This window comes from Diorhabda sublineata, chromosome 9 (genome assembly GCF_026230105.1).
Source record: "Diorhabda sublineata isolate icDioSubl1.1 chromosome 9, icDioSubl1.1, whole genome shotgun sequence".
Lineage (NCBI taxonomy): Eukaryota > Metazoa > Arthropoda > Insecta > Coleoptera > Chrysomelidae > Diorhabda > Diorhabda sublineata.
Window position 1 is genome coordinate 9,949,281 of NC_079482.1, and position 68,062 is coordinate 10,017,342.

General features: G+C 31.1%; 1 protein-coding gene and 1 pseudogene across 1 annotated transcript; one reads left to right on the forward strand and one right to left on the reverse strand.

Annotated features, from left to right (window-relative positions):
- Positions 1 to 234: 234 nt before the first annotated feature.
- LOC130449005 (homeobox protein engrailed-1a-like) lies at positions 235 to 16,160 on the forward strand (annotated as a pseudogene).
- Positions 16,161 to 26,555: 10,395 nt separating this feature from the next.
- LOC130448884 (synaptic vesicle glycoprotein 2B-like) lies at positions 26,556 to 50,958 on the reverse strand. Its single transcript, XM_056786454.1, has 11 exons — positions 50,636 to 50,958; positions 50,496 to 50,552; positions 40,363 to 40,524; positions 36,964 to 37,126; positions 35,860 to 35,981; positions 33,649 to 33,887; positions 33,376 to 33,581; positions 32,179 to 32,447; positions 31,895 to 32,054; positions 29,869 to 29,996; positions 26,556 to 26,885 (listed from the first exon to the last, which is right to left on the reverse strand). The coding sequence occupies exons 1-11, from the start codon at positions 50,637 to 50,639 to the stop codon at positions 26,830 to 26,832; spliced, it is 1,566 nt and encodes a 521-aa protein (XP_056642432.1). The 5' UTR covers positions 50,640 to 50,958; the 3' UTR covers positions 26,556 to 26,829.
- Between the last annotated feature and the right edge of the window lie 17,104 nt (positions 50,959 to 68,062).

Sequence of the window (68,062 nt, forward strand, 5' to 3'; positions counted from 1 at the left end):
AGAAATTCGCACCTATTATAAGGGTGGTAAACGCATAAAAGGAAGTGAAAAGGTGTGAAGATGGATTTTAGAGGCGCACAAACACGCGAAGTGCCAATCTCGAGCGAGAGACGTCGGATATAAGTGAAAGAGGGGAGAAATGGGCGTTGCTAAAAAGTGTCAGATCATCTCTAATGGACCACAATAATACTATAATCTCATCAAATACCACACTCACATTTCTAACACTTCAACATGGAGAGAATACAAGAAGATGTACCTTCTGATGACACTGATGATACTGATTTTGATGATGATGGGAGTGTTGATATCGTTTCTACAAACTGTGATGAACATAGATCTATAAGTGATGTTGTTGATAGTAGTAATAAGTTTTCTATTGATAGTATTTTGGGAATTAAAAAAAATAAAGACAGTTGTGATGAGAAAGAAGATTATAATGATAAACAAAAGTGTTCAGTGACAAAAGTTAAATGTTTTAAGCCGACTCCTATTCCTGCGTCAAAAAATACAGGTTAGATTGGTCAATATCATCTGTACACTATTTCTAATAATATTTAGTTTATAATGATGGATAACTTGTTTTAAGTTGTGGGATTATTAACATATTGGTAATGTGTAGCTTCTGTAAATTTTAGTTGGCACATTTTAATTTCCAAATTCCCGATTGATATTAACTTAAATAATAGAAAATATATACAAATAATAATAGTAACGAGAAAAATTGTATCGCAAATACTTTGTTGTGTTACAAAGCTGAAAACTTTTCTATCACCTCAATATTTTTATGTCAATATCAATATTTAGTTTTGTAAACCTTATAACACGTAAAATACTTTTTTTTTTAGTTTAAAAACTTGTTTTGATTTTATTTATCCATGGTACTCTATGTTTGGGGGTTTCCCAATTAATTAATAACCAGCAGTAGCTGTCATATTGACATGAAAAACAGTGATATTTCGTTTTGCCAGTCAATAGCCCCAAAATCAAAGCAACTACTTTTGAGTCGAATGAAACACCCAAGTCTATTGTACCCGATTTTTTTTCTAGAGCACGTTTTTAATTTGATTCAATGAAAAATCTCATTTACTTGGTATAAGTTCATGATCTATTAGACAAACGTAGCTTCCTTCATGTATGTAATACTCCTATATGAACAGTATCTGTAAGTGGAAGCTGTTCCGACGACGAAAGACAGAATGACAACGATTTCTCTATCCTCCGAGATTTCAGCTCGGTTTTGTGCATTCTCAAGCATGCGCAGTATAGATAAACTGTCTCGAACGAGAGAGAAAATGAATACTGTCTGAAAATAATGAATAATGAAAAATAATGGATTGGAATCCAGGCAACGAAAGATCTCAGATCAGAGTCCGAGATAAATACACCGCAAGGCGTAGAATAACAGTCAATGATATTATTTTATAAGCGATACACGATCCTCATGAGCAATCAACTTTTTGACACCTATCGTGTAAAAATTTCTCACCCAAATAGCAAGATCGTACTCTGAACTAAACATATGTACTATAACAAAAACCGACGGCTAGCGTTTGAGAACTCTTGCTTTGTTTCCCTTTCTACCAGTCATTCTTTAAATTACCCTTTTTTGTTTCCATTTGATCCTATCTTCTGAAATATTTCCCAATGCTTTTTAAAACGATTTATGTGAGAAGAGAAAAGTAACATTTTACTTCTTCTCGGCCAACTTCACAAGCAAATTTTGTCTAGAATATTATATTTTCTTAGCCTCACAGCAAGTGAAGAATATGAATTACTTTCGAGTGAATAAATTCAGTACTTAACCTTTTAATACTTCTATTTCTTAGATAATTCAAAATTATTGGAATAGCTAGATATATACATTTTAGCATGTCAACTAGAAACTTTACTAAGTAGTTTGTTGTATTTTTAGGTCTTTTATACCAATCAATTCTTGATCTTCAGAAACATGACAGAACTGATTCTGTTCCACCTGATCCAGAAGTTAGGGAATACCATTCTCCAAAAATATCACCAAGCTGCTCTTCAGAGTCATCATTCGTTCATTATCAGTTACAGCATACTGTTCCACAACCATCACTTATTTATACCAATTGGTTAGGAACACCAGATGGCAAATCTACTAGTCATTTATTTGGGTTACAAGGTAAGACCTTTTTGGAATATTTTGAACAAATTTGAGTGAAACCACGAGTTAAAAAGTTAATTTTATATAGTTGAGAAATTTGCTACAGAAATTTTAAGTTTCTAAAATCATTGACAACGAGAACAAGTATAGAATAAATGTACATTGACAGCTTGAAAAGTTTGTAAAGATCTTTTAATATTAATTATACTCCCAAACCGCTATGTAATAGAGAAAAAATGTGTTGGATCTTTTAAAAATCTTCACAAAAAATCAAATTTTCAAGAATAACCTCAATTATTAGATTTCTAGTAGTGAATATTAACATTTTGGTGCATGGAAATGTTTCTGATAGTATTCGAATAAAACAATAAGTAATGTGCTGTGATAGTCTCGATCATTTTTCTACAGGTCTCAAAATTTCTCGATTTTTGACTTTTCTTAACTACACATGAACTTCGATGGTACTGTATCCCATTGGTCACCGCAAGAGTAATAATGGCAATAAATTTCAGCCTTGTTTGAAGCACAGATAACAATAATACGTAGCATACAATTCGTGAAAGTTATCAGTTCAAAAAGCAATGCTATTAGAACCCAAACACAGATATAGAAACATTGCCAAGTACAATAAGTCTGATGATTATAAAAACTATTCCACTGAATTGAAAACAAACATCATTGAACATATACCAGTTCCTGGTATACCATGTTCGTCAAACGAGGATATTTGCATTAATTTTGTTGCAGTGTATCAAATATACAATCGACAGTGATTTTTAACAGCAAAAAACGTTTCAGCAGCAAAAATCTATAGACAGATAAGCACGTTGATGGTCACAATGTGAAGAATAGCAGTAGAATGCTTAAGTCAGTGGGAGCTTGCAAGGACAGACGGGAAAATGTTGAAAATGATCAACCGAATTCAGCTCGACTATCAGTCAATATCGAGTATTTGCCGGCAATTAATAATGTCAACTATAGTATTGGAATTTCCGAATATAATTCCACAATATTATTTCCGAAATTTGGCATATTGTCCGCGCGTTGCATAACTGTGCAACACAAATTGAAAGTAACAGCTTGTGCTGTTGATTTTTGAGTAAAAAAGGTATTCAATTTTTAGAAAAGATTACCACAGAGCAAAAGAAGTTTCTTTGTCATAAAATACTATACTCAAACGTCAGATATTGGAACAGTCACACAAACTCAGCAGTCAAAGTCAAGATCAAGCTGCAAACTCGACTGTGCTTTAAAATGCACATGTGTCTGGTTATTCTAGTTTGCGCAATAGAACAACAATAAATGTGTCGCTTATTGGGCTCTCCTAACTGAATCAAGACAACTGGTGCTTTTTTGATCTATACCAAGACCATACCCCCTTCTGCTACTCAGGTCCAAAATATTATCAGATCTTTTCAATAGAAATAGACTATCCACCTACTGTACAGTCTAGATTTGCCTCTGAATGCTTTCCACTTTTTCTGTTCCCGAAAAGAGATTCTCGGTGGCAGGCGCTTTGCCACAGATAACGAGGTAAAAAAAGCAGGTCAAAACTAATTATCCTCATAACCGGAAGTCGCTTACCTCACAGAAGAATGTTTTAGAAAATATAAAAACTATGTGGAAAAGTATAGACACATATAAGGAATTTAAAAAAAGCTTTTTAGAGAAAGAAAAAAGTAAAATGTAAACAGATCTTAGTTTCAGAATTACCCTCGTAATGTTAGTTAGCACAGAATCTGTATGAATTAAAAAATTTGACCAATGCTGAAAACAACTATTTTTATCAATAACATTTCAAATTACATATTATTAGCAAGAAATCTTAATCTCGAAATATTGTCTCTTTTATTGGATTCGAGGCGAGAAATACTTTCTTGGCCTTCACTGGTCCACTAACAAAAATAATGATAATTTTCACTCTTAAATAGAACTCAAATTTAAATTTACATCATCGTCGGTCGAACGAACTATTTTCAATTCAAGCTATTTGATATTAAAAAGTACGGTTAAATTCTTTATAGGCATTTAGCACGTTATACAAACAAATGTATGAAATAGAAATGTACACTTAAGACCACCTATTTTGCGTAAAAAACAAATATCCTTCCTACAAAACACACATGGATTTTCTAAGAAAATAGCTAGCTGGGAACTATAAAAGTGTCTTGGGTACGCTTTAAACAAACTATTGACTACTTCAACAAATAAAGTCAGTGGCTTATCAAACATTTTTGGTAATCGACTTATCTTCATATAAGATGTGTGGTTATTGAATATTAAATAACGAGACACATCAATATACATATACATCTCCTTTACTCCTACAATGCGCCGTGCGAACCTTCCATTGTTTTAAACATACGAGAAGTGACTTCCTCTGTCAGCTTTTTCACTGTACCTGCTGCTTTCTGTTTCAGAGTTTAGGCGGACTAAAATCTTATTACTAATGAAGGTGTCAGTTATTGAAATAGGATCAAAAATGGTAAAAAAGGAGAATTGTTTAATACTGAAATGCTAAACATGGTTAGAAACCCCTTCACTGGCAATATTGGAAATATATTACTTGTCCTACCACAGGTCGGGTCGTTTTACATTAATTCTTCCGTGGAGTTAAGCGAGATCGCGATGGTAGTATTGTTAATTAAAATTTTGTTGTTCGGAAATCCAGTAAAGTTACAAAGTTTGATGAATATTGAACCAAAAACAATCATCATTCCTTCAAACTTAGGTATGCTCTTACTACTTTTTAGTTGTGCTAATAATAATAGCCCATCGGTGAAGATGGGCTATTCCATTGCATGGATTGGCGGTTCGTTTGTGGAATCATTAATAGAACATCAGGATTCGTTACATGCTAGTATCCTTTCCAATAGGTTTAGGCAATTGTTATTGGTAGTTGAAGTATCTGTAGAAACATTAGTCAGCTTCTTCTTCAAACCTGAGAATATTAGACATAAATGGTGCACACACTTTCTGCAAATTAAAACTTTTTTCATCAATTACCAGAGTTTCCGTAATCGAACAAATACTTAAATACCGGTCATGTCGAATCATTTTACTAATTTTTTATATACCAACATCTATTTTTGACGTGAAAAGGCGACTCGGCGGAAATCATGTAGGACGTCTTCTCGGATTAAACCACAACATACATGTAGGGGATAAACATTCACTGCTTTACACTTCCTTCAAAAAATTATAATCTTCATTTGAGGTTTTTCTAAATTTCTCATAAAATTGGATTCATTGCTCTTCTGCTACACTCAATTGTAACAAATACTGCTGTACTTATTTGTTCGCACTACGTTCATACCAATAGGTTTACGATAACGGCCTAGGGGTTGCTGCCGTTTGGCTTATACGCAATTCTCTCATTCTCTTTATTCTCTCTGTATTCATATGAACTTGATAGTACAGTACGTAGACTTAATTTGTTTTCAGTGTCAAAATAAGAAACTGTAAGAACAGTACAGATCAGTGGACTCATTTCATATTATCTAACTGTTCAGGCCAAATTGTATTATTTGGATCTTACCGTACTGCTTACAAGAATAGTCGCAAAGATACCTGGTCGAAATATAAAAATAGAAAAGAAAAACTTTTATGCTAGATTTGAACCAAAAAAGAACAATATTTGTGTGAGGTTGTACTCGATTAAGGGCAGTGAAACAACGACCCTCGGTGCGTTTTCTTGATTATTTCCATATAACTATACTCCTATTTCCTTCAAATACTGGTTTTTGGATACGTAGATAATAAAATTTTATTATTTTTCTACCATACTATTATTATCTTATCCTATTTTATTTCTCACCACGATGATTAGAATTCTAAATATTTGATTATTTAGTATTTATTTTTTTGCGCATTTCCTCCAAACAAAATAAGTAATAGGGCCCTCATACATAACCAACTTTCGTTGAATTTGAAGTACCCGTTTCACTATATAGTCCCAGAACATAGGTCCACAAATGCATATTCTGGGAAAGTTTCTGAAATGTCAATATAAGTCATTTTGAGGTGTCGAAATGGATTTGTCAAGAATCATCCGCTGAGGAAAAATTGATAGAAAGGTTTATGGATCTTTGGAAAACGGTATAAGCTAGAAAAAAAAAGTTCCTATGAAAGTTATAGGTCTTTCAATTTCCCACAGAAGTGATCCTTTAAAATTTTTCTCTGCTATGATTACTCTAAAAATGTTGAAAAAAATTATTAACTTCAATTCTAGAGAGTTTTTTCGAAAAATTTATTATTTATATTGAATTAAGAGAAATTAAACTATAGAAAAATCAGAAAATAGTGAAAGCATTCTTCAGAGAGTCAGGCTTTTTCAAAGCTATAATTATCATCTCTTACCTTCAATCACCCTGTAAATGTAATGGCCAAAACATTCAAAGAATATTTTGTATAAAATATACTCTCATAGCTGGTGAATGATTCTACAAAATTTTTGACAAATCTATTTCGAACACTTCAAAGTACCTGTAAATTCAGTAATCTACTATATCCTTGTTGAGGACTAATTTTTATACTAATATATTTTTCCTAAGTTTTAAATATATTATTGACTATAACTTTTTGTATGTACTACCCATGATTCCTAGATTTCTCTGGACCGTACAATACAATCAAATTTCACGTTCTTCTCAATAATTAAAGAATGAACTGCATTAAGTCATTTCATATTAGCAACTTCTGTCAATTATTATCCTTTCTATAGACCTAATATAGACCGTAAGATAGATATTATATTTCCTCATACAAATATCACTTTTTCCTTTATGTGATATGTCTTGCAATACTGAATTCATAAACCTGCTCAAAATAAGGAATTTGAAGAACAAATTACTACAATATTCATAACCCCTATAATTTTACTTTCGTCCATCAATGATCACTATTTGTTTAGTTTTACTTCTTAAAAATTTGAAAACAGGTGTTTGGTATAATATAGAACTGCTAATTATTGAAACATCAAATAGAAGCAAACTTTAAAGAAGTACTTGTACGCAATTATACCTTAAAAGGGATTTACAAATAAAATACCTAGTTGACATCTTAGTATCACAATTTCGAACAAATAAAATACATAACCAGTGACAAGTGAAAAGATATGACGAAAGTCATAAAAATAAGAGGAGCGTTAAATATTACATTACAATACTTTCTTAATCCTTATGCAAAAACTCTACCACAGTAGCCAGATTCAATAGAACTGATTTATCTCATGGCGGTACTATGATCATGTCCACAAAAAACGACTTTTCCGGAATAACAAAGTTAAATGATTTAATATCCGAGAAAGTATTCCAATTTTCTATTGTCCACCACAACACTTCTCACCTCTTTATTGTTTGAATTTACAGAACACCTGACGTTGACGTGCATACTTTCTGTCACAAACCTGACCTTACTGGAGTCCTTACCTCTAAAAAGCAAATTAATTCTATGTGGCGATCTCAATATTAATTATCCCAGTGTGTGTGCTGGTCAAGAATGTCTTCAGTCAATTTTTGATTCTTTTGGTATGGTCATGCATATAACGTCACCAATCAGAATAACTTAGACCAGTTCTAGTACTATATATTATGTTGTGTCATCATATGATCCAGATATCACAGACTGTACTGTCTGTCATGAAGTTGTATTAACAACATTTTTGGTAAATTCCAGTACTAACAATACTTCTCGCAAATTATGGCGTATCTTTTCGAAAAAATTTTTTTTCAATAACTTGTCAAGAACATTTGTCAAACAACTGACTGGAAAATGCTCTCTGGTGATGTGAACTTCGAATTTTCTAGATTAACAAAAACACTAACTAGTCTGACATCCACATCTTTTTTCCTAAGGCGTATTGAACATAAGCAAAATAAACTGTGGTTAACTAAAGGTTTACGTATATCTGCAAAAAACATGCGATCTATGGAAATTCTCGGATGGTGTCTTCTTCAAAAATTACGTGAAACTATACAGAAAAATTTATTATAAGACAATGAAAACTGCCAATGATATTTATTATAATGAGAGACTCGCCAATTCTCTTTCAAAGAAACATGGTGCATTATGAATGATCTAAGAAACAAGGCTTCTTTATCGAGCATAATCTTTACTTCACCTGATAACCTTAATAATTACTTTGTGAATGTATCTAATTTATCAAATTCTATAACTCCTGCTCATAAACAACTTTCATATTTCCCTGATGCTAATGCTAACTTACCCAGTTTATTCTCCATGCCCGTACTTTTAACAGAGCTTTGCAGTACAATTAATGACAACAAAAATAAACACTCATCTGGAACTGATGGAATAATATTAAAAATGTTTTCGAGTCAGTCCGATTGCACATTAAATCACCTTACCACGTTAATTAACGTTCAATTTGAAAATTGCCGTAATTGGCATAATTATACCTCTGCATAAAGGAGACAAAAATCAAGCATCGGATTATTGCCCAATTGCATACCTTCCCATGTTATCTAAGATCATAGGATGATTGGCCAAAAAGATGCTTTTATTATTTTTGTTTAAATATAAAATACTTACCCATCAATTCGGATTTTTAAGTAACAAATGCACAAATGAAGCTATATTCTCTCTCCTAAATAATGTCTACTCTAGTCTAAATAGCCATGACTCCACAGCAACAACTTTTTGTGATTTTTCTATAGCTTTCGATAGTGTTAATTATGATATTTTAATTAACAAGTTGCAGTACTACGTTTGCAGAGGAACACCTCTCGCATGTTTTATATCATACCTTACCAACAGATATCAGCTTGTAGACTTGACACAACTATGTCGTCTTACAAGACAATAGAATGTGAAGTGCACAAAGCTTATCTAGACATCAGTGGTAAAATATTTCTTTTTGTAGACGAGACCAATTTCTCTTGGAGCAGCCCCGTGATCTCACGACACTTCATAAGACAATATCTAGTGATCTAATCACACTTAAATTATGGTGCGATCCTAATCTTCTGTGTAACGTTTCTAAAACTAAAGTTTTATCATATAAAAATACATTGCAACATTTTTTATTAAATAACACCACCATTGATATAGTTGAATCTGTAAAATTCTTAGGGATTGTTGTGGAAAATTCCTTGAAATTAGAGTTACAAAGAACTTACTATTATGGCCTTATTGAGTCGCATCTCTGATTAGCCCTTCTCATCTGGGGTATGTGTGGTACAACTCAATTTGAGCGAATCTTCAAACTATAAGAGAGAGCTGTTAGACATTTACTCAGATTAAACAGCAGGGCTCACTGCCGGGACTTGCCAGATTCAAAATATTTCCAGCCCAATAAATAATATATTAACGAAAAGGAGCATTGATCGAAACTGTTAGAGTGGATGTTTTATCTTGAACATCTCCATCGTATAGTCTATGAAGTTGTTACCACATTTCTTAGCTAGGGAGAATCTCATAATGCAGTAGTAGTAACTCTAGTCATGCTTATAGTGAGTAACAATGGGTATTGTAATACGCTAGAGCATAAACTAATATATCTTTTCTATAATTCTCTTTATCTTTTTTCAGATAAGGATGGAAGCTTACTTAATTTACCTTCTAGCATTTCATTTGCACCTTGCATACTTCTCGGTAGAATAGAGAGTTTTACTCTCCATCTAGACCAATTGGTTTCACCTTCATCACGCAATCGAGATTTTACTTTCATCCAATGCTCTTTTCTGTACTATTTTCTTGATTTTTTTTCAAAATGTTAGTTTACCTGCGTACAAACCGACTATACATCAACCTCAAATGCGATTAAAATAATCATATATGGCATATATAATTTTAAAATACAGACTTATGTTTTGTACAGCCTAAACTATAACTCTGGTATATTATCAGCGAAAATGCTATTCAAACAATTTCTAAGAAATAATATTTTTTTACAAGTTTATAAAATGCTTATATTTGCTTTATCTGTATGTAGGTTTTTGAACTTGTTTGTTTTAACTCCTTTGTGGCTTATTACTGTTAGTATATCCAACCACTTTCATTGCGTTCGTTAGCCGAGCGAGCTAAGGCGTCAAACTTCGCACCATAATTTCAACCCGGCCGAGGGTTCAAATCCCCAAATGCTTTTTTTTGGCAAATTTCTTTTAAAAATTATCACTGGAAATATTCTCTTTAAATCGAAACACATTTTACAACTGTCCGCCCTTTGATAAAGATTTACTATACTACCTGTACCAGTATTACTTTAGAACACCTTAAATCGTATTATGATGTTCGAATAGCTTTGTACATCCATGGTCCTCTTCCTCCTGTTGACGATTTATCATACTAACGACTAGAACTTGAAGAAAAATTCTATTTTTGACCATAAATTCAGTTGAAAAGTGAAAAATGAATATAGATTAAAAAACCAAAAAAAATAGCTTTTGTAGCATATGAAACTAAAAAGTGAAAAATAAAGTTTTGAAAACTATACTAACTAGAAAACACACTTTTGAAATACATTAAATTAGAAAGTTAAAAATAATTATTTTAAAAAAGATTAAAACAATAATGGATTAATAATACCAAAAAACGTGGGGCGCTTTGTTCATCGAGCACCCGATAGTATTTCCATTATATGTAAGTTTCTATCCTCATATAAGAGACACTTCATTTTTCAGAAATTCTGTCTAAATTTGAAATTGTTTGGACAAAAGTCAGAATAGTCAGAATTTGGTATATGAATACATTGGAAAGAATGTCGTTATGAAATCATATATATATATATATATATATATATATATATATATACATTTCTCAACAGAGCAAAACCGAAAAGCTCAGATGATTATTACCAAAATAAAGTTAAAAATTCACATAATGTACAATTCCAATTATCAATTCAAATTACACAAATCACATTGATTAATTCTGTTACCTATATTTTCAATTATAATTGTGACAATAAACGAATGACCCAAACTAACTCCTCATATCTCTTTGATATAATCATTTATTAACGAGATTTTATCATTTAAAACCCCGTTATCTGAACAAAACGCTGTAGTATTGTAATTAATAACATAATAGAGGAAAATTGTTGTTCATAATAGCCGAGAACAAACGAAGTATAAGATAACAAAGAGGAAATTCTGAAAATAGCTGAATGGCGTGCAGAATTTAATGGAGTAGCTGATGGTCAGGTGTCGGTCGAGCCACCTGACCATCGCTCCCTAATTATATTTATTGTCGATATTTTATAATTCATTTTTTTATTGTCAAGGTATACAATTTTAATTCTTTTTCATCGTAATGGTCTAGCACATAAAATGAAAATGGCGACGTATATTGGAACAAAAAACTAGTTCAAATATCAAATATAAAATTTCTATTGTTTTATTTAAAAAAATAAAGGAAGGAATTGGAAATAACTGGTTATTTGTACTTAGCGTGTTCGTCTGTTAAAATTAAACATAAATATTGCAGCGTGAACCAAAGGCAACTATTAAATTTATAGTACTAAATCTAAACATTTCAGGAAGACAAAACCAGATGTGTAGATATTGGGGTGATAATGGAGTTAATTACCTGTCCCTTCTCTAATACAAATTATATTACAAAATAGAAGCATAGTTTGCTGAAAGAGTGATTTTTCAGGGATTGAAATTAATCAAAAATACAGTTTAAGCAATGGATATGAATTACTTAAAAAGGTGGTAGTGAAGTTAACTGACCAACAGTATGCCGATTTGATGATACATTTTGATGTTGAACTTAGAAAGACGCGACTGCATTTGATAAAGAATACACTACGACAATTACCTATCTATTCTTCCTTTATTGTCACAAAAAAATAATCTGAACCGAATAAAACTATTTTTTGAATGGTTTGAAATAAATTAGAAACTGAATTAAGTGTGTACAATTTAATATAAAAAATATGTTGAAATATAAAATATTTTTTCATAGTTAAGTAATTTTTTCATTGAAAAACCATTTTTTTTTCTAAAACGTCAAATAATAAACTAATTTAAGACATACTACAATAAATTTTACGATATGCGCCATAATATAAGTACTATACTGAATTGCGGGCCACTGTTATTGACATGATTGCTATTTGACGTACAATAGGCTTATTTCCACTAAGAATAAATCGGATGGCTTTGAGTTTCTAATGATTAACCATGATAAGTAGTAAATAAAGGAACAACTTTTCTACGAAAATAATAAAAGATTAATAATATTTTTGGAAAATAAAATCGACAAAATGAGACATTAAACACCAATCAGAAAAGCGTGACGTCACACCTCGCGAAACGCTTAAAGTGACCAGAGTTTTCAGTTATTGTTAAATTAATAAAATTCGTTTTTAGTTTAATTCTGGAAGACAGGTATAATTTGCGATGGAATCGGGATTTAACAAAACACACTGCAGTAATGTGTGTGCTCAAAAATAAACATCTATTTTTGTTAATCGGATGTCCGCAATATTAAAACTTGGAAGTTGAAGTTGAGTCATAACGTGGACTCCTTTTCTCCCTGGTTGTTTATTTTTTTTGCCTATTCTATTCCCTGCTATCTTAATCGTCTTCCTATCCCCTGTCATCTTTATTTTTCTCTCTTTCTCCACTTCTTCCTTCATACACCTTCCGTATTAATCATTCTTCTCTTATTCTCATGAATTGGTCAAACATTCTAAGTTGTTCTTACAAAATTTTAATTAGTTATAAGCTAATGTTTCTCAAAATGTTATTCCTTATTTTGTCGTATATTGGTTTAATCTCCATTTTTCGTAGAAATCTCAGTTCTTCACACAATTTTGCTTTTTTATTTCTATGTGTGTCCTTATATCTGATAAATATGTCAATATAGATATGGCTACTTTTTTATATAATTCTTTATTCATTTGTTTCGGTATTTCCTTTTTGGCTAGAAAATATCTCTTAATTGCGTTAAATAATCTTCCAGTTGGCTCTGGTTCTCTCGTTTATCCAGGCTTCTATCTTTTGTTAATGTTATGCCAACATATTTAAAAGTTTTAACCTGCTTTTCTATGAATCCTTCTAGTTTTATTTTGTCTTTTCCTTTTGGTTTATTCTAATCTGGTATACTGGTAACGTAAATTTTTACGTTCAAATTTAGGTTAAGCCTACCGTGCGTCCGATACTGGACATTTTCATTTTTAATAGATATAGTTATTGAGCCATTATATGAACCAATAGGTATTTATACAAAATGAATCCAACAACCGTCAGAATCAATTAACAATAAACGATAATTGTCTGGCAAATACAAAGCTATTTTATTTGAAGTTGCTAATTGGAGACAAAGGCAACTATTAAATGTGTTTATTTTTTTAATTTACGACAACGGTTGACACACCATCAAATTCCAAAAGAAGTGGTCAAGACGTTATGGTAGTTTTATTTAAACAACATTTTGACACCACACTGCAATAATCTACACTATTTAAAAGTACTATTGGGTGGTCTAAGAAATATAAAATCAGACAGTTTAGTTATCGTTATCATCCTAAAAAGAATTGGAGATTTGTTATTCAATATAAGTATAAAGATAAAACTAATTGCTTATTTCAGATTGAAATGAAAACACGTAAAAATTATAGTTTCGATGTATGATAGAATTGAGCGCGACCACTTATTTATAAGCATCACACATGCATTTTTCCGTTTTTCAAGAAAATCTCTTCGAGTATTTCATGTATACTAAATGAAAAAGATGATATTAAGTGTACCGCTTGTTTTAAGGTATAATGTTTTTGATTTTTTCATAAATCTCTTAACAAGAATACAATTTTATGGTTAACACAAAAATATTTGCATTTTTCTACGGACGATGGTCTCAGAAGTACCTGGACCGACCTAGAGATTGCGGTAGTTCATTGAAAAATACCACTGTATTACAAAGCACACCATTTATTCAGTATATGTTTGGTGACGCTACGTTGTTTAGTATTTATTTGGTCAATAAATAGTGAATAAATATTGAACGTTTCCGACGAATTTGTAAACATGGAGAAACATGTGCATCATTTCTGTTATACAATACTCTTATTTGCTGAACTAGATTCTACTCTAACTGAGACTGCTCTTTCGTTATCAACAGTATAATATTGGGTAGTAGAGTTTAAACGAGGCCATACGAACTGTAAAGACCAACATCGCAAAGCTGGGCGCAAGATGGGTGCCGCGTTTGCTCACAATGGAACGGAAATAGCGTCGTGAAGATCGAGTGATTGGCAATGTTTCACACACATTTTTTACGCCGTTTTATAACCATGGATGAAACGACTATCTTTAGAAAAAACTATCAACGGTGAGCATCATGCGAACTTATTGCAGCGTTTGAGCGAAGAAATCAAGCAAAACGGCAGCATTTGGCTAAGAACAAAGTGTTGTTTTATAACGGCAATCCACTAAATCGCACATCCGTTATTGCATTGACCAAAATTATTTTATTATTAATAATTAGATAACCTTGAAAAATAAATATATTTTTTTCTCAAATTATTTGTGTTTTCTCTGTTGGCCATCCTCGTAATAATAGATATAACGAATAGTAAAGAATTATGTAGTATTTATTTCAATGACATGTTCTTATAATTGAAGAAAATATAAATGTAATTCTTCTTTATTAACGTGCTCCACCGAGTATATATAGTATCACATCCAATGTGATTTCTTCACATTGATTTCCAGACAAAATCATAATCATATTAAGAGCTATGTCAACAACATTGTATCTCCGGTCTAACGAGGGTTGTCTCAAAAGTTCCAGACCTAACAAAATAACAAGATATTTTTCCCATAATTAGATTTATCTTTGAACATAGTCTGCTCCAACCTTTTCAACCCTGTCAACTTATTGTTGATCGTCTTCTCAAAATACGCATTCACTTGTACGATAACGTCCTCTTAAAAAATATCTTAAATATCTTAAAAGTGAAATTTTAAAGTTCGGAAAAGTAAAAAGTCGCTTTGGGCCAGATCTGGTGAATACAGTTAGCGAAGCATTTATCACTTTTTTACTCGAACGAAGATTTCAAAAGCTGTAGAAAATACATTTTTTGTCTAATTGTCGAATTCAATTGTTTGGCTTCTTCCGTGATTATTTTGCATTTCCAATTATTCAAATACAACCACTTGTCTCAAAGTTTTTAATAATTTGACTAATAGTGGATCGCGTTAGATTACTGGAATAACCATTTGCTCAAGCATAAATAAACAACTTAATATGGGTTAGTATAAGTGGCCTTCAGGTACCATTTTGATATTTGTACTTTCTCATATTTTAAATATATTGTATAAAATTACAGTTGCTCAGATTATAGGTCCCAACTTCAAATAACGAAAATCAAAAGCCAGCTCCACTCAAACATTGCAAAATAGAAACCATTAAGTTAATTATAACTGCTCTGCTCTATGTAAATTCACACTTGTAGATAGAAACAAATTTGTTTTTGTGATTGTGATATTACATTGATATTCCAATGTTCCGTAAAAATTTATTCACTGCACAAAATCAAAATGATATCGCAGCTTTTTGACGTAATATATAAATCTCAAAAACACATTTCATTGGCAATATATTTTTTTCAATTCATGTCTTTGTTACTATATCAATTTTTTTTGCAGCTCCAAAGCCTTCCAACAGACGGTCACGAAAACCTGGTTTGGACAGGAAACCCCGACAAGCCTACAGCGCTAAACAACTCGAGCGATTAGAAACCGAATTTAAGATCGACAAATATCTAAGCGTTAGCAAAAGGATGGAACTTAGTAAAGCTCTCAACCTCACTGAAGTACAAATAAAAACATGGTTTCAAAATAGACGGACAAAATGGAAAAAACAATTGACCACGCGTTTAAAGATGGCGCAACGACAAGGTCTATTTCCTGCACATTATTTCGCTCCCGCTGCAGTCAGTCAGCAGTATCCTTCGATTTTCACACCTTATTATTCTCCTATTGGATGTATGTTCGGAGTTACACCGCTAGAGGATACTGGGAGTGTTGTTACCGAAACATCTTGAAGATCAATTTAATATGTGCACAATTAGTATTAGGTGTTATAATGTATGAATGCAATCTTTCTATACAAATCGAATATCAACCAAAAATAACTATAACCTTTCTTCCCCTACAAGAGACTCTTCCTCAGAAAGCGGTGGTCGGCCTGAGTTAAAGTATTTAAATATCTGGTACTCAGATGGGGTGAACAATTAATATTAAATTAGACGCCACCAGCTTTTTAACGAACGACGTTAAAAATGAATAAAAAATGCGGAAAAGCTGGAAACGCCTTATTGAATTCAATTTATAATGAAAATTATACTAAAACTATTACCGGACACGATTATCCAAATTAATCTTTATTGCTGTGACAATAAAAAACGTTTCAGCAACAAATAAATTTATTGAAAAAAATTATAAATTCGTATTAACTGCGTATTCAAAAGAGCACAACGAATAAAAACCAGTAATAAATTAAAAACAAGTCAGATTTATCTATACATTAAAGACAAGACTGGAACTTATCTATGGAAATCAGAGAAGGTTGCAGCCCTCAACTGGATTTCCATATGTTGGAGTTGTAATGCACCGGTTTTGGTTCAAACTCCAACCTGGAAGCTGTAGAATAGCGGATATAAAGAGTAATATATAAATTTACTAAAATTTACCTTGATTCAATTTCTCGAATGTGGGACATCGATAACAAATTAATTCCTTCAAAAACTCCAACGTTAGAATAAATAAATTCGAAGTGACTACTGTGTTACAATATGTGAACAAAGGAATATTCAAAATATTTCAATGTTCAAAGAACGTAACACGCCGAAAGGAACAAATTTCTAATCATTTCAACGAAATCATTAGATACAGCAAACAAGTTTATATTTTAATTTGATAAAAAATTACTGTATTAAAATCATTTTGGATCACCTACAGTGTTTCCCGATCTAACTTAATTTTTGCCATTGTTTTCGTCTTTTGCAATTATTCCGACGTTCACTTTATTGTTTATCTATCATGAAAGGTTTGCAAACACCGAAACTATAGTTAGGCGGTGCAATATCGGGCAAAACGGTGGGTGCATTAAAACATCCGAAACAAGGACAAAATATTCGCCAATTTTATTAGGTTGTTCATTTAGACGTATCCAAGTTCCATCTATAAATGGTATTAATTAAAAATCAACCATTATGAGAAGTATTACACAAGCTGTGCCTGTCAGAACGATGCTCCCATACAGGGGTAACTTTTGAAGTTAATTTATTTTTGTTTTATTGCATTTATGATTGTAAAAAATGAGGAGGTGATGGAATTATATAATCTCATTCCATAGTATAGACCTATTTTAAATTTTTAAAAGGGTTTAGTGGGAGAAATAACATACTTGTATTCAAATTTTGTCTTTTTTTATTTGTGCTCATTTTCAATCCTCACATAAAACACATAATCATATAATATATATATATATATATATATATATATATATATATATATATATATATATATATATATATATATATATATATATATATATAAATTTCTTCAATTTCTTATTTCTTAAACCTTTTGATATATTAATGCATCTAAATGTTCTTGATTTTAGGTCTCTTCTGTTTTAAAATTAGTTTTTTTTTGACAGTTTTTAAAAGAAAGATAAATTTTGATGTTTCGACTTTTCTTTAATTCTTTATCAAAATATGATATTGACACTGACAATTTGCTTACTTATATTGATCTATAGATCACCTTCATCATGAATATCAAAATAAGGATAAAATCGACTTAGAACTTCGTTCTAAATTAAAAATTAATTTTTCCTTGTTCCCTACATCTCAAATATGTAGCAGTTATCAACTCAATTATTTATAGTTTTATTAGAATTTACAAACTAGAGCTATAAATTTTACTTCAATTATTTAGGTCTTTTTCATCATTTATAGCTTTATCCTTCCTATGAATGTGAACCATTACTAAAACTTTTCTTGAATATGTTGTTATCATTTTTTCTTTCAATGCAGTTTTTGCTTTATGAATAGCTAAGCATCCAAATTCAGGATCTGCTAGCTGGATAGATCAGCCAAACTTATTATCACTGATCTTCTTTGTGATATAGGATGACATGATTCTTTGGTACGGCAGTAATGCAATCATCTACATATCGAAAAAAGAATGGAATATTTATGTCAAGTTTGCTCAGGATAATTTCCTGGAGATCTTCCATCTTCCATTACTGTGCTAAAGCACTTGCAATGGAAGCTCCCATAGGACAATCATCAATTTGTTTGTATATTTCATTTTCATATTTGAAGTACGTGAATGTGAGTTCTATAGCTTTTATAAATTCGTTTTGAGGTATTTCTGTATGTTCTTTAATTAATATATTTTTCAAAATGGTAATAGAAATATTTGTATATAAAGAACCACATATAATATATATATATATATATATATATATATATATATATATATATATATATATATATATATATATATATATATATATATCTAATATTTTCTTTGAAATCGCATGTGTTTTTATTATAGTATTTTATATATTATATATTATATTTTTTGTGTTTTGTTATAAAATTTTATTGAAAATATTTTTAAAATAATTAGATAATGGGGTGAGAGGAGTTTGAATAGTTGAAACAATCGGTCGAAGGGGAGTGTAAGGCTTGTGCAGTATTGGTAAAACATATATTTTACAGTGTAAGCCATTGTGTATTTCCAATTTTTTGCATCTGATGGCGAAATAAAAAGTTACTCTTCTCAAGAAAAGAATTCGTAAATTCTTGTTCAATTTTTTTGTAAATTGTCTAATCGTTTAATAATGTAATCATCTTATTATTATAATCTTCTGATTTCATAATAACAATTTTGTTATATTTTTCTGCTTTCAAAATTTGGAGATCTGTGTTTTGATTGATATATTCTTTGGTTTTAGTTATATTTTTGGATTTGCCATTGCTCTGATTTTATTTGTTTTTCAATTTATTTCTAAAATTAGTGATAATATTACAAGTATCAGATCTTATTCTATTTAGAATTTCGTTATTTCGGTGATTGTTGTTGCATTAAATATTACAGAAGATATTTCTCAAAGGTAATTTGTTGTCACTAGAAATATTTTGTGCAAAATTAGGACCTAAAGATGGAACTTTTTCACTTCATCTGGTATGACAGGTACCAATTTTCTAGTGATAAAAAATTACCTGTGACAAATATCTTATATATTATTCACGCAACACCAATCATCTAAGTGAAGAAATTCAACAGAGCAATATCAAACCTCAATATATAACTAAAACCAAATCAAAAGAAAAATATCAAAATTTTGAAAGCAGTTAAATTTAATAAAACTGGTATTATGAAACCAGAAGATTATAGTAATAGAATGATGAAATTATTAAACGATCAGACAACTTACAAAGAAATTGAACAAGACCCTACGAATTCTTATCATAAACAAAATAATGATCTAATTAGATCTTGGGAAGAACAACTTTTTATTTTGTAATCAGATGCAAAAAAATTGAAAATTCACAATGCCGTACCCCAAAACTGCATAAACCTGATATCAATATCATATTTTGATAAATACCAAAATTAAATTTTTTTCAATCTTCCAAAAAATAAAAAATATAAAGAAAAACTAATTTGAAAACAGAACTTTTAGAAACATTATATATATATATATATATATATATATATATATATATATATATATATATATATATATATATATATATATATATATATATATATATACATATATATATTATACAAAAAAACTAATTTTGAAACAGATCTAATAAACATATATAAAAGGTCCAAGAAATAAGAAAATAAAAAATAAGTATATATATATATATATATATATATATATATATATATATATATATATATATATATATATTTCAAAATTAGTTTTTTTTATAGTTATTATTTCATATTTCTTTATCAAAATATTTTGATAAAGACTCAAAGAAAAGTCGAACTGTCAAAATTTATCTTTTAAAAACTATAAAAAATACTAATTTTTTTAGTTACTACGAAAATATCGTTCAAAATGACAAAATGAAATTTTTTATTTACCATTACAGAAGAATCTTTTTTTTTGAATTTCAATGTATTCCAACAAATTATTGTGTAGAAAAAGGAAATAGATATTGTTGTAGGAAATTAAACGGCCTACAAAACAAATATATCGATAAGTCAACTCGGTTAACAGTAATTCGTAGTTAAAGTTCAACCTAATTTAATATATGATGACTCTCACAATTTATTATGGTTCTCTACGAAAAATGTCTTAAAAACATAAAATAACATTTTTCGTGATTTTACTTATTTTTCAAAAATTTAATGAGAAAAACTCATGTTATATAGCACGATTCGAATGAGAGTATTAAAAACTGATTTTAAATAACAAATAATTAAATAATAAACATAATCGCATCACAAATCTTTACAGTATGTACTTCCAACTACATTAAAATTAGTTTTTAACGCTTTCATTCGAATCGTCGAATATAAGTTCTTCTCAATAAATTTAAAAATTAAAAATCACGAAAATTGTGTTGTTTTATGTTTTTAAGACAAAAAATTGTTTTAGACTTTTTTTGTAGGCCGTTTAATGTCCTACAATATATATATATATATATATATATATATATATATATATATATATATATATATATATATATATATATATATATATATATATATATATATATTCTTATTACTACAAAATAATTCGTTGAAACGCTTTTAAATTAAAACAAATTCTCTGTAATTTATATGGGAAATCAAGAATGCTACACTTCTAAATATTGATATTAAACCCCAAACTTTACCAGAATTTTTTTCAGTCATCTTGGACGATATTTTCTTAATTAATAAAAAAAATTAAAAGTGTTATATGTACATAATAATTACAAATGTCACTTAAAAATTAAAGTATTAAAAATACTGGGTACAAAATAAAAAAAATTTCATTTACCTTGAATTAGTATAAAAAAATACGCGAAATAATGAAAAAATATACCTTATTGTTCGATTTTATTGATAGAAGTAATGAATTGGAACATATTAGGTTCTTAAATAGGATGCTAGGAATTTCTGTTTCCATTTTTCATATTTCCGTACACAATAAAATTTGGATCACATAACTCGAATAGAGAGAAAAAGTCATATACACCATGATGTTTTTTTTGTATCTATATTTTGTATAAGCAGTCAGTCTCCGCTTGTCCAAAGCAGTGTCCATTTCCTTTTTTCTGTGTCACACAATCCTTTTAATAGCTCAATGTAATATTTTTAGTGAAACTTTGACATATTTAAGCTTATTTGTGACACAAAATATATTCATAATAAAACCACCAAAATTGTTTTGCCTTGCTTTTGACTTTGACGTGCTTTTTTAGTTTTGGCGGTTCAGAATACTGACACTGTTACATAATCTCAAACGTGAACTCATGATTCATTTCCAGTAATAATTTATCCAGTTTTTCCAAAATTACATTATTTTTGAGAATAGTAAAATGATAAAACGAAAAAAAATGTAATTTCAACAAACCATCACAAATAAGTCAGAATTGATGAAGAGTAGGCTCAATTTTTCTGTGACAAACTTAGTTACTTACTCAGAAAACTCAACCTAGAATAAGATTAGTACACATTATCCCATTCTATTATCCAAAATCTCATCACAGAAATTTTGGAATAGGCACAAGAACACACTAGGTCCTCACACATATTTCTATCTTAACCTATAAATATTTAAATTTTTTGCAAAAATAGTAGAGCATTGCGACTTCTGCTGTCTACAAAATATTGATATTAGAAATTTACAATTACAATCACAATAGTATAACGCGTTTCAAGAATTTGAGCTCTTCTGTTTAGTTATCTCAAAATTCAAGGCACTCCAATAAGGTAGGTGAGGGGAATATGCCCATCCGCTGCCATTTTGAATAGTTTAGCTTGTATGCTAATAGAGGGCGAGTAATATGTTGAATTTATGCCCCAGAGTGCTACAAGGAAAATCAGTTGGTGCTCTTCAGTCTGCCGAGAGGTTATAAGTGGTTCACATGTAATCGGCACTGTTGCAAATAACAATTTCACGTGCTTTAATAGAGTGTAAATTTCGTCTGTTTGTTTACAATAATTGTAAGCATAACATCATAAAATGGGTCTTTTAATAATAAACTCAAATAAAAATATTTTCAAATTAACCCAAAATATTTGAAAAAAGTATTTACTCTCTATGTTGTTAATATGCCCACTGCCATAGGGAGTCAATATGCCCATATGGGCAAATTATTTCCGGTTATTAATTAAGTGTTTATTTCTATTCCAGCTCATTGTCTTAAAGATGTCACCTTATCAAACAAAATAATTCGTTCCCAGTGAACAGAAGATGACCTTAAATTGGCCTTAATGGCAGTAGAAAACGGAGGGTCGAAAAACTGCTTCAAGGCAATATAAAATACCTCACAAGTCTCTTAATCGTTATATTAATCAAAGTATTCACGATAAACAGCCATTGGGCCAAAAAAGTATTCTTACTAAAGAGCAAGAATCAGAATTGACGACCCGAATAATCAGGCTGGCAGAAGTAGGTTACCCTCTAAAGAAACGAATGCTTCGAAGATCTGTATATAATTATTGTTAAAAGGGTATTTGGTAACCTGCTCTCACAAGAAAAACGTCTTGCTGACGGTCACTGGTTGAAAGCATTCTTAAATAGATACTCAGAAATTTCTCTTGGACGAGCTCAAAATATGAACCCTGCTAGAGCACAGAAGCTCAATAAATATACTATTTCTAATTATTTTGAAAAACTTAAAACAGTGCTTCTAGAACTGGACTTAATGGATAAACCTGAGAGAATATACAATATGGATGAAAAGGGGTGTAGGTTAACAGTAAATCACCAGCAAAGATTCTAGCTAAAAATAGTGAGAAAAGGGTAAACTTAGTGGCGCCAGAACACGCCGAAAATGTCCCTGTCGTTGCTTGTGGCAAATGAGGAAGAATTCCCCCAGCAGTTTTATTTAAAAGTTAAAGAATGAAACAAGAATGGCGTGAGAACTTACCACCTGGAACTATGGTCACCATGACGAAGAAAGCAAGCATGACCATTGAGACATTCAACGAATGCTTAAAGCATTTTTGAAAATGTAAACTTCCAGGAAAATGCCTTTTAATTTTCGATTCTGCATCTTGCCATTTAGATCCATCTATAGTGGAAACTGCAGACTCGTATGGCATCAATCTTTTGTACCTTCCAAGCAATACGACACATGACCTACAGCCAATGGATAAGGCTGTATTTAAATCATTCGAGCATCATTGGGATGAACAGATTCTTTTGTATTAGACTCGTCACAAAGACCGAGCTATAACTAATCAAAAGTTGGGGGAGCTATTCTCCTTCGTGTGGGATTAAGCAGTAACCCTACAAAATATAATATCAGGTTTCTCTTCAACGGGTATCTATCCGCATAATCCAAATGCTATTGCAGAAGTAGCTTTTGCGCCTAGTGTTATAAGAGAAAGGAATCTTGAATATTACACTAATATCGCAAAAAATAACAGAGTAGAAGAAAAACAAGTGTGTTGAAGAGAGACCACACCTCAACCTGGACCGTTCAGTTGTCAACCGAAGAAAAACATATCGCAGATTTCTGGTTGCCATAAATTTGAATCGAAACGACACAGTAAGCAGAAATGGTCGTCATCTTGTAGCTCTTCATCGGCAGATGACGACATTTCTTTATACAGCTAGACTTTAACAGAAACCTTTTCCTCGGAAGACGAAGCAAAACACAAAATCAAAAAGAGAAAATCGGATGAAAAGGCTAAGAAGACGAGCATCGAAAAAAAGGGTAAGAAATTCAAATATTGACGCAGAAAACATTCAGAGAAAGCTGAATAATGGAAATGAAGATAAATACTCAGAAGTCCAACTTGGAATAGAAAGCAATAGCAGGAAGACAAGTAGTGATAAAGATGAAAGCTTCCTGAACGTTAGTTTTACCAAAATGTTGGAGACACCCTATAAGGATAACCCAAAACCAATGAAAAAAGGTATAAGCAGTAAAGCCTTTATTGTGAAGAAAGCAGTTTTTCTACCGAAAGAGTTGTAAGTTATCAAAGCACCAATAAAAGTCACCAGAATAGAAAAAATTGATTCAAAGAACGAAGATCTAGGAGAAAAAATTAGGGACAAAGAATCACGGTACTGCAAGGCTTGCCAAGGCGAAGTTAAAAAAGATATGCGATTGTGTTCGGTGTATTTTCACGAAGAATGCGTAGGGCTCACCAAGAATGATAAAATCAATTTTGTCTGTTCAGATTGCTGTAGTTTTGTCACTGTATAGGTATCTTTTTTGTTTGGTTGTGATACATTTCACTTATTTTTTCAGAGCGTGTTTACTCACGAATGAAAATTTATATTCAGTTCTTCAGAAATATTATTTATTTTAGTTTATTAGTTTTTTGTCATCATAAATTTATTTTTTGAAATAAATATATTCAATGAACGAAAGATTTATGTTCATCACAAAATAAAACACTCTTTATATCATGAACATGCCCTGGGTATATTACGCACTTCCGATGGGCATATTAACGACAGTGCAGGTAATACGCCCGGAATGATAAGTATTGAAGAAAACGATATAATGAAAGAATATAGAACAAAGGTCCAGAACTGAGGGTACACTTTCTATAAAATATCAATGTACATATTTACTTTTTTCTAATTTGTATCAAGGTTTCTGCTTAACATGGGCCTATTTACTGCATCTACCTTACATTTTCTATTCTCTAAAGAAGAAGTAGCAAGTGTTTGTTTATGATTGTTCAAAATCAATTAGTTCCCAATACATTTTGTTTTGTGTTGGCATATTTGAAACTAATTTTCATGTATAGTACATTATGGATTTTGGGCTATATGGATAAGATATTTATCAATATTTTATTATTTTATATAAAAAATAAGAAGTATACCATGATTGCTCTCAATCATCGTTTTTTAAGTAAAACTACGTACTAGTGATGATTTTTTGATGATGTGATAATGCCTTCGAAAGAAAGGAGTCGATATCTCTCTTAATCAAACACAGAAACAAATTTTCTGGGGAAGAACTCATAATTAGAAGATTAAGATGAATGGAAAGGGTAGACTGACCTATGTTGACAAGGCAATCTATGAAACAATCTGTCAAAAGAAAAACATATACTTTTGAATGATATCTTCAACCAATGACTCAATATTTAAAGTGAGATTCAAATTAAAAAACATATTTGTCATAGTTGAGCTGTTTCAGTACGTTTTAATCCAGTAGTTTAAATATGTCCTAGGTATAATCATTTTTATTTGAACTAAGTGAAACAACACTAATTTTGAAATATAAGCTTGGAAAAAATTACAGCAGCATAAATGTTCGAATTGCTGCTGTAAATAATGAAATGAGAATTCTAGTCGTGGAATGGAAGCATGGAATTTCAGGACGACAAGAAAATTTCAATTTCAAACTTTTGAAAGAAAATAGGTAGCTATGGAATAGTATTTAAGACAAGATAGAGGGCTCAGCGTATAAAACGTGTATGTTTCTTACTACTATTGAAATAAGAATATGTGTTATACGGACAGGCGAAACTAGATAAAAGTATGGTTCTAGCTTGTATTAATTATAATATAATAGTGTTATATTATAAATAAAATTTTTTGTTAATTAAAAAATATATCATTCAATAATTTGTTTAATCGTTGATGGCTCAAAAAGCGAAATAATACTTGCTTTAGGTGATAAAATAACAAAGACTTATTAAAGGCAGCTTCTTCATAGATGTGAAACAACATTGATAATGCAAAACGATTAGGTAAATCAAAAAGATGAGACAAAAATGTATACACCTGCAGAAGTAAGAGTAAATATCCAATTCTCAAACATTTCAAAATGAATTTTAAAATTGATGGTGATGGTTTTCCACTATTATAGTGTGGCAAGCTGGATAAGACGACAATGCTCAATAAAATGTGGTATCTTAAAACGTAGGTTTACGTCAATGAACCTGACAATATTAACATTCTAAAATAACGTATTTTTGCAGAATGTAGGTACAGCTATATTCGCTGATATTCCAAAAATCATAACAAAAATTTCAAAAAAGGATATTTCAGAATCAGAAAGATACACTTCGACCAGTTTTTACAATAGATTCCTCAAATTATAATTAATATTGAACAATCTAATTCAAATTCAATTTATTATAAATAAACACAAGATTAGTATCAAAGAGTATTTTTTTTCAATACCTTCGAAAAAAATTCGCTTGTTATAGTGTTCATTACAAACTATTAAGTTTCTACATTTCATTAGTTAAAGTATAATCGATACATAGAAGAGATTGTATATAAAAAGGCTAGAAAATAGATAATTTAAAAGCTTTATTGTAGAGTTATTAGAAAATCTTCATCAATTTTTGCCAAGAAGCCGCAATTTAAGATCCAATCTAAATGATTTCTCTGTTTCATTTTAAATTTTTCAAATGTTTCAAATTCATATCGAGATTTGTATCTATTTACTATTTCAGTTTTCACTTTATTCTGCATCACTTTTAATCCTTTGTAAGCAATTTTTCGATCACATCTTCACAAATCGTCACACACATAATTTGTTCTAATTTCTAGTCTAGAGATCCTTTTCCTGTACTAGGTAACATTAAACATAGAAGTCCACTGACTGAAAAATACAACAGATCATTTTTATTTGTTTTCCATGCATAGTGGTGCGTACGAGTGTCCCAATTTTCAGAGTCTCGTCTTCGAAACTCCAGACGATACTATATGAGTATATGATACTTCTAATATTTTTTATGAAAATATAGGGTCCATTACATAATTATTAGATATATAGGCAGATTTTTATGTTATATACGCCTCTCTAAAATACATGAATGCAGGAACTTCAATAAATTACATTGGTAAAAACTGTTTTTGTCACACGAATATTGTGATGATTTTTCTTACTTTTGATGTACCGTTTTTCAAAAAAAATTATTATCAGATTCAATTACATCCAGTTTTTTTGTTACAGCTATATATTCTTTTCTTACCTTAATTATATACATATAACTTAATTTAGGCGACGATTTAGGTATTACGATATGCCTCGAAAGTGTTCTAATAACCTGGACAGTTTTTTTATGTGTGTGGCGAATTAACTTCTACACCTCAGCGTCGAAAATTCACGACATTAATTGAAAAATACTGTTTAGAGCATTTTCGTTTTCCTATGCGCTACCAAGATAAATCGTGGATTGTTGGTATATGTTGTGTAACGTATTGAGACTGTGAGACTATTAGGTTGTGCTTAACAAGAATCTAGATATTTGTCTTTTGGTATACCAATGATTTGGACGGAACGAGAAGATCATGTAAGTGATTGTTATTCCAACAAAACTTCCTGTACGAAAGTCTCTTAATCAATAAGAAAGTCGGGATTCTGTTTCTAGTCCGGAATTTATTCTTAAACTCCCCAATATGGTAAAAAACGCATTTAATGACACAAAATGATTTGAAAGATTTAGTACGTGATTTAAATTTGTCTAAAAAATAAGCTGAGCTTTTGTGGTCTAGACTAAACGACTGGAATTCACTTTCTACTGGTACGAAATAGTATATTACACTACAAGGGCCGAAAGTTAAATTTTCGGCCCTGCTCGTTATGATGAGCAGAATTTAAACGATTTTTCTTCATAGCTGGTCGAAAGTACGTTATTAATTTCACTTTTTATGACATTAATAACTATTTATTAAGGTTAGAGATAGCAATACTAATGATAATTTGTCATAGCAACAGAATAAATAGTCCCTAGCTACGAGTGTAATTACGCATGAGAAATTTTTTCCTCCTGCTGTTATGGAGGACGTGCGTGTACTTTCTACAGGGAGTAAATGTTGAACTTTCGTCCCTGCTACTAGGGGCGAAAGAACGTACTTTCGACGGAGGTATGAAGAAAATTTCCTATTTCCGACATCGTGACGATCAAATGAAACCTTACTTTTCTAAAGCAGATGATTTAGTCTATTGTAATAACATTCCTTTAGCGATGAATGTGTTGAATTTTGAATATGATCCAAGTCACTGGCGATTGTTCATTCACTCCTCAAAAGCTAGTTTAAAAGCAATGCTGTGATTCAATGGAAAAAAATGTTCTTCAGTGACGACTGCTCATGGTTCTGATATGAAAGAGACTTACGCGAACATGAGGTTCCTTCTTATAAAAACCACCTGAACACGTTTGGAAAATTTGTGGAGATTTTGAAGTCACTAAATTTCTCCCCCGATAATTTGACGGCTGTGAGTGACGAACAAGGCAAAACATTTCATCAGGACATATCCTCAATAGAAAACCGTTATTAAGGGAAAAAAGTTCAGGAATGTTATCAGATTATTGTTGGAGACTTGAAAGGACCTACCAGAAGTCGAACATTCACGAAAATTATGGCTATTTATTGTACATTAAGGAATATTTTATCTAATTGTTAATGATTTTTGTACTTTTATAAAGATTCTTGAGGTCACAAATAAACCTTGTGTGACAATTTTTTTATATTATATTATTGTTTGGTGGCCACAGTACCCTCATAATTTGATATAAGTAATCGTGTGACAAAAAAAGTTCAAATTTTTGTTGAGCAGTTTTATTCTATGCTTCAATGGAACAATAATACAGATAAATAACAATGGTGAATAATTCCTACTTTCAAATTAGCTAAGCTTAGAGATGAGTGAAACTCATTTGATTTTGTACTTTCAGACCAAAACCAGCTCGAGTTTCGCAAGACTAAGACCGAGGAGTGCAAGTGAAGACCTCGAATCAGCACTTTTTCATGTGCTGTGCCAATTAAATGAATATTGAAAAATTGGAATAATTTTTGAACTAGTAAGGTGAACATTACAAAGTAGTCATAATATATTTTGATATGAAATCGAAAGAAAGATAAAAATAGTCACGTTAAGAACAACCATTGAGAAACTATATGAAAACGATAAATTATTGAATTAATAATATAAACCCAATATTGATCTTCGTGATCATCTTTAGGAAGATTTCCATGCTTTCAAAATTTGTAACATGCCAGTTTCTTAGGTTACCTAAGAAGGTCGTTCAAATTATAAAATAATTTAGAAACCACTTTTTTATTAAGCAAGCTATGGATTGAAAAGTAAATTTTTCTGGATGATTAATTTCATTATTATTGCATTAATTAATTAATTTAAAAAAGCTGGAAAGCTGATAGAATAATTTCTTTTAAATACTGGAATTGCATAGACAAAAAGTGACTAATGCACCATAATAATCAATTATTAGGAGAATAGGAAAATTATTTGACGACAAACGTAAAGGGCCGATTGACATGTTACATATTTCAACAATAATAATTATTATGATTTTTTTTCCAATTTTCAAATTTTGAAACCTGCGAGACTAAGTTTGATAAGAAAGAAAACAAGACAATTAAAATTTGATCTCTTTAATCTCTTACCGACAAGATTCTAATTTCATAAAATTTATTGATGCTAATGTGATGATTATGGAATCATAAAATTTCTTAATGATATTTAACTAATTTCAGTAATTGTGGTTGATGCTAATGTATTTTAGGGACGATTATTGTTTGCATAAGTTAAGAACTAATCACAAATACTAATTGCTTACCTAACAACATCGATGCAAATAATACGATAGGCACAACACAATTTAAGTCTATGAGGAATCCAAAAATTAGATTTCCTATCAATGCTCCACCTCGTCCAAACGTGAGCGATAAAGCTGCCGCCATAACCCTACAACAAAGAAACATTATCATAAATAGTCGCTGGCCAACAAAATTGTAGAATGCGTTAAATGGCTAGATTTCTAGATGTTTCATAAAATTATATGAATTTTAAATCCTTTTTGCAACAGGTATCAAAGGTACAAGTAGTGAATATAAGAAATTCACTTCAAATATTGACCAAAGGAAAGTTTCTGGACTGTTTATTTTTTTATTCATTATATTGCACTATAAGTCACTTAGGCAGTGACGATAAATAAAATCACGAAATTACGTCACTGGTTTATTATAGATAATTGGACTGCACTAAAATTGAAACAAAATTCATAATATCTTTGTTATTGTATATACAAGTTCAAAACAGTTTAGAGGTTATATTCAGTATTTACCACTATAAACTAGATATCAATTACTCGAAAGATATAGAAATTAACTGAGCACAATTAATTTGCTAGCTTGTATTAAGTGACTACAGTGTTAATAATTCCTATAATCTCGCTTGTTAATTCATAATTAGATACAAAAAAAGAGTTAACGATAATAGTTTCATCAGATATACATATATATTAATATTTATAGTGGAAAAGAGCAAATATCGTATAGAAACAATGATTCTTTTATGTTTACGATGCATTTTGTAATGTCAAATTTCTTCCAGCATTCCATAACATTCATATCAGGATTACATTCCATATTTTCCAATATTATTCTGATATAATAGAGCTTAAAGGCCTGTATTATTCCTTGGTCCATAGGTTGAAGCAAAGCCGTCGTGTTGGGAGGTAAAAATGACACTTTTATATTTGAATGCATAGTTTCAAGTTCGAGAGGATGACCTGGTTCATTGTCCAAAAGTAGAAGTGCTTTAAAGTCTAAATTCTGTGTTTTTAAATAAGTTTCACCTTCAGAAACAAAACAATTCCGAAACCAGTTACAAAAAATAGCGCTTGTAACCCATGTTTTCTTATTAGCACGCCAAAACACTGGCAGGTTGTCTTAGTTTTGATTTTTTGAGGCCGAGGATTAAACGATCTGTAAAGCATCAGTAGCTTAATGACACAATCTCCAGATGCATTTGAACATAGCAGCAGTGTAACTCTATCGTTTGCTGCCTTAAATCCAGGAGCAGACTTTTCGCTTTCAGAAATGAATGTTTTGTTTGGCATTCTCTTCCAAACCAGTGCACTTTTGTCTGCATTAAATACTTGCTCAGGTTTGTATCCTCCATCAGCTACTAGGTTTGCAAATTCTTCTGGATATCGCTCTGCTGCAGCAAAGCGACTTTTACCATAGAACGAAACACCAACATTTAAACTATGTATATGTACTTCATCATTGAATAAGGTTGCTTTCATTCTGTTTATTTACATTCTAAAAAACACCGATTGCGGCGAAGGCGGTCAAAGTCGTCTGCAATATCATTTAACAACATAATTTAGGCAAAGTTTTTATAAGATCTATTTGTCTATTACAATCTCATTATTATAGACAAGTTGAAAAAGGATTTGTTTAAGTAGCAATATTTTATATAATTCAATAGCAAATCATCCTCGTACTTTTTTATATCGATCTTCAAAGTTTAATTATCCGCCCTTTTCTTGTTAATTTGCTAAACAGGGTGAAAAATTAAATTCGCATGCTTGTCAAAAATTCTAGGTTTCACTGGGAACATCATTTTTCACTTAACAACAACTCACTATCTACTTTTGTCATCAACAAATACAAATGTTTGAAAAAGATTATATAATGAGTTTCATTTCTTGTATTCCTAGCAGGCTATAGCGGTTGTATTTTGTTGTACTATACTATCGCCCAATCACTTATAGCAGATGAGTTTGATGTAAATCAAAAGACACAATCTGATAGTTTCAATGAGTCGCTTTGATTTTTTAAAAAATGTTGTCTTACCTTAAATTTGTTGGAAATAAGTCCACCATCACACAGTACACGGTACTGATTCCTAAACTAGTTAAAGCTTCAAATATACAGGAAAGCACCAAATTAGACATTGCTGAGTTAACAAAATAAAGACCTATTGTTACACCTCCAGCCACTATTAAGCTGAAAACTGTAAAGAAAAGTTCGATTAAACTTATTCACTCTTTAGTGTTCCTTATAATTAGTTTTGCTTGATAACAAAAACATTAGTCCATAAATGGAAGTTTTATTTGAAATAATGACTAACTTCTTACCCAAGAAAAATTTAGCTCCAAGTCGATGCACACACAAAGGCAGCCAAAAGCTTGTGGGAATACAGGCCAGGCCGATAATCAAAGTGTGTAAGAATACGGAATCGGCAATTGGTTCTCCACAAAATTCATTTTCAATTGTTAGAGAAGTATTTGTCTTTATCACTACTGAGGATACTTCACATACTGAGGCAGCTTCATTTGGATGTAAACTTTCAAATTCTTCAAATCTGTAGAAAAGTTCTGGGAACCAGATAATCAAAGTATAATAACTAGAAGAAAAAGTATCACTTGTATTCGAAATAAAACTTGAAAAACATATTGGTAAAGTTAAATACTAATATCACTTGAGCTCTTATTTAAAAATGCATCAGTTATATAATAATAATAATAATTTTGAAAGAGTATCTTTAAGAAAAAAATATTCAAACTTGTAGCTTAAAATTTGTTAATAAATTGATGTACTCAATTGCTAATTTGATACGAACGATTTGGAGAAAGAAATTTATAAATAATGTTCAAAAGTAGGTTCCACATTTATTAACTTAATGTTATCCAAATTTTGCTAGTCACAAATTTAACATAATATCAGACAAAATTATGAAACTGTTAATCTGATGTGAACATTGTGGTCGAAATCAATTGAACCATTTTCCAACTTTGCCTTAATGAGTTGCACTTTTTAATGATAAACATAACTGCAAGGTTAAGAGGAGAACTTCACAAAAACATAATAAAGAAAACAAATAACCAATGACGGTCCAAAATTTTGGCAGAAATTGTTTGTAATCATACCGCGGCATAAAAAAAATAATCTCTTAGTTATATTATTCACTAACAAACTGTAAAATCACAAAACACTGATATAAAAGTTTGATTAAAAATAAATGGAATAAGCAAACTAGAAAGACAAAGTAAGGCACATTTAGATGGGCTTTCTGTGTGTTTTACCAAACAACTGTTCCACTTAAAAAGACGGGAAAGAGATTGATCAGCTTATCAGAAGACATCGACCTTGATCATTTTGAGTAGGACAGGACGGGCCTATCAGAAGACTTATGTGCTTAATGGTCCTTGGCCGCCCACAATTCTACTATGCATTATTATACGAGATTCAATTTGGAATATGAGTATATCGTCACTAATAGTATTTTATCAATTCTGCAGAATAAGTACTAGAAAACTATTAATATTTCTCACCTCGTTGTTAAACCGAATTGAATAAGACATGTTATAACCGTATATCGAAGATGAGGAGGCTTGCATAGAGCTTTAGTTTGTTCCCATATCTCTCCTAATAAAAGTTTTAACTCTTTAGGTTTCCTTATCCTCAAGCTACGAATACTTCTGGTGGATTGTTGAGAAATTACACTCATCGTACGTACTTTTTCTCTTAAGCTCACCACCTAAAAAGATATATCAGAAAAATATAACTCTAATTATGAATTTCTTAACCGATTAAAATTCACTTACAGGAAAATTCGAACCGTTGTCACCTGTATTACTTGCATACATGTCTCGTAATACGTCAAGAGCTTCGTCTGCTTCTCCACATTCAAGAAGGAACTTGGGACTTTCCGGAAAAAAGAGAAGCCATAGCCCAATGAGAATACTTGGAATAGCGCATGCCGCTACAAAGAGATTCCAGCTTCTAAACCTAAATGTTTCAGTTATATATTCGAACTCCAATGGAATTATTATCCACGCTATACCTAAAATGATAGTTTGAAAATATCATATATCAATAATCACTTATACATAATTCATAACGAAAATTGAATATAGAAAGAATACTAAAAAATTGAAGAAATCGATACGATGCCAGTGATACTAAATTTTTCAAATACTTTTTTTATCATGAAATTCTGCTACTACCAAAGCAAAAAACTTAATTGACTAGTATTCACCCAGTTCTACTCTACATCCTACTCAAAACATAAGAGTGAAACAGTTATTTAAAAATTTGTATCAATGTCCTCTAATGTACTGCACTTGGCTAGAAATGCAGTTATTTTATAATGATAGTAATAATCATAATAATGAGAGTAATGGGGCTAGATTGTTTTCCTTTCGGTATATTTTTCATTTTCTAAAAGAAAAGTAGGCTAGTAATATATGGTGTTCAATGGTGAATTTTGAGACTGCCAAAAACTCGAGACTGAGAAGAGAGTTGTGCCATAGGTTTATTTTCAGTTTTTTCCTTCCGCGCGTTAAAGTTTATGAATTCGAAAGTTACAATTGTTCTTGAAACGAATTTTGATCGCAAAACGCTCATACAAACAAAAAAAATAGATCATGTTCTTTATACTTGACTTTGATTTAAGAGCTGTCTTTCGGTTTCATATCTATAGACATAGCTTTTATCTCAAGGCATTAGGCAATAAAGGTCGAATCTGTATGAAGATTCAATTCTATGTAAATTGGATGTTTTTATGTTGATTAGTGGAAATTTTAAGAAAAATATATCACTAGTTGTAAATCAACTGTTACGAGGTTTTCTTTTCTTCATGAAGCTTGCGAATAGTCAATTATATAGCTGTTTAAGCAAAGAGATTTCTACACTTTATGATAGTTTTAATTACATCTCAAAGATATTACATTATCACCTTAGACATATTTCAAGATATTAACGACACTCCAGTGTCATGATACCCCTATCGAATTTTATGAGAACAATACCGCACTCATCCCTTTCACCTCTCGATTATCGCTCAATAATCATCAATCGCCAAATAAAATTATACAATATCCACCTGTGGCTTTGGGGAGAACGCCTCAAGATATAAAGAGGGGTTGTTCACTTGGGAATTCGATTTAATCACAGCCTCAATGCAGTGCTGATCTGAACACTATGTCACACAAAGTACGAAAACGAGTCAAACTCATAAAATTATTCGACATTTTGGAAGAATGAACCAATCTACCCTACTTCAACCTACTACGTACAAAACATTCTCCGGTCAATAATCGAATATAGTACTATGGAATCTGGCAACGCTATATCTAAAGGCACCCTCCACATCCCCTGGAATAATAGACGTCGAAGCTCTATCTTCTTCTTTGGCTACTAGCAACAGTTTATCATTAGTTTGCAGGAAATCTCCTTGCCTTCATCGATGATTCCTCTATAGCTATAAAGTAAAATGCATTTATCATACTCCATTTGTCTACTCGTCTACGATTTCTCTTGAAACTGATGAAATCGGTCATAATACAAATGCCTACCTTCAGAGAAGAATGCTGTTGTACCTTATTCCGAATGTATTATATCTTCCCTAACAATACTTCGTTTTAGCGACCCATTTTTTCATTCCATTCTTAATTTCACACGCGACAGACAGTAAGCACACACAAGCATGCGAATAAAATCATTCCCATCCCGAAACGAAAGTATATCTCACATTAAATAGTCATTATCTAACAAAAATAAATCTACAAATTTTCTCTATTTTCACTTCAACATTTCGTGAGTTCATTTGGGGCTTAAAGTAATTATTCGGCCTGGATTACTATCAACAAATATTATTATTATTTGGGCAAACAAATATTGAAGTCATCAAGTATATTTAATTTTATGAATAATTATTTGTTATTCAACAAATGAAAAATATAATTAAAGCTGAGCTCTAGTTTCCATGAAGAACTGTTATTTACACAGAATCAAAGCGATATATATGTACGTACCTGGCAAAGCAATTACTCCCAAAGTCCAAAACAATTCCATCCAACATAAAATTGTTTCGCGATATTTGTTCGGCTGAAACTCTCCCAAATAAGGGAAACATATTCCCATAGCTCCAGTTATTCTATAATAAAAATCATATGCTCCGTAAAGAATAAGTTTTAAGATGAGATTATGTGGCTACTGCTTACTATATCAAAAAATTTCATCATTTAATTGATTTGGAACGATTTAGCTTTACTATATTCAGAATCTTTTTCTTTATTAATTTCAATAATTATAATAGTTATTATACTAGAAACGTACAAAATACAATAAAAGGTTCTGTGAAGTTTATAAAAATTGTGAACATATAAGATCCTTTGAATCTATTTGCTGGAAGAGATAAACAACAATGATTTTCTGACATTTGAGAGATCTTATCTTCAAATGTTAATTGTTTAGAAATGATATTCATTACGATAGAATAGATTGTTTTGATTTTGATTAAATACTCATACTAGAAAAGCACTTTAAGGCTCTCTACTATGAACTTTCTTAATTTTCGATAAATATATATTTTTGAAGATGCAAACAATCAATTGAACCAGCTTATACTAGAATTTTCATCAAGGCTACTACTTTTGATTGCACTGATCCCAAAATAATTAGAAAAAGCAGATGTTATCAGTAGCACTAAATCTAAAGAAAATACGAGCAATTGATAAATTAGGATACAAATTGCTCTCTTATCCTCTTATTGCTCTCTTATCCACACCAAGTAAATAATTCTAGTTTTCAAATCTTAAAAAATTGATCAGCGTAAAGAGATTTTATTCAGATTATGGAATAGTCATACAAGCAACTACCTATTGTATTGATTCTGATAAATATTTTTTTGAAAGGAAACAAAATGAGAAAGATTGGTCAACTTGTCGGAGAAAATTATTATTTGAAAAAATCTCTTGTTTAAGGTGAAAACCCATTAGAAGTAAAATTAAATTAAGAAAGAACAGCAATTGGATATGTCTACTTATTTCATTACAGACATATACGAGTATGTGTGTTTGTGAAAACAAATTTAATGATATAATAACTTTTAATGTTAACCAAAAAATGATTCTTACGCAAATCCGTTAAAAAATCTGAATAACATAAACAACCAGTACACTTGTGAAATACTGGACAGCAATCCGCATATACCATCCATCAGAAGTGCACCAATCAATACGGTTTTTCTACCTTTCGTGTCAGCCAGGCATCCCCAAAAATATGAGCCAATTACCATTCCTGGAAATAAAATATAACGGTACTACGCTGAAATTTCAATATAACGTTGCAGAAATAAAACTGAACAATTCGTTTACTGATCCTTGCGCATTGGAATTAAACATATTGACGAAAAGAGCATTAGATAGTGGATAATTGTTACTTATTGCGAACTATATCATCAACAATATTAAAAGGTTGGCTACCATAAATGGAAACTGATAAAAATTCGAGGATATGATGTAGCCATATAGTTCAATGAACTCAAGAGAAGACCTACACCAATATAAAGTGATGAAGAATTGAAAACTAAAAAAAATTTTATTAGACAATGTAGAGTAAATTATCCAAACTAACACAAAGTTTCCTATTACTCATCGAAAATAAAAGTTTCAATACTTTTAAGACATTTTTTACCTCGATAAACAACTCAACTCCAGTTGAATAATCCACTTACCTTCCGATTCACACTGTTGCAGTATTCATCTGGGATATACTTTTTATGACGTACGATGACCCACGTTATAGTCTCGGAGGTCTAGATAGTGGCATGTTTAACTGAAGAAGTTAAAGTTAGAAGAACTAAAGTACTTGAGTCTGAAGATATAAAGTTATAATTGCATGAAGTATGTCTCATAAGGATCAACCAATATTATGGCCAATTATGGCCAAGAACTGACATCACTCTTTAAATTTACTATTAAAAGACAATGGAGTAAACACCAAAGAAAGAACGCAATTTTGGTTAAATATGAAAGTTTTTTCAGTATTATTTTTTAGTAACAAAATCAAATCAACATCTATTATTAAACTTGAACTGCCTGATATCTTTTTAACCTACATTCTAGAAGGCATTTATTTAAACACAATAAAGCGTTTTGCCAACTTTTTGATTTCAAATCAAAAAGTTCATTGATATGTGAAATACGTTTATGTTGTTATTTGTTACACAGCAATGTTGATTAAAATCAATCTAGGTCTTTATATACATTTTATTTACATCTTCATATATATACATCATCTATCACTTATATCTTATAAAACCAACCATGTGCTAAAAACCCGGTAAAACCATATATTAACTTAACCTTACTTTTCTCAATAATAATCAACTACAAAAACAAAACTATGTACATAGAACATTAAACTACTATTTCTACAAATCAAGCGCCATCTCTATAAGAAAGCATCAACTTAAAATAACTCCTAAAGATTTCTATTATAACAGTTTATTTTCACAATCGTTTGAACAATTGATATCAACCTATCAAAGCAGTATAGTTGATAAAAAGTATTATAAAATTATATTCCATCAATTCCTCTTTTCGTTTGTTAAATGCAGCTATAGCAAATATATGGCTAGGTAGGGCGGTTGGATTGGTTTCTTAATAACACTTCATAATATATTAACTGATATTTAGTGTCGCATCCTGTAGCAAATACCTTTGTGACTGAATTTAGTAAAACAGTGACACAAAAAATTTTGTTGATAAGTTTCCCCACAGCCTAGAATATTATTGTTCAAATGTTTTCATGGTTTGTGAAATTATCAATAAATTTCTACAATTTCACAATCATGTGAATTTTTTTAGTAATAAATTCACCAAGAATTTTTGGAAACACCAATCCAATTCAGAATTCAATGTTATTAAAGAACCGCAATATTTATGTTTGATAATATTAAAATATTAAGAAGCTTAATACTACAGAAAAAAGTATTTGATAACAAATATATTGTATTACTTCACAATCAGTTGTCGTAAACTATGTCAAAAGTTTAAACTTGTTCCATTATAATTTTAGTGAAACTTTGTATCCATATACCTCTATATTTTTCAAGTCTTTATAATTGTCAAATGAGAGCATCAATATAAGTTTCATTTCCGAAAAAGCTTTGGAGATGGCACTTACCTTGATTGCCAGGAAATTCCTTGCAATCATCACAATCGATTTTAATTGCCTGACAAAAATGAGGAGAAATTAAAGGTGTAATTAAATAAATGGTTTCAGCTAAATCTCTTCACCGAATTAACCGTAATTTTTATAAATAACAATCTATTAATGAGTATAATTACAAATACCAACAATGGTCAAGTTTTACGAAATTTTATGGAAAATAAAAAGTAAACAATTATAGAAAATTCCATAGTTTATAGAAAAAGGATTAGTGGTTGAAAATAGATGGAAAATGAATATTCTATAAATCCCGAAAGAAATTGATCAGACATTTTCCCACTTCAATTTGAAATTTTTTTAATATCTTTATATCCGCTACTATTTTCTAAACAGAACAATAATTCAATAGTTCAAATAAATTCCTGATAATATAGTATAATCTTTTTTCAATATATATTTTTATTTTTGCTGTTTATGTGTAGTTTATTATTTGGTATTTTTTAAATAATTTTTTTGAGAAATGCATTAAAACAAATTCTCTTCAGTTTCCATTAATTTGCGGAAACGAACGAATTGAATCGAAAAGATTTCTATCTGGTGATAATTTAAAATGTAGCTACAATTTTTATGTATTGTGTTGTAGCATAAGCTCCTTTTCACCTAGATCTGTATGATCTACTCATTCAAACACAAGATGTTTCTATTCGTATTCCAGTCTATTTTATTCTATTTTTATTCAGCTCTTCAGATGTTAGGTTACGGCTACAAAAAACATTTGTTTTTGTTGTGTTTTTTTTAATATAAACTTATTACATATGTATTTCATCCTGTTATCAATCAATATATTATTCTAATTTTTTTTTTTTTCATTTTCAACAATTTATATTAATTTGCAGGATCCTGTTAGGGAAAAGTTTTATTTTTAGAGAGGTGAATTCTTCATTATTCCTCCAGATTTAACACAATTTTCTTGAATTGTAACCTCTAAAGTGCTAAAAAGTTGATGGATTAATAATTTTTCTGTATTAATCTTCAGCTAGGAAGTTCGAGGTTACAAATAGAAGCAGAAAGTTAAAATATGGCATTTAATTAGTTACAAAATAGTGCGAATAACTATTTGCCAATTTTTGAGTACATTAATTCAATACTAATAATAGAAAAATAACAGAGGCAATGACTATACAATAACTTGAATGGTTTACTCTATATTGCTTGAAGACAGAAAACTGAGTTGCAAAACTAAGTGCATTATTCTTTTGGAATGGACTATATTTTTCTATTTGAACTATAGCTTGTTGTATATTGCGATAGTAAGCATACAAATAGGTCGAGGCTAACGCTATTGTCAATTCAGAACTTACCAAGCATAGGGGCAGCAGTAAGCCATCCTTTGTCTGAAGATGACATCTGAAAGTCGCATGTTGCTGAAGGTAGAACAAAAGATATTATTGTTATACCGACAGCGGTGTTCAGATATATAAGTCCACATATTGTCAATAAAAAGTAGTGAAATTTCCCAAAACCTGAAACAATAGAAATAATAATGATAATAATATTAATGAACAAATAAACCAACAAAATAGAAAAATCGCTTTGATATAAGGATGGCCCCAAAAGTACCTAGAGACACAGTAGTTGCTTGAAAAATACTAAAATTTGGAGACACCACGTTGTTTACTATTTGTTTGGCAGCCATTAATAATGAACGTTTTCAGTTAATTTGTAATCATGGAAAAAATTGAGCATCATTTTGTGATGCAATACTTTTATTGAAAGGCCTCAGCACAACCAATATAAAAGTGAACTAGGTCATAACCAAATGAGGTGACGACTCCAGAAAATAAAATTCACAAATAGATGTACTGGATGATCGTCGACAGAAAGTGCGCGAGCTAGCAGACGTAGTAGGCATTCAGAAAGTGCGATCGCATATTAACTGAATATTTGGATATGAGAAAGCTGTGCGGAAGATGAGTGTCGTATTTGCTCACAAAAAAACAAAAGCAGCGTCGTGAAGTGTTTCCATCGAGTGATTGATAAAGTTAAATTTTTTGGCCGTTCCATGACCATGGATGAAACATAAGTCCATCACTACACACCACAAACTAAAGAACAATGGACTGAAAGGGGAGAACCGGCTCCAAGTATGCTATGACCGTTCCATATGTAGGTAAGGTATTGGCGTCGGTTTTTTAAGACGCGCATGGGGTAATTTCCATTGACTCTTAAAAAATCTTAAAAAAGGAAAAACCATCAACGGTAAGTTTTTTCCAACGTTTGTGCGAAGAAATCATGCAAAAACGGCCGCATTTGGCTAAGAAGAAAGTGTTCTTTCATGAAGACAATGCTCTAGCTCACACGTTATTGCTTTGTCAAAAATTAATGATTTAAAATTTGAATTGCTACCTCATGCACCATATTCTCCAGATTTAGTCCCCTCGTATTCTTTCCTGATCCCAAACCTGAAAAAATGGCTCGGTGGTCAAAGATTTTCCAACAATGAAGAAGTGATGTACGCAGTTAATGACTATTTTGAGGAGCTTGACGATTTCTTTTATGAAAAGGGAATTGGACATGGGAAAAGTGTATGGAGCTCAAAGAAGATTACGTTGAAAAATAAATATATTTATTCAATATATTTTTTCCCAAAATTTTTATGTTTTCTTTGTTCCACCAGGTACTTCTGAGATCATCCTCGTATTGAACATGCGACAATCAATATATCTATAGGTTAAAGTAAATAATGAAAAATAGACCTGATTTTTCTCAATCCAAAAATATTCGAATTTTTGAAATTGGCCCCTTTTTTGGGGGGTCTAGGTGGAGCCAAAAGTCGGAATTTTCGGAAAACCTCGATTGGGGGTGTGCAACTTTTTTACGTTACACGATAGCGAAAAAATGGGAAGTACGTTTTGGGGACAAAAGAATATCCATAATCCCACGATCAAAATTTTGGGGGATCCAGAGGGGAAAATTCGTGGGAAAAAATTCCGAAGTGGATTTGAAAATTTGGTTTTTCTGGAATGTTGACATTTAAATATACCAGCGGGAAGCGCCTTGACATACCCTAGTCATTGGTATAAATTATTACCGAATTCCCCCCACTTTGTGAGGGTGCCAGGAATCGCTAAATATTGAACCTGGAGATGCGATTTTCGCAGGATCTTCCGGATTTTGAGCGCCTATAATTGGAATAGGCTCGAAATATTTTTGCCACACCCCCCACCACCCTCCCAGGAGTTGCTCTCAATAGCACCGGAAGGCTCGAAATGGTGTTTTTAGGCATGAGAGTATGCTGCATATAGCTACCATGGTGGGAAAAAAATTCTAACCTCAAAATTCAGCGTCACTTGTGACGTCATTTATTGGCACTGATGGGTGAAGTTATATATATATATCAATCGATAGAGGAGAAACATAGAATTTTTTTGGTCATATACAAAATGGTCTCGAAAAGTTTTCGTAATTTTTCTGATTCGTAATCTCGAAATTTCGAGGATAATCTCGTGAGTTAAGGGTGATATTTATATGCCTATGTACGTAATTTTATTTTTCCAATTTTTTTTGTCCCTTGCATATTTTTCGTTTTTCACATATTAAGAAAGTTATGTTTTTTATTTTTGATATTGAGAGGGGGGCAAGCTTCGCTTGAGAGGGGCATGACATTTTTGTCGAAACAATTCAGACCCTCCATCATAAAGTATAACCAGGTGAGTAGCCAAAAATTTTTGAAAGGGGGTCCGCCCCCCTACGCCCCTCAAGATTTTTTCGGGGGGTTCGAAGCTACCTCAATCTTCATTATTTTTGATTTTCTATACAACGGTTTTTTTATTTTTTTTTCTACGACGTCTCCTTCCCCTTCAAAAACCCAGCTCATGTTGCGCGTTAACTAGTACAAGGACCGGCTCTAAAGGGCAAATTTTCAAGGTGCTCCGATTTGGATGAAAATTTGTGAGGAGGGTTAAAATTTGGCCAGAAGAACGGTTCCGATCATAAAAATTTTCCGAAACTAGATTTAAGGGGTTAAAATTGACTTCGAAAATTTCATCAGGACCGGCTAAGGAGGGGTTGTTAAATTTTGGTCTGCGATATGGCTGAAAATTTGAGATAAGGGGTTTTCGGGGATGAGAAAGCCGATGGTGTTATTAGTTTTACCGTTAAAATCCAATAACATGGATAAAAAAAATAAAAACACCGAAAATTAGGGTTTTTGTCGTTTAAAAAATAGTAAACTACTGCCGATTGGCACGAAATTCCGAATATAGAGTACACGCGTGATAAGACTTTCTACTTTCTCATCAATTTTGGAAAAAAATTTTTTTCCTCATACTTTACTTGAAGAAATTTCAGAAAATATTTTTTTTCTCTTTTCAACTTCACAACTTTGACAAAATGGCTCAAAAATTGGTATCCTCGTATAGAAATACGTCATGTTTCATTTTTTCCATCACACGATCCACAATATTTGAATTTTATTCGAATTAAAATTCTAAATTTTTTGTAAATTATATCCCTTGAAAAATTATATCCCACGTCTATGGTATAATGATATAAAAATATACAGAATCCGAAAGCACAACAATGATATTGTTTGAAAAAAATATATTCTTCTTATTTTACCATTGAAAAAAATTTGAAATTCGAATTTAGTATAATAGTAATAATAAATACATTGAACTGAAAATAATGAGTCGATTAATCATTGTACTTTTTTTCTTAATCTTTTGGCTCCGATTTCAACCAAATTTCGTACATGGGGGTTAAATGATATAGGGATTCGACAAGAATTGTCAGTTTCCGCAAAAAAATTTGACGAGGGGAAAATCCGTGAAAATTCATGAAAATTGAATTTTCGTAAAAAAGATATTTCCAATCTAAAAAATAATACTTTTTCTGAAATCTCCGTTGACGAATATATGATATTTGATCTTTTTCCCCATACTTTTAGACGAACCCATATTTTCAAAAATTTGGCACAAAACCGAGAAATTTCCGGAATATTGTTGTCATCCCTGAGTATAAAATTGAATAAATTCGAAACTATGAGAGTTATCATGCTATTTATGGTATCAATCGATTAAGAAAACTTCAATGTCTGTCCTCAATTCCATTGCAATTCCACATTCTCCAACATACGCGTATTATACAGGGTGAAATTTGAGACAAATTTTTTTCTTAAAAAAATCCACTTAAAAATTCATATTATCTACAGATCAGCAGCTGAAACGTGGTAATGAGAAAAAATCGGAAGAAGACCATAGGTGCTATCATAGAAAAAATATACCTTCTCTCCCTTGATTATACAAGGCGAGTTATAGAGCTTTGAATTTGAGCTTTTGCAACGGAATTCGACATTCCACAGGAATGAAAATGGAGAAAAAATCTTTTGGCTCCGATTTCAACCAAATTTTGTACATGGGTGTTGAATGATATAGGGATTCGATAAAAGTTGTCAGTTTTCGGAAAAAAAATTATAACAATGAGAAAATCCGTGAAAATCCATGAAAATTGAATTTTCGTAAAAACGATATTTCCAATCTAAAAAATAATACTTTTTCTGGAATCTCCGGCGGCGATATTTGATCATTTTCTCCCTACTTTTAGACGAACCCATATTTTCAAAAATTTAGCCACAAAACTGAGAAATTTCCGGAATATTGTTGTCATCCCTGAGAAAATTGAATAAATTCGAAACTATGAGAGTTATCATGCTATTTAGGGTATCAGTCTATGTAGTTATATTTATTATTTATTATATATATATATATATATATATATATATATATAATAAATATATATATTCATATATAGAGGGAAATATATAATTCATATTCCAAATATATTCAACTTCGATATATTCCGAGGAGGAGGAGCCGCGATGTCGCGGCCGCTTCTAACTAGTTCGGTAACAATTCAATTATTAAAACAAAATTGATTCAAGAAGAACTGTGTTACGAACATTTGTCTAAATACTATATATGTATATACTACGTGATTCATATATTTTCTATATGTGTCAAATTAAGAAGAAACCACCTGGGCTGAAGAAGAACTATTTTTGTTTCACGGTGCGGTCATTGGTAAACTGAGATAAGGGAGTAACGAAATAGAACACAGGAACAAAAACGATACAAGAAATTAAAAGGAACACCTCTAACATTTGACAAAGATATGCATCATATCGATTTCAACTCTTGAATACTCACATTGCAATACTTTTGATTTTGAATTGTTATAAATGACATATTTTTGAATAAAATGGAATGAGATTTTTTTCATATCCTTTGAAAATTTCACTTTTCTGAATATATAGGGAAAAAATTGAATATAGTATGAATAAATGGATTCAGGGGCTGAGAGAGGCAAAGACTTCCCTGGGAAACTATAACTACAAAAGATATGCTGAATGTATTAACCTATGTAAGAAAATACTAACAGAAGTCTATCGGGGGACTATCGCCTCAGTAGACACCTGTAGACGATGGACTTTGCAAATAATTGGTATTTAGATTTTGTTCACAGAGGACGAAAACTTTATTCACATTCTCCCGAAGTGCGAATTACTACTCCAGAGCATTACAATTGGGAGCGTATGAAATAGAAGATGAAGATCTCTGACAGCTACAGCCATCCCACATTCTTGACTTTCTAAAAGGATTGGGATGAACAGATCAGCTCTAAACACTAGATTCCCAGTATCTCAGCAAGATAGCAAGAAAGGGGGACACAATAGATCATTTAGGTCGCAGTCTATATGATACTCCAATATCTACATTCATACATACAACAAATGGATTAGATTATAATTGACTACATTGAAATAAAAAAAAAATGTAGATGTGAAAACATTTTTTATTTTTCGAGTTTTTGATAAATGTGCTGATTGTGAATTCGTTTCAAAACTTTTTCCCTAAAATTGGAATATATCAATCAAACTATTAAGAAGTCGTAGAAGTCGCTATCAGTATTCTAAAGATACACATTTTGAAGAAGGTATCTCTGGTTCGGAAAATTATATATATATATATATATATATATATATATATATATATATATATATATATATATATATATATATAAAATAGCCTTGTAAATGAATAAAGAGTTGTGGGTGGAGGTTACATTTCAAATTAATTAAGACTTTTTTAGTGTAAATGCGGTCTGAATTGGAGTATCTTAGAACAAAACAAATATATATATATATATATATATATATATATATATATATACTGAATATATTACAGGATTTTCTGAAAATTTAATAAATATTACAAACTGTCGGGGTGGACTGTTTGTTTGGGACCCATTCTCTATTTTGACATACTATACAATTCGTATAATTTTTATTTTTGACTACTAGCAGAATAGTTGCAGTTGATAATGTTGTTAATAACATTATCAAAAATATTTCATTTACATATTACATAAATTGACTTTTAATCACTTTGTGTAAGGTAGCTTACTCCAGTTTTGACAAATTTCAATTGTTAATGTCAACATGATAATCAACTTCCTTATCGTGTTATGTAAAAGTGAGAGACACACATAATATTCTCTTGACCTGAAAACTAGCATGCCAAAAATCAATGGTAATATTGGCATTTATAACATGCATCATTTGTAATATGATAGACATTAGTAATCAATCATAAACTAATTTAATTTTGTTTACAGTTAGAGTTTTGAAATTCGGGAAGGTTTGTCATATTCAGTTATTAATACTGCATTATATTATCAATAACAGACAGAATTTTATCATTCAAAACAAAAAAATGAATTAAAATGATTTCAGATATTTTAATAGATGTTTATGATGGAGAACAGTGTTAATCAAATAACTAGAAGATAGCGGTTTGGCGGCAATCACTTTTCAGACTTTCCCTATTTTGATTCTATTGTTGACTTTAGCCATATTTCTGACGCCACCTGTCAAATTTTTAGATAAATTTGACATATAGATATTAACGCTCATACAAAGAAAAATATTCTCGTTATTGAGTAAATTTGGAGATAAAAGAATTTTTCGGTATTCAATGTATTATTTTTACGCTTGAAGAAAAAATAGTATGTCACTCGGAGTAGTGACCCATTATATGTTTCGCCCAGAATTTGGACTCAACAATAATGATAGCCTTCTACTCCTAGTAACATAATGTACTATTCAAGCAATTCGATATGTTTTAAACCTCAATTTTTATTTAAATGAAATTTGACTAGGATTACAATATAGAACATTCAATAAGGTAGAAAGGATATCACTATGTGTTGTGACTATTAATCCATCTACAATAAATACTTTTAGTGATTATCATATTATGTTTAATTCCTTTAATTATATTCTACTTGCGAATGAATAAAGATGTTATGATTCCTATTCTCTACTGTTTTATCGTTATCGTCAACTAATACCAAATTTGTTTTGACTAAAATTCTTCTCCGGTACTTCCCTGTGAAAGGGCGAAGTCGGTCTTTGTCGCACACTAACCCTCTCTGTTTATCGTTTGCGCATCCCAGAGGCAAAGCTATATTGGTCGATCTGTACTATTGTGATAACCAATAAAAGTTTGTTATATTCGACAAAAAGATCACTGAAGTGTTTTAATACTTGATAATATCCCGATTAAACGATTTTTTCTCAAATTACACTCTGGAAGTTTTTGTAACCAAATGATAACTACAAAGATGTACCTATTATAATTCACAATATTGTATACTCTTTTTTATGATCAAGGACATCCCAAAATAGACGGTGGTTGTCTACAAAATTAGCTCCGAATATAGAAACAAATTTCCCGATAAACGGAATCAGGAAAGGCGCTACGCAATAAAAACAAAATTTTATGTAGTCAGGATGTTGTTATATGGTAGGTTTTTATTAGAATTGAGTACATAATGAGAATTATCAATATTTATATTCATGATCAAGTTGCTAAAACGTATTCCAATAAAACTATAGAAACCACCAAAATAGTCATATACGGGTATGAAGTGAGTTAAAAAATTTAATAACGATATGCGAAGGAATTTATTACAGATGAGAATAATTGAGGATGTCTCTTAAGAAAGTTGCTGGTTTGTGACTCGATACAATAACAGTTATTTATTAGATGTCAAAGTGAAATATTTGACGACATATTTCATGAAATTTCATTTATTTGAAAGGTATAATTTGAAATTACGGCTCGCCATGTTTACTCCGCGATTGCTGCCATTTCGTAGCAAATATTTATTGTCAAATTTGAGAAAATCCTGCTATTAAAAATTTATAGCTATTGCTAATAGCTCAGAACTGCCTGGACGGAAGTTTATATAGTCTTCCTTGAAGATCACTTAGTCAGGCAAAATTTCACGTACTTTTATCAAAAAAAATTGGACGCTTGTGAAGTTCCCCGTTCTAATAAAACTGCTTTCTCAACTTATTTTGTGTAAAAAGCAAGCACAAGAGGTTGGATCCTATTACAGTCAAATAGTCTGATGCCTGTCAAAGGGAGATACCTGTGGATAATAATATTTAACTTCTGTAGGCTGAACTGTTCGATAAAGACATGGCTTAGTAGCTTATTCCACATACTTGCATCTCTGCAGAGGAATGAGTCCTGATAAATTGAATTTCTGAGCCTCTGCAGGCAAATTCGGTATTCATGAGCCACATCTACTTGTCGAGTGGGTTTTGGTTATAACAAAAGAGTAGTTTTGTCATGAAAAAACTAGCTAACTTTGTCACATGAATTTACTCAAACTAGATGTCGTTTTGAATCCTCGAACAAACCCATACATCCCATGCCTTGGTTCCACTCTAGCGGCGACACTTTACTTATGAGAATGACCTTCACCTGTAAACAAGGTATAACGTTGTTGGATGTTAATTTCCTGGTTTACATTCTTGCTATTATTGCATTTTGTATGGGTGCATAAAGATTCGGATCCTCACGAAAACATTGGCTTACACTCTCCATGTTTTTACCGTTTCCTGTTAGGCAGGGATTTTAATTTTTTTTTTTTTTTGTCGAATATATAACTTTCTCTATAGAGAAATAATATATATCTACTGAACTTACACGCATCCAGGTTAGATCCTTTCACCCAGTTAGCTAAACAATAGCCAACTGTTTAAACATTGATAGAACAATTATAAAATGGAATCCTAATCGTAGCCTGAATAGATTTCACAAGGTCATTGTTAAAATATCACAATTACATTTCACAAGAAAAGGTTTTGGTAGAAAAAATCAGTAACCATGTCAATATTGTAAATGCTTGAATAAAAACTTGGAAACAATATTTGGTTACGAGTAGAATATTGATATAATCCAGATGTTATCTTTTGGTGTAATTTTCGAAATCTTTTTTAATTGGGTTTGAAAATGTAATATGTACAAGAAAAAGGAAGAAATGCCGCTACCAGTACTGGAAAAAATGGTTCCGTCTGCTGTTAGTTGAAATAAGAAGAATTAATCAATATAAGTTGAATTGTGTTCGGGGAAAAATATATAAAGTGTATATTTAACCATTTTTATTCATTATTAATTCTATATGATAATTATTATTTGAAGAAAAACACGAACGAGTTGGCCCCTCCAAACTGTACTAGTTTTATTAACAAAAAATAACCGTTTACAAAACAATTTTCGGAAGCTGAATGGTACTCAAAATATTTAGAAACACGTTTCAACTTTATTTAAATAGATCTTATTCATCTGAATAGGACCATTTTACTCAACCGTTTTATTTAGGAGATGAAAACATTCACAAAACAACAATCATATAGGGCATAGAGCATTGGTAAACTGGTAAATATTGATTGTCAAGTAGACGTCAGTAGACGTACTAATCATATAATTTTTGTAGTAGTTTAATAGTACTTTTAGTCCTAGGATTAAAAGTGTTGCTAAGCAATGAGCAAATTTTTGTACGGTAAGGGAATTAATGGCTTTTGCACCTGAAAATAGTACAAAAATGTCAACATTTTTTGATGGTTGGAGAAAAAGCTTATTCTCTTTTGCCGAAAATAATATAGATATTATCATAAGCCTGAAGAAAAAAATAATTTTTTACCTTAGTACCGCACTTCATACATGAAAATAGCTTTGCATATTTCACACTCAGTCCTCTTTTGTTCTTATTGTGTAAAAAACAGTATAATTTCATTTAAAACCTTTTTATTTATAAACTCTATAATAATTTTGTATATATACAGATTCAATTCAATAATTTTTTTTCCAATTTCTTTAGCCATTATAGAAAAACGTAAAATATGATCAACTAGTAATATTTTCGTTCCCAATTATCACGAATCAGTTCTGTCATACGAGAAATCATCATACCTAATCAAATTTCAAATAACCTATTTTCACGACACTTAAAGTCTTAATTTTTAATCCTGATCACATTGAAACTCATAATATTAGATATAAATATGATAATAATATATAATATAAAGTTCATTTTAAATATAGTTGTTTTTGAGGCTAGGGAAAAATGATAACAAACTTACCAGTATGCTCTAAAGCTCTTTCAAAATCCTCTCCTTGTCCTTCAATGAAATCTAACCCTAAAACAAAAAATACCGAGTTTATCGATAGAATCATTAATTTAAAAACTGAAAAACTGAAATTCTAATAAACAAAACACTACCCATATTTCTTCCGTAAACAGATGATACTCGTTAAACGAAAGTAAAAGTTTTTAATCACGACAACTAATGAAATCGTTTAGCACTTGTCTGCGGTCACACTCGGTATACTCGATCCACCTGCGATACCTGCCACTATCATATTGCTATCTTGCCTTCAAAAAGGATTTTTTTATTGGACATTATTGATACATATTATATTATGCTTTTGGTGGAAATCAAGTGACTGATGTAATCGTTTTCCATTGTTCATGCGAACGTTAAGGAGAAAGGTTTTTAAGATAGAATTGAGGCCTTTAGCTTACCATTAACATTAGCAGACTCCGTATGTGTGAGGATTGAACTCCAGAAAATGATTTATATTGTCGAAATGGTGTATTTTTAGACAAATCGATAGGAAATGTCATTGCTTAATTGGCAGAGACGGACTTAGGAGGATTATATATATATATATATATATATATATATATATATATATATATATATATATATGTATATATATATATATATATATATATATATATATATATATATATATATATATATATAATCAAAATCATTTCAATGGCAATCACTGATGAATAATATCATAATAATTTCTATTTCACCATTTATATAAAATATATATTATTAAACTACTCTGTGATATTATAAAATGTATAGTGTGAATAGTTAATGAGTGATAATTTAAGTTAGATATCGATTTTTCTCAACTAAGCTGAATATAGACTGAAATTCTAAAATTTTCAAAATAATTAGTGAGGTGTTTTGAAGAATTTCTTTACTAGATAACTTGAGGTTACATTTATATTTCCTTGTGAGGAAAAGCTGAAAACCAAAAATGCCTGTACAGATTTCTTGATTATGTCCTGTAATTAAATTAAACAACAATTAACAATACATTAAATATTATAAATTGAATAATTTTATAATAATTTGTTCCATCTCAAAAGCTTTTCACTTCGTGTATTAGAGCAAAGTCTTATTGTGGATAGTAACAGCACTCTGGAAAGTGTTTCGTCTTATGGAATGATTTGTAAGTGGGTTTCTTCGTTTAAAAGTCACCATGTAATGACTCTGTTTGCCATTAAACCATTTGAATATCTTCAAACGTAATACAAGCCAATTTTTCCGTCGATAAGTGAACTTACATTACACATTACATACACTATTACACTCCAGAAACAATGTGAAGAACATGCTCTCGAGAAAATAAAAATGCTTTTTCGCCTATGAGATTTTGGCAGGGTTGTCAACACCTGGCGACAGAAATTCGGGACACGCAGTATTTATCAAGTCCTCATCTTATTTAAAGTTAGGCACACAATCAGTTCAACTCATCTCTAAATTTAAAGTTAGAAGAAGGGATACTCCTTACGTAGGGTCACAATGGTTTTTAATGCGTCCAAATTTGCTTCTTTGACACTATCGACAATCTGACTACATTTTTTCTGAACTTCTTAATCAAAATTAAACACTTGCTTAATTCATAAAAAACTGGTTTCACAATAGGCCTCCAGGGTGGTCTACTGAGAAGAACGCCATTTCGATTTATTAGCAAAACATCAATTCTCCAGTTACATTTTTACTGCTGACACAAGACAAGCGAATGGAAAATGGGACTGTCCCGGGAGAAACGGATCGGTTGACAACTATGAGTTCTGGCCTCAGTGCTTCCAAATTCTAGAGTTATGATGTTTATTTGATATTTTGAAAAATAATATTATGTTGTTTGATCCTGAAGCTATTTGTAGCCTGAAGTAGCCATTTGATCTGGCTTCTATGATATTTTCCAATATCATAGAAGGAAAACTGAAAAACTTAATATTTGTTGGTTCACAGATACATAAAGTTACACAAGATCCTCAGTTTGAAAGTTTTCAACAGATAAGAATAAATATATCATTGAGTATTTATAGTCTTCACCGACATTTGACTTTTTCCCAGACGAATATAAAAAGAAGACCAGAGTTTGTTATTTTCAATTATTTAGTTTTTATTAACACTGAGTTAATCAAGTTCAATAAATAATGAAGTATTTCTGAAAATCAGACAAGATAAAACAGTTTTTATTTAATTATTTAGTTTTTATTCATACTGAGTTAACCATGTTCAACAAGTAATAAAGTGTTTCTTAATAACTTTCAGCTAAGGTATAGAAACTAGTCTAGGTTCAAAATATTTGCCAGATATATGAAATTTAACTCATAAAACAGAAATTCGTTATGAATCCTGATAAGAGTTTAATGAAGCCTTTTAGAAATGTGTTGTGATAGGTCTTGTTCCTAATTAATTAAAACCAAGAGACAGGCCTGCATAAAAGCAATTAATTAAATAAATGTACACGTGAAGTAGTTTTTTTTCAAATTAAACTGAAAAGGTTGTATATGATAAACAACGATGTTGTTTTATTGGGATCGATATACACATGTATTGTTTATAGACTTGCACCCTCTCATAATTTATCACTTATATTATAACTAATGAAATAAGTTCATTGAAAAAATAAATATTTTCTGTCAAATGTAGACGTCAAAAAAGAATGTTACGTAAAACTAAATATTTACGGAAGCACAGTTATTTTTATTTATTTTTCATACAGGGCTTCCAACTTATTGAAAAACCTATGTAACAAGTTCACATTCAGCCCATTACTTTCTTGAAGAAAATTATATAATGGAAAAGTACTTCAATGATATCAAAACGTGTGAGATCTAGAAAATAAACTACGATATTAATATGTGATGTGAGATCGATGTTGTATGTGAATAAAGTACGCCTTAGCGTATATTAATTCATCTTTCAAAAATAAGCTTTGAAGTTTCCCAGTCCGATGCATAATCGATTACAGAGTAAACGCCTATTTTATATTAACTAACTATGTTCTCAAAAGACTTTCGCCTACCGAAAAGTGAACACTTAGTTAATGTCAATCCCAATGCAAATTGAGGCCCAACAACACCGTTTATGTCAATATAGACATAACCCCAATAGCGAAGCATCTAAATGACATACAAGCTCAATACGTGATTCGCAATATTTAATAAAACAATGCCCTTCCAAAACATTTAACTCACTCCTGGTTTATTACTAGATGAACCCTTTCTTCAAAGCCCAAGAGGAAACTTCCACATTCGGTTACTAGCGACGGTCTTTGAAGAACTCTATTACTCTACTCTAATTATCTAGCCTCAGATGAAACACATTTCGAAAGCCTATCTCTTCACTTGTTGCCATTACAACGTTTCTGCGGTTTACCTGTAACCTGGTGAACTCATCCACCAGTCAAATAGCTGGCGACAGGGACAGCTATACCCGCCCTTATATACAGCACCTGCACCTGCACAATAGAATCAAAATCTCATTGGTTCACCGATCCATTTTGTTTTATCATATTTTATTCTTCTCAAATTCTTATTCAAATTCCACGCACGGTATAAGCGATCGCATAGACAGAGGGGAGGTATCACACGAAAAAAAACTTCCCCTACAACCCCCTCAATCTCAGCACTGCAGGAGAATTTTTTTATATTCACCATTCCAAAAATGAAACATATCCCACATAAAAATGTCATCCCAACAAACTAGACTATAAATAAAAAATCCGGTAATTATTTATGTACACACTATAAGAATGTACACTTTGTGCCTTTAAAAACAACACAATGGAGACAAACTGAACAAAATATGTATTTTTTCATGTAAATTATCATATAATTTCGCAAAATTGTTTTTCAGGTCATGGGTAAATATACGTACATGAATTTTCGCAATGTAGGTATATTTTCAAACTAAAAATTTCTTGTTGCATTACGGTAGGTTAATTTAATGTATCTTAGAGTTATTATCGGTACAATGAGTGATTTATAGGCCGCCCATCTTAAAATTAAGAGTTTTCTCAACATAACGCAACATTTATTTTTCTATTGCTTTTGTCGGGTAACATATTTTTTTTCTTTTTTATTCATTTCAATACAGCAAATTAGAAATAATTTAATTCAGATTTTCAAGTTGTTTTGAAGGTCTCTTCAAATTTTGACGAAATAAGTAGGCCATTTACAAAAGCAGATTGTTTTGAGTAAACTGGTAGTACCCGATAATACTATAACTCTACTACAAGTTTTCAATTCAGTCTGTTGCAGAATATTTACACTATTCAGTTATGAAGCTGTACAGACCAATATGATTCTAAAATAGGAATAAATTTAGATTTATATTCTCAATATACTTATGTTCATTACTGACTAATTTGATCAAATTCCGATGTTGTGACGCTAACTAAAGTAATTTTAAAAATTACTATTTATACTAGGTGTTCCAAGAAAATGTGATTCCCTCTCAAGGCTAGATGGAAAACTTGGAAAAAATTGGGGTTTAGTCTGTAAAAGAAAATATGATTCTATATTTATAGACATTTTTAATAATTTGAACTAATATATTTCGGAAGTTGATACATCCAATGAATTTGTTTTTATGTTTGTTTTTATGTATAATTCTCATAGGCGTTAGTTACACATAACTTTTTCAATATAAGATTTTATAAGCAAAATTTCAAGTGAGCTTAAACATCATTTAATTATAAACCAAACAAATACTCTTGATAAAACTCGATACTGGTTACCGTTTTCGGAATATTTTGATTTGAAAATTATAAAGTAATAACCGATGCTGGTATAAAGTTGCCAGTAGTTGCGGAAAATCGTACAAAATATGTATAAATATAAAATCATATATGTTCATGGCCTACCAGAATTTATTTTTTTAGGTGTCACATTCCCAGTTTCGTTCAATGGCTCTAAATGTATTTTTACTTGGTAAGTTTCTTCGAGAAAACTTTTCTGCATAACCCGTAACAGCTGCACTAGAGTTTCCTCAACACTTGCCTAAGTTTAATAACATGTCAGTGTATCCAAAATTTGAGTACATGACCCAACGTCATCAATGAATGACAGTTTTCCATAGCAAACTCGGAGAAAATGCTTAAGATCAAAGTTGAATAATTACGAGTACTCAGCTATTTGAGGTCTTAGTATGAAACAAACAACAAGTTCAGTCCAAGAACCGCAATACATGATCGCCAAATTGTTGTTTGTTTTATACTAAAGCTTCCGATAGTTCAGTGCTCATACTTTGAAAAACACGATCCTATACTGATTAGATTGAATTTTTGTGAAACATTACAAGATACGAAAGCCCTCAGACCCAATTTTTTAAATATATTCGTTTTATCGTTTATTTACGCAACAAAAAAAATTTTCAATTCACATAATGCTTACTAATTAACAATAATAATAACTAATAACTTTATCAATACTTCATTCCAACATCGGTTATACTTAATTCTGCTTAATAAATCTAATATTAAAAATGTTATGTTCAATACTACTTGGTAAGAACGGTGTAACTAGCGCCCTCTATGTGAGTAGACATAAAACAAATCCATTGGATGTATCAGCTTCCAAAATATATTCGAATATGTTGCCAGTAGTTGTAGCCAAATCGTAAAAAATGTGTATATATTGTTTTCTTCAACGCTCTTTATCTTGAATACGAATGGCGTTACGAAAATGTTACTGATCAAACCCCAAATATTTTCCAGTTTTCTGTCTCTCCTGGAGACGGGATCGCCTTTTTTTGAAACACCCTGTATCTGCGCTTATATCACAACTTTGTCAGTTTCGAAGATATTAATTGAACATTATAAACTGCTATTTTATTTTTAGATTTTATCAATTAACTTCCTGGCAAAGTATGAAGTTGACCGGAATTTTTCAATTTTAATACAAGGTTACATTTCCAACTTAATTGTTAATCAAAGTATATCGCATCATTGTACAATTTGTATATTTTCTTGTACATTGTACAAGAAAGACACGTTGCCCTCTTCGACCAACGGGAATGAAATTAGTTACGTTTACAACTAAGCTTTCCGCTTGTAATTTCAAAGAATTATTCATTGTATTAATAAACTGTTCAATTTTTAAAAAAGCAAAACTCACGCGAATTAGTATAAAATTGGATCTGTTGGCTAATTTCATAATAATCACATCGACACTAGGTACTTTGTTAATTTCAGTATTCTATATCAAGCTCAAAACTCATATGTGTTCAGTAGAAAGTAAAGAGTGTTTTGGAATTAACTTAAGACATCTACATCTAAATAAACAACAATTACATTCTACTTTTCCACACAATCATCACACATATTGAGGCACTTACGTGGTGAACAAGCTTCGAAATTCTTTCGTCATAGAATTCTGTCGCTTGCGATTTCATCCCCTTATTGACGTGCATGTTCCACATCATAAGCAAAGCGTTGCTTTATTAGAAAGTTCCCATTTTTGGGAACAAGTTAGTTACCACGAACAATACTATAAATTTAGTGGAATGAAGATATCCAGCAAAACGTGAAAAAAGGCCACCAATTGAGGAAGAAGTTAATGACACAGGTTTGTCGGAAGAAAGCGGGAAGAGCAGCTTTTAATGTAATGTATTTATATTCATATTCAAATGTATAAATTAGTAAATTAGCATTAATAATTGTTTAGATCTTTTTTATTGTTGATAGATTCCTCAGATAGATTCCTATATGAAACATTCTCAAATATTATCCTTTTCTGTATTCAATTCTGAATCGAACCTCATATATAATATCAATTTTATTTTATGTGTCTTATTTTTTTTAAGATAATTATTTTCTTTTACCCTATGTACAAAGATTTTGTACAAATTTCAATAATTTCGATAAAAATTCAGAAAATTGTTTATTATATTTTAATAAAGACCTAAATTTGGTTGAAATATCAAAAATATTTTCTAGAGACTATTTAGACATTTACGTACCAAAATATATGTTATTGGAGTGCATCTAGCGTCATACGTCAATAATCCTCGTATATGATAGAAAGTACCGTATTTATAGAAAGATAAAAGACAAATAAATATATGGACTTCAAACTGTAATGCAGTATATTCTAAAATATTATACATAAGCGATGTTTGTTGAGTAAAATTAAATGGAAAAGGTGCAAGAACATTTGTTTTCAACAAGTAAGCTGCATACCTCGAACATAGTGGTCAAGATCAACGGCACTCGAACTTATGGATTACCTTAGCGGAATACGGATTATGTGTAATGATGTGAGGAGCAAGGTCACGTTCTTGTGCATGTCTTGCAAATGCACTTCAAATTGTGTGTCTGATTTCAATCATTGATTTAATTGATTGCCTTTACGTACCTGTAATGATATAATTTTTTTGTCATCGAAGATACTGAACTTATTAACATTAATCACTTGTAACAAATCTTGAAAAATTATAGTTCAAGTTATAAAGTGGTCAAGAATTATAAATATAAATTTCTACAGAAAATGATGGTTATATTTAGAAATGAAGGTACTATTTTACGTAATTTTTTTAGTAATAAGGGAGATCCAACCCCTATAGGGATGGATTGAGAATTGTATTTTTTTCCCATATCTGCACACGGTTTCAATTGCGGAAAGATTACTTTGAATCACGATATTAAAATAACTAATATAAAATAATAATTTCATATATTTCTCGCCTAGTTTCTAGTGAACAATTTTACCTCTGCTATCAAGACGATCCAGACAAGCTTTAGGGTACGTGCAGTGCATCCAACGGTAATATTATCCACGTTCTTATCTGATGAATTACAGATTCGGCATTTTACATTTTCCAGGTTCTAATTTAGAATGCGCTTCTTGTAGTATTTTGGTTCGCATTGATAAATCCTACGGTTTCTATAACCTTGAGAGGTTATACAAGTTATACAAGGGATAAGCCTTGTCTCATTGCTTCATCCTTCACGTTTGCATGCAGGGCTTACTCCTTCAATTAATAAGTGGTTCATGTGTGAGGTATTCAACATCAGCTTTTTTTATAGAAATACTGCCTCAGATTAGAAAACTGTTGATAGTGACTAGCTTTTATATCTAGTATTTCCCTACCCCCTAGTTTTCCAGACAAGATGCTATACAAAGAGAATGTTAAAAGTGTTCGGTATGACTACGTCGAGGAGGACTGAATTGACTTATCTATCAACCAGCACAATGTCAGGTATGTAATAACTCGAAAGTTGATGTGTCAGTATTAGGTTATATATTGAATGGTCTCTGATGTTTGCTGACACTTTCTGCAGTTAACGGATTAAGTGGTCAGATCCTTACTAATTCTTATTCAAGTTGTTAGCGTTAATAATTTGATTTTGGATAGACATTATGAAGCCCTTTGTCTTTGAAAAGAGGGTTCTATTAGAAAGTCATCTGTTTGAAGCTTCTTCGTCAATATGCGGCTGGTTGAGATTATGTTGATATCTACCCAATAATAAGCCTTTTCATTATTATCATTATTATTATGCGCACTACACAGCTTAGAGCCGATATCACTTACCTATCCCGGATACAAAGTATCAAAACGATTAGTCTCGGTTCACATAATGAACTTGCGCACTGTGTGGTAAGTATTCAATATTACAGCCTTCTGAATATCGGTGAAGGTATTTTTTGGTAATCCCAGTTGTTATTGTGCAGGGTCTTAGGCACGATGCTAGTTGCTGACTTAATAACTGGGACTATTTCCACATTTTTGATGTGTCACAACTGTTTAATCTCAAATGCGAGATACGCATATTTGGGCCAGTTTTTCCTGGTGTTTGTTGAGAGCGTTATGAGAGTTCAGTATAGCTACATCGATAAGAAGGACTGAATCAACTCTTCTATCAACCACCACGATGTCAGGTCTGTTATTCGTCATCTGTCTGTCGGTGATAATGGACCTATCGTAGTAGACTCTAAAATTATAATTTTCGAGCAGCTTCTGCGGCTAATAGTTATAATACAGTGTACACGTAGTGAGAAGACTAAACTGTTTGGCCAGTTTCTGGTGGATGATGTTAGACACTTGATTATGACGGCTATAGATAGGCGGTATTAGCCAACACACTACAAACAGATATTATATGTTGAATGGTCTCTAATGTTTGTCAAAACATTCTGAATTTGTCAGAATCAGTGTTCGGATCCTTGATAACATTTTTTTCTTGTTGTAATTCGTGTTCATAACTTGATCCTCGATTGCCATCATGAAGCCTTTGGTCTCTGAAAAGAGATTGCCGCTAGCAAGCCATCTTTTCGAAGCTTCTTTGTCAACATGCGGCGGTTTGAAGTCGTGATGATGTCTACCGTGTAGTGCCTTTCAAAACCACTGTTCCAGCTTCTCGGAGTCCAATAATATATTTAAGTCAGATTCTGGTGATGAGAAGTTAAGGGGTGAGTAATTCTTATCCGCCTTGGATATAATCCGGTGTAGGGTTGAGGTTTCTGATTTCATTACCTGTCAAGAGTGCAGGTTAAGAAGGTCGATCAAGCCTCTCCCACTCCGTTTCCCATTGCCTATACGATATCTTCGTTTGGAAGTTGCACATTTCCGTTCATAACAATGCCTATCTCGATATGACTTAGATAGTCCAAACTCCATATGTATATAGGTGGAGAATTGATGTGTTATACCGGGAAGGTTATTGATTATTATTATTATTGTTATTATTATTATTTTCTATTATTTTAAGTATTAATTAATCGTTATTGAGCACAATTTACATTAAATTTCAATAACAATAACTTATTTTTCTACCTAAAAGTCAAAAGTACCAAAACTGCAAACCTTAGTAACATATCAATTAAACTGCTGAACACACTATTCACACTGCCCCTACACACTTAACTCACAATTTACCTTCAATGTGTTTAGTATGAATATCATCAACGATTTCATACATTCCAACTCCAATAACTCTACTGCTAATAATATTAATCATAGATAATTATATTGGGGGAATTATCAATTTTTAGCTTTTGCGACGGAACAATCAGCAAGTGGATTGCATTTACCCACTTGTATGTGGAAAGGATCCTATCACATAGTTATGACACGATTACTTCGAGCAGTCTCCAAACGACAGTAAACGTGATTCGGTTAATTTTCCAAATATTCAGATCATGATCTATCACAGTTTCAGAAAAAGCTATGTTTGTACTAGGGATCAACTACAATGTATTACAATCTAGGACGAGGCGCTAACGAACAGTCATAAAATATATCATAAATATGAAACAATTCTCAATCAAGACTAATACATATTTATACGTTCATCTGAACAGAATTAATTAATATTCACGTACTTATCTACAATGTAATGACCCTGCTTCGATTGTTAATATTTTAGTTGTCACTGACATTATTTCATTGGATTTTCCAACTGAAACCAATTACAATTACATTGCCATAAAACACATATGTTGACATCGCTAAGATACTTAATTCTTATTTCTATTACATATAGACGAAATACTTTCAATCAATACGAACTGAATAAATATTCAAAAGTTATTAAAAATAAACAAAGTTAAAATTTTTTATATAAGGGTAAATAGTCGTTCATGTTGTATACAAATTTTATAGGCCAACAATTTAGCCTTTTCTCTTGATCATCTACAAAAGGATACATCCGTAATAATTTATAAAAAATTGGTGTGCCATTACAAAATCTATTTGATGTCGCACACATTTACGGAATCCTTCATCTATTTTCAAAAGTTTAACTGCTCAATTTTTGAGCGTCTACTACACAACTCGCTCGGACGCTTCGGCGAAATCCTAGATGAAGTTTACTGAAGTTCTGAACGCGTGTCCACATACTCGTGCAGTTTAGAGAGGAACTCGGTCTCTTGGAGACCACGTACCTGACAACATATAAAAATGGAGAAAAATAAGAAAGTAGATGAATCCCATGCACAGAAACAGAACTACACAAAATGAATCGAGCTGAGGAGTGTAGTCACTCGCTTGGTGCTCGACCTTCATCTCACTTCAAGTCCTTCGACTCGGGTGCAAATGCCGACAACCATCGAAAGTTGGTAGTGTAGTGGACCTATTAGGCTATTCAAATATCTTGCGATTAAAAGTTCAAGACAGTTTCTTGATTGGGATGCACACCCATACTGATTGTGGGTTAACAGATTAAGTGGTCGTAGCCTTACTCACATTCTTGTTGAAGTTGTTAGTGTTGATAACTTATTCTTAGATAGGCATCATAAAGCCCTTCGTCTCTGAAAAGATGGTTTTGTTAGTGAGCCATATGTTTGAAGCTTCTTCGTCAATATGCGGTTGGTTAAGGTCATGTTTATATCTACGTAATAATATACTTATTATTATTATTTTTTCATTATTTTAAGTGATTAATCACCCCTAGTTAAGTGATTCCCTTTTGGTGTTTTATCTCGAGAGCATTTTCAAAGTATTTCTGTTTTAATTATGACCAAGAAATAGATACAAAACAATGTGGAATACGTTTTCCCAATTGTCTGAAAATTATAAAAATCTATTTACTGCACAATGCGCATTTAATAAATATGATCAAATGGCACGAGAACGAAACGTAATTGTAATTCGATTGCTACCCTAAAATAGTGAGTTTAACCCAATGGTATTTGTATGGGCTCAAATAAAAAATTAAGTAGAAAGGATCAAATTCAAATTGAATGACGTAGCAATATTTGGTTATCAGGGCCGTCCAACGATAAAATAGATCTAGTCGTATTACATTTTGATGTTTCATTTATTAGAATGGTTTTAAAAACGATGTCAAATTTATATTTTTAAATGAATAACATAAATTTTGCAATTCACTGCACGTCTCTAGCACTCATAGTAGCACTGATATTAGTTTTCAAAAGTGGAAAATATTTACCCCGCCCTCATCTTTCATCGCTTTATTACATCACCAGCTCCGATCGAGTTTAGTCTGCCAAGCTACAGCAATATCCACACCACGTTGTTTGTTTGTTGTGAACATCATTTTTTCAATAGCATATTCAAAACTTAAAACGATACGGTAGCTTGACGTATAATTGTAATAATAATGTAGTAGTTTTAAAATGTTACTTGTGATTTGATTTTTTTGTATTGACGTGACGTCCTTATGGGATATAACCTGAATATTTTGAAAAAAGGAGCAGCACCGGTTTTTCAGAACTAATAATTTTTAAATTCCCGTTTACCATTGAGCAAATTCAACTATTTTTAGTATTTAAGTAAAAACAGAAAATGACAGGATAATCAAAATGTGGTACGGACATATTCTTTTCTTTATAAAAGCTTTTATAAAACTACACAAAATAAACAAGTTGGTTCATACTTTAGCTAGATATCAGGCATTAACTGAATTGATTAATAAAATCTAAGGGTACAATAACTTCTAGAAAAAAACAGTATTTCGCTATCTTATTTTAATTATTTTGTGGTGAAAATCACTTTTTTACTAGAACACCATAAATCCAGCGAAATCGTTGAACTTGCTCCAAATTAAATATAAAATTTTATATAAATCTGCTTCAATTATTGTTCTAGGACAGCAATACACCTTTTTGATACCAAAACAGCTGCCATAATTTTAAGGCTATTGCAGATTCATTTGAATTTTGTGGTTTTCGATGGAGAATTTATGTGCATCCACTGTTGGGATTGTCTTTTCGTTTCGGTCATGACATAGAGAATCCACGTCTCATTACCTGTCACAATGGATTTCAAAACATATTCTCCATCAGTATTATAACGGTTAAGCTTCACTCATTCGGTGAGTTTTGTGACTGGCAGTCAACAACATCGTAGGGACCCAGCGAGCACAACTATAACAATAGAGTACAGGGCAGATCTTGAAACTTTTGGAAATTCAGTTATGGTGAACCTTCAATTTTCCCTAACCGCTTGGTCAATGTCGTCTTTAGCGACAGACTTGCGTCCTTTACCCTCTTCATTATGAACATCAGTTCGGATATCTTTAAATTTTAAACACTAATACGAATAACGTTATCATTCATAAAGGAGTCTTCATACATTCGACTCATTCTTCGGTGAATTTCCGGTGCACTCTTCCTTTCTGTCTACAAGAAACGAATAACAGCTCACAATTCACTCTGGGCAGAGCCGTCAATAGCGACAGCCATGTTTATGGCAATGACCTATTGGAATCTTCAGTGACAGAGCGTATGAGGAGGGAAAATGTGCAGTCGCCTACTACGCACATCATTCACTTGCAGCAGACAATCCTTGTATATTCCAATCCCTTTAATTTACATGCCGTTTCTATCATGACAGTTCCTCACTCCTTTCATATCTTAATAATCATATAAGAGTTGCTCTACTTCTTTTAATGATTCAAGCAATTAAGACTAGTTGGTAGTCCTATGTTACACACAGCTGAAAACTTGTCAAGTTCTAGTATTGTCATAATCATTCCACTTCTCGTATGGAAAGGTGTTTCCAGTATCTCTTAGTTTTATCTCTAGAATAAATTTTGATACAATCAAATCACTTCTCATGTTATCATTCTAGTTCTGATATTTGAATGTCTAAATCTGAGATCGACTCAAATTTTTCATTATTTTTTTATTATTTTCACACTAGAAACTCATACAAATCCAAGAGTTGATTATTCAACAGTCAATAGAAAATAATCCAAATATAATTCAATATTACTAGCACGTACTACATTAATTTATAATCTGCCTCTATTATAGTAAAATACAACCTTACTGTAACGCCAACGGCATCAATAAAAATTTTAGGGCCGATTACTTAAGCCGCATTCGGGCCTTGTGTATGTAATAATAAAATAATGAGGTCTTTGGTTAACACTTTTTATTTCATGATGTCAAGGTTATTTTCACTGCCGCTGCCTACGATACTATCTTAGTAACAACATTATTCATTTACAAATTCATTATTTACCAAGACAGGTACGTATTAAGTGTATTGCTATCATTTTTTTAGAAAAAAGGTATATGAAGAAAAATACAAAAATTGTATCGTACAATCCAAGGTCATATCCAATGAATATTTCTTTCAGTAAGAACCTACCAGTGAGACTGTGGTTTTATACAGTGCACCTGTCTCACACTGTTATATACACAGCATACAACGTAACAGTTTATCATTACAAACAAAATTCTCTACCAATTGATATATTTTTATGTACTTTACAAATGAAGAAAACATTCGTGCTATCTCTCTGATATCAAAGATCAGAAGCAGATCTAGACACCTCAAATCTAGAAAACACATGGAAAATATGTTAATGAACGCCTAGCTAGACTATACAAAACGAACTCATCTTAATGCGTTGTGAAACACTAAAGAGTAAAATTGTGAAAGTAGTTTCTTCTCTCTAAAATGCCTAATAACTAATCTGAGAAACCCCACAGACCAGAAAAGAAGAAACCGTTTGGGGTTAATGCCAATCCACTGAAAAATGATATCGACGTCAAAGACGTAATTGAGTTGATAGCTGTAAAGAAAACTAGAAGACCAATGAATCGCATTTTCCATGGTCAACTTTTGAAATTATTAACGAACGACTTAAAAAAATATTCAATAAGAAAACCTGTACCTTTTTAGTGTAGATTAGCTATAAATCTCTTGTAAATACCATTTTATTAATTAACTAAAACGCTGTTGGCTGTAGCAAATGATATCATATATGTGTCTCAGGAAGTTAGTCACCAGTTGTTAAATCCACTGTTAGAGAAATTATTCCTCACATCATTGCTGAAATGACATACCTACGGTTGATCGAGATAAATTTAATTTTGATTGAGTGTATTGAAGTATTATGCAAATAATTGCTTCATCCCTTTCGCACACTGGCTAATTGTCTTCAAATGTGAGCGAGTTTAACAGCATCGGTTGTGCACACCCGTGCTTCATCGAATAAATAAATAAGATGCGGAAGGCACTGGAGGCTAGAGTGTTCAATTTGGACCAAGTTGCGCTAATGACAGTTGAGTAATTGACGACCAAGTTTGAAATTGCATGGCAGCTTTCCCCCCTAGATCCAAACCTGTATCTTATTAGTAGTATAATACATAAAGCTGCTATCTTAAAATTTAATATTACTACTTAAATGATACATTTATGTACACAACTTTTTGTGTACTTACTTAGAGAATCAACCTATAAAAAAAATTATTTCATGTTTCCTACTCAGTTACAAGAAGTTTTCAATTCGAAAATGTATGAGTTGTATAGACATTCAACTGAATATAGAATCAATACTGTGATTAAACAGTTGCTAAGAAGAAAAAAATATTAATTTGTAATTTAATTTATCACAGTAATCAAACAGTAACATTAAAAATAAAACTCCTTCCATTTCTCATATGTCAATGAGGATTTACTGACAATATATAAGATAAGCTGTTCGCCTTTTCACGAATCGTAACAAGGCGAACTCAACTTAATTGGCTTAGGACTGACTCTTCAATGGCTTCTTTATTTTTTCCAGTTTCACTAAAACCAAAATAATTGAATTGTTCCGTGGATAATTATTTTCAGTCCATAGAACGCGGTGTTTCGTCTTAGAACTTTATTTCTATTCATAGCTATTCATCATTTATCCAAATGAAAATTGAATACTTGATATAACAGAGAATCTGTGTATCTAGATGGAATAATGTAAACTAGTTTAAAAATTATTTATCGCTATCACACAGCTCAAATTGAGAAACTTATTTAGTCTCCTGTTGATACTTTATATTATTTTTGCGGGTTAATTCCACATTTATCTCTGAAAAGGTACAGTTATAATAATATAATAACAAAAGGAATTCTGAAAATTTATTCTCTTAAGTCTTAATGATTGATGAATTCTATATTATTAACTGACTATATGTCTGACTATATCTGAGAATAACTTCAAATATAAATTAAAAATGTAACCTAAACTGACAACGACTTTAGTATAACAATGACATTATTATAAAAAAAGCTCATTACAGGAGGTAGAACCTCTATATTATACTGAACAAATTAATATGAGTGCTGACTTTGCTACTTCATTTTTTATATAAATTAACCAAACCAAAATTATACAAATCAGATTGACTTTAGTCTAGGTATTGTAATATTGTTAATGGGTCTGACAACAATGTCGGGTGTAAATTTTTAAATGATTTACTACACCTTAACATAAATTTTGCAATTCATCGTACGTCTCTCATAGCACTCATAATAGCACTTTTATATATTTTTAGAAGTGTAATATTTTTATTTCGCTTTTTTTTCTTTTTGAAACGCGCTAATCAATTGTTACGTCACCAGCGCCAAACGAATTTCGCCCAATAAGCTATAGCAGCATACACCACGTTGTTTTATTTTACCATCCGTTAGCGTCGTATTAGTTGTATTTTTTGTTAGGTTGTCGTAGCCTGTTTCAAAATTTCTCAAAAGCACATTTTTAAGTATCCCCGATGGAGAAAAATTATGTAAAAAATAGTGTGATACATATAATGACAGTAAAAGGAATACTGTTTTATCATGTACAAATAATCGATTTTGTTGTGAAGATCGTTTCGAGGTAAAGAAGAGCTTTCATTTTTTAAATATCATATTCGTAACTTAAAACTTACGATACGATTGTGATTCTCATATGTTTTTTTTTCATCGGCGTGACTTCAAGACGGGATCTAACCTGAACATTATAGAAAAAAGGGGCACCATTGGTTTTTCGGAACTAATAATTTTTAAAAGTCACGCTTAACATTTGAACCCTAGAATATTTTTTTAAGTAAATAATAAAATCGGTCTGATTTTCATCACGAAATCGTGAAAATGTGGTGCGTACATATTGATTTTTTATAAAAACCTTTATAAAACTACATTTTTCATGGAAGTTGCTTGACACCTTTTGCTAGTTATCAGGCATTAACTAAATAAAATTAATAAAATCCAGGAATACTATTACAAACAGTTAAAAAACAATAGTATTTCCCTATATTATTTCAAATATTTTGTGATGAAAATCTTTTTCACACTTTTCACTCGAGTACCATTATATCGAAATTAAGAGGTTTCGTGCATATAAAATCATAAAATTGATATTTTTGTCCAAAAAGTGAAAAGGCCACTCTCCTATACAATCCGCGTTTTTTGGGACCGATCTTTGTGAGTATATTAATGCTATCGACTTAAACAATTATTACTGTAAAAGTAAGTTGTATTTATTTTCTTTACAAAAAATTTTCAAGTCCATTGTTTTTCTTTTGGAATTTTTTGTAGAAGTTGTAATTAATAAATGTGTTTTTATAAAAGTGTTTTCAAGAGACGATTCACATCATTTTTTAGAAAAAGTTTCGAGTATTTATGTGATTTAGTATAAAAATTTTTTCGTGGGAAGTTTGAAGTGCGTTTTCTTTTAATATTGAAATACACATTAATGAGTAAATCATTGAACATGAGAACACTAGTGAATAAGCAGCACTCGTCCTCTCATCTTTACATGGAGATATACAGATAAAAATTCGAAGTTAATTATTAGAATTAAGGAAAAACGACTACTCCCCAAACTTTTA

What these genes read in the sequence shown, in the direction of transcription:
- LOC130448884 (XM_056786454.1), bottom strand. An exon ending in TACTGCTGCCCCTATGCTTG is followed by an intron (nt 37,127 to 40,362) that starts GTAAGTTCTGAA and finishes TTTTATTTCCAG; the next exon opens with GAATGGTAATTGGCTCATAT. An exon ending in ACAACGGTTCGAATTTTCCT is followed by an intron (nt 33,582 to 33,648) that starts GTAAGTGAATTT and finishes ATATCTTTTTAG; the next exon opens with GTGGTGAGCTTAAGAGAAAA.